At 39.6% G+C, this 72,089-nt stretch overlaps 1 protein-coding gene and 1 long non-coding RNA gene across 3 annotated transcripts in view; one reads left to right on the plus strand and one right to left on the minus strand.

The window, feature by feature from the left end:
* Nucleotides 1–22,268: 22,268 nt before the first annotated feature.
* LOC113953560 lies at nt 22,269–43,342 on the plus strand. Of its 2 annotated transcripts, XR_003529919.1 has the most exons (6): nt 22,269–22,459; nt 32,911–32,954; nt 33,841–33,925; nt 34,041–34,218; nt 37,204–37,357; nt 43,259–43,342. It is a non-coding gene; the product is annotated as an uncharacterized LOC113953560 (long non-coding RNA). The 2 variants fall into 2 exon arrangements; XR_003529918.1 differs by lacking the exon at nt 43,259–43,342 and having other exon boundaries at nt 37,204–38,310.
* A 27,348-nt stretch (nt 43,343–70,690) lies between these two features.
* The window catches only part of CETN3 (centrin 3), an 11,730-nt gene continuing 10,331 nt past the window's right edge, over nt 70,691–72,089 (minus strand). Inside the window, exon 5 of the mRNA XM_027656863.1 lies at nt 70,691–71,141. Coding sequence (XP_027512664.1) covers nt 71,098–71,141 — 44 coding nt within the window. The 3' untranslated portion in view covers nt 70,691–71,097. The remainder of the gene's footprint in view (nt 71,142–72,089) is intronic.

Here is a 72,089-nt window from a genome sequence, read left to right on the forward strand (position 1 = left end):
TAGTCATCTCCCTTCCTGTAAAGCCATGTCTGCTGATGTTTTATACCCCTTTGCTGTAACTTTGAATGAGATTTCACGAGGTGAGGTACTGGGTCCTGCCCTTGGGTCACAACAATCCCATTCAGTGCTGCAGGGCGGTGGAAAAGTGGCTGGAAAGCTGCCAGCAGAAAAGGATCTGCGGGTGCTGCTGAACAACATCTAAACCTGAGCCAGCAGGTGCCCAAGAGGTCAAGAAGGACAAGGCCATCCTGGCCTGTATTGGTCATAGTGTGACCAGCAGGACCAGGGCAGTGGTAAGCCTCCTGTACTGAGCACTGGTGCGGTCACACCCCGAATCCTGGCTTCAGTTTTAGGCCCTTCACAGCAAGATATACAGTGAGATGCTGGAACAAGTCCAGAGAAGGGCGGTGGAGCTGGGGAAATATCTGGAGAACAAATCTGATCAGGAGTGGCTGAGGGAGCTGGGGGTGTTTACCCCAGAGAAAAGGAGACTCAGGGGAGAACTCACTCACTCTCTAAAACTCTATAACTACCTGGAAGGAGGTTGTAGCCAGGTGGGACTTGGTCTCTACTCTCAAGTAACAAATGATAGGACAAGAGGAAATGGTCTGAAGTTAAGTCAGGGGAGCTTTAGAATCAATATTGGAAAAAATTTCCATACCAAAACGGTGGTCAAGCCCTGCCACAGCTGCCCAGGGAAGTGGTGGAGTCATCATATCTGAAAATCTTCAGAAAGACGTGTAGATGTAGTGCTTAAGAACATGGTTTAGTGGTGGGCTTGAGGTCTTTTCCAGTCTAAATTATTTTATAATTCTGTGATTCTATGACTTTGCTAAGAAGTTTGTCATAAGCAACAGGTTGGTGGGTACAACTCTGCTGCAGACTGTGAATACTTCATTGCAACCAGATCTGCCCTCCTTGTAAGGCCATTTAAACTCAGTCTGGAAAGGCATACCTGGCTCTGATGCCTTGCTTCCCACTTTTAATTTGCTTTAAGCAAGCTTGTAATGAGTATCATATAAATCCCATAACAATCAAAAGACAACATGTTTGAGGTCATTTTGAGCTTTGGTAAGGAGCTGTGGCCCCTTCCAGCCCAGCCAAGCCACTGACATCTCTTAAAATTGCAACGAGGAGAGTACCAGAGGGTTTAGCTGAGAAAGGAGGGCAGCTTCAGGGAAGAGTAGTTGCAGACATGTCCTGGAGGACCTTGAACTGTTTGAAAAGTGGGAAAGTTTGAGATCAAGGAATAGCAAATCGATTACGGGACCCTGTGGGCAGATAAAGAGTCTGTGAGGCCTTGTCGGACTTGAGCTTGGTTAGGGAATCTCAAACTTTTGGCTATTCACGTGGAACTTGCTTTTGCTAATATCACTGACATTCTTTTTCTGTTCCCTTTTCTAGCTACAAAATGTCATGTTGTTCTTGTATACATAATTATCTAATTGTTATTTGAATCCTCCTAAACCCCTTCCCTGTTCGTTTAGCAAGTTACCAGTGAGGCTAATGACATCAAAAAAATTGCTCTGAAAGGAGTTGTCTTTATACTATGATGTATCATAAATATAGATGAATGCAAAGTAAGATGCTAGGCACGAAATGTAAATGAGCAGGGAATGAGATTCAGTTGTTCACTAGAGATTCAGATCTTGATGGAGAAGCCTCTGTACGGCTACAGAGCAAAAAAACAGGCTTATGTTTCAACTCTCCAGCTGCTGCTGAGTAGGGACTGCAACCTGTCATAGAGCACTAATTGAACAGGATGCTGCTGGAAGGAAATATGTGTCAATGCCAGTTCCCCAGCGAAAAGCCATAAGGCAGATTCATGGAGGAGCAACCCACAACAAACTGCTTGGGCCAAAAATGTAGCCCCAAATGCAAAAAAAAAAAAATAACAAATTTAAATAGTCTCTGCAAGAGGGCAGAAAAGACCACCAAAGGGGATAAAGATCTGTCATGGGAGGCAGTAACTCAGAACAATACAACTTTTATTTCACTTTGCCTTTTTTACGCAAACCAACAGCCACAATATTTGGCTTAAGCATCCCAAGACAGAGAATGTTATGAGGAAAATCTCAGGAAGTGATGGAGGGGGAGCAGGCACTGCATCTCTGACCCATCCACTTCTACAGTGGCCAGGGACACAGAAAGGAGAGGAGCACAGGAACTTCAGGCAGCAGTTTTGGAAGTACCACATGTCCACACACCTGAAATACCTTCATGTTTTGTGATATTTTAAATCATTGTTATCATCTGGTTTCTTCCAAACTTGAAACAGTGCTCAAAGCACTGAGGTCTCCCAGATAGCCAGCCTGAAACACTCAAAAGGACCTTGAATTCCAAAGGCTTTCGTAGGGCCTAGAGAATCTCACATGTATAGCTGATGAAATAATCACAGCAGTTGAGTAACAACAGTAGTAATTTGAAGAGGTATAAAGCTGGTTGCAGCAATGGAACCTGCAATCTTTGGTCAGCTTGAGCTAAAAACACCACTCCACAAACAAAGACACAAAAACTTTTTCATACCTCACCAGATCTGTGACTCTGGGCATATGGGACACTCAGTTGTGTTCTAATGGCAGTGCATGAGCCACAGGACTATGTAAAGGTTCTGGGACAAGTGCACTCCAGCAACATCTAAGAAGCTGGTGTGGACAGCTTAGATATGACTTTACTGCTACAGGATGGTGAAGGTTTTGATCCATTGCCTTACTTTCTGCAACTACTACTATTTGCATTTCACATTTTTTGGGTACACTATGAATTAGCTCCTAGGGGATTCACATCTAGGACTGGGATCAAAAAGCCTGTCTGGATCAGCATTTCAAAAAATCTGCTTTGATGTAATGTATTTGGTGAAGTAAGCACGTTTCTTGTGGTCAGACATGATGTACACAAAATTTACAAGCTGGGCTTTTTTAGCTTTACCCTCCACACCTCTCATTATTTGCAGGGAAGATTATATTCTTATGCAGATTTTCTCAGATAAACTATATTGTGATGTCCACTCAGAGAATCTGATGTTCCTCAAACAGACCTGATATGTAATTCAGATAGTTTCTAATTACTAATCATCCCTTCATTAATAAATCTTGTCACAGAGAGGTCTTAGGAGTGGGTCTGCAAATCACTTTCACTAAGGGAAAGAGAATTTGTATTTTGGATATTCTCTTTTGTTCCCTAAAACTTCTGTCAAAAGTCAGGTAGGTTCCTGGAATCACCTTTATTGCAAGGCTGCTTGGAAGAAGGCTAGGGAAATCATTCCTCTTCCAGCAATATGGAAAAGTACTTTACTGTTGAATTCTTTTCCTTTTACAGGACAGCCCTGTTAACAACCCTATCTACATCTTGCAGAAGAAGAAAATCAACCATAAGCCTAGTTGAAAGGGGATGGATACAAAGGAAAACTTAAAGGGGGAAATATGAAAATCTATTTTTCAAAGTTGTTGCTTTTTCTGAGTTAACATCTATTTGAACATGACTGCTGTGCAAGAATCCACTGAAGTGATTTAAAAATAAAAAGACTCTAGGAAAATAACAGTGGTTTTCATTATTTCTCCATTGGGAATTTCTGGCTTTGTTAGTAGATTCCAGCTTCGTTGTTAGCAGCCAAATGCTGAATAGTAAAAAAAGCATTTCCTTCTAAATTAAATGAAGCTTTTTAATTATGCAGCTGTAATTTTCACTACTCTGCTGAGAACAAATGGTTAAACAGCATGAAATATTACCTCTCTGTGAGGGAGAAGGGATTGACTTTCAGAAGGCAAGATCTTACTGCATATCCTGACTCAGACATGCTTTTACTGATTCAGCCATAGCATTCACTTGGAAAGCTTTACATCATGGCCTTGGCAGACTCCCAGGCTTTCCTGGTGCAAGCTGCTATTTTTCCTTTAGCTTACCAAAAATAGCCATGCATAGATTTAGCGTACTTGGTTTGCTGGTGTTTACAGGCATGTGTTTTCAGGATTGCTCTGGGCAGTCAGAGACTATTACAGGTTGAGGACAAACAGGGGGAAATATTGAATTTCTTTGCAGGCAGAAACACCCACCCCAGAGTCTGGGAGACTTTAAGCATCCAACTCATTGCACTGGCTCATCATCCATATGTGTGTTCCCAGCTCAGGGACAGTCTTTTTGGATGACTGGTCATTTCCAAGGGTTTAATCACTCTCCTCTCCATGACTCTCATGGTACACCAACAGTCAGGGCAGACTTCCTTCAGAGTGAGGAGTGGCCAAACTCTGGCATTAAGTGTTGAGCAAAAAAACCTTCAACTGCTACATGAAGGGATGAGCACCACAATGACATCTCTTTACAGATCTGCTGACCTTTTTTCAGGCCCTTTTCCTGCAGCTGGGAGGACAGAGCCTCAGCTGCTATCTCAGCTGTCATACACTACAGCTCCTGGGCGGACAGAGCTGCCTTCTACTTCATGCACTGTGATGTGAAGTGACTGACAAACCACAGTGCAGAGGATCTTTGAGTATGTAGCACAGAAAATTGTGAAAAGAGACCAGTAAGATGCCTAAACCAGGACAGTCTTAATGCTCAGCTGCCAATATGGGCATTCCTGACATGCTTCTTGTCCAGGGGGCGCATCGAACACCAGCAAGAGCATCTTGGCCACCACAACACTTCCTAAAGCAAGAGATCTAAAAGACAGTGTTCCTGCCAGCATCCTGGCTTGCAACACAGACTGCAATGTCAGAAGGAACACACAGTTGTTCCTTGACTGCAGAAGACAATGGCAATGAGCTCTCAACAAGGTTTTCCTGAGACAGCTTACCTAAAACAATTCACAGCATGAGTTACAAGAAGAGATTAGCACATATTTTTGGTCGAGCTCACTACCAGCCAGCTTCAATAACTTCCTGATCTGACTGCAGCAAGCTGACATGCTCTGCGTCCAAGCCCAGGGCTGGTGCAGCAACCACCTCCAGCTGAAAGAAGAAAGGACATGACAATCAGGTAGCTTTTGGACAAAATTTTTTAAAGAAAATTATCTGAATATCATCTCAAGGTCCAGAAGACTGTTAAATGGAGTAACTGCAAAATGTCTCATGCTGTCATAGTTCTCTGCTGTGCTACTTGTCTCATTGGTCATAATGACCAAACACCTATGGGACAAATTTGGAGAGGAAAAAAAAGACCATGGACAAATGGAATGTGACCATAGTGTACCTACTCCTCACTCTTCTCACCCCCACCAGGGGAGAACAGTGACAAGCATAAGCCTAAAAGAGGCCTCATCTTGAATCTCAGCTGGAGCATGAGTTCTGCTGTGACAGCACTAGTGAAAGTGCCCCAGTCAGAGTTCACCTGCGGAAGGCAAAGATGCTGAGCAGATCTGAGTCTGGGAAACAGTTTCCTTTTGCATGTAGGAAGGGGATTTGAGCCGGTTGTCTAGCAGGGGAGTTAAGTGCCCCATTTATTGACTAGAGTTTTCTCTGAAGTTTTTTCCTCTGCAAACAACAAGGAGGAAGATGACTGTTCGGATCACTTCATCCCTGGATATTTCCCTAGCATTTTTTTTTAATTAATTTACGGATGACCTCATAGAAGGCCATGGGAGATTTAGGTTGGACATTAGGAAGAAATTCTTCACGGAAAGGGTTAGACATTGCAGTGGATTGACCAGGGAGGTGGTGGAGTCACCATCCCTGGAGATGTTTAAGGAAAGACTTAGATGTGACACTTAGTACCATGGTCAAGTTGACAAGTGTTTGGTAATAGGTTGGACACGATGATCTCCCAGTTCTTTTCCAACCTAATTGATTCTGTAATTCACTTTCCAAGTGGAAAGAAACATATATATCCTCCTGTGATACCACTCATCCTCATATCCTTCCTGTTGCATATTCTTCTCCTAACAGCACAGTCTCTCAATTCATCATCTGACAACTTCTTTTGTTATTTTTCTTTCTTTTTACAGGTGTTGCTCATAAGAGCTGGAAAGAAAAAAATATCTGCAAAGCCTGGCAAAATGCTGTTTCTTTCACTTAATTCAATGTGTAGGTAGAAGGCTCTGTATGTGCATTCATCTGTACCTAGATACGTGCACATATGTGTCTGCATGTGCATATTTTGTTTTCAGAGTCTTTTTTTAAGTGTGCCCTTAAATGCTTACAATGAAAACCAACAGCCCCATGCAACTCTGGCAAGTTAAAAAGTGTAGGTTGGGCAGCCAGCACCAACCTTAATAACCAAAAATAACTGCTTGAGTCTGAACCAAGTATTTTCTCATCAGCATGCAACACCAGGGTGTAGGCTGAGGAAAATGAGGAGTGGGAAGATATAAAACAAACAGTAAAAAGGAAAAATGTCAACTGTGCTCTGGCCTTTCCTTCTGCTTCTCACAGCCCACTCCAAGCACTGTAGTTGGGGTATGCGACAGGCTGTGCACAGAGCAGGGGTAGCACGCATACAGCTGAACACATCTGGTTAGCAGTTGCTTGGGTTTGTGCTGTGAGTCAGCCAACAGCATCCACATTTCTAAGCCAGCCCCCTGCTATAGTTGCAGAATGGTTTATGACTTGACTTTTCTTTTGTAATAAGTTCATTCCTCCCGTCAACAATACTGCTGTCACTCTTTCATCTTTGCCTCCCTGCTCGCTGCGGCCTTCTTCCAACATGCATGCGTAGAGTCAGACTCAGGGCGACTGAGGGGGGAATCATTTGCATGAGAGAATTTGATACAAGTACCTTATCTGAAATGCTGAACACCTTCCCTTTCTAAGATGAGAGTGTTCCTTCCAAGGCAAACCATATTTATTTAGGTGTGTAACACCAGTTTGCAGGCCTGGTTTTGGCATCAAAGGGGAAAACTGTGTCTTCAGTACTTCCAGGTACAAGAAAAGATGTATGTTAATCCTATTTTTGGGGTAAAGATGTAGTTACATAAAGAAGTGTGGAAAAGTGAAAGAACTCCCTTTATCAGACTAGCCTCACTCAGACAGGGCCAGCACATCTGTCCTTTTCCACTTTTCGATTGCCTATGCTATCAGGAAAGTGGCTAGGGACAGTTTCCTGATCTTTGTTTTATCATTTAACAGAGATGGTGGTGAGAGAAAACTCATCGCACAGGCTGCTGCTCGTTACTGTTCTCAATTTAATTAGCTTCACTTTCCCAACCTGCTAAGAAACTGAGGTTTCAATGTAGTTGGAATCACTGATAGTAGCACAGGGAAGGCTCATTTGTCTATTTTCTTCTCTTTGCCTGAACCTTCCCTGAACCACAGACAAATGAGCAGACCATCTGTAAGCTGGTCCAGGCATAGGGCAGGAAGAAAACTTGGAGAAGAAACTTTTTCTGGCCTCTGGAGGTTACATCAGACAAAGAACAGGGACACAGTCATGGAAATACAGCTGTGCGCATGAAAGATGTGATAGACTGGCAAAGTCAAATTACTTCAGAAGAAAAATTAACTGTGATTACTTAATGCAAGACATCACTCAAACCAATCAAATTGTTATTTTGGGAAATCATAAATTTGTATCCAGAGTCAGTTTATCAGTCATTAAAATCTTATAAGAATGATTAGGAAGTGATCTTAATAAGCAAACGTTCTCTACTTTTTCATTTAATAGCTTAAAATATAAGATGATCTCACGTGGCTCTTACATGACCCCTGACCACCTCAGAGGTAATTATTTTTATTCTCATTCTTACTGCTAGTATTGGGCCCACTCTATTTCTGGTACAAACATAGTTGAAGTTTCCTTGCCACCACCTCTGTCTGAATGAGGACTACTCTATATACCTCGATACGGCACATCTGTATCTCATTTATACGAAGTCATTTCTTGATTTCCGGGGCAGATTAAAGCTGTGGTGACCTTGAAGTGCACAAACAAGAAAGAGAAAGAGGAATCCTTATGAATCCTTGTGTAACAAATGGAAGGCCTGTAATCCACAGCAGCCATGTGATTTCACTGCATTACATGATAAATTATTTTGGTGGCTACATGTAATAGATAGAAGATGGTTACTTAGACCACTTCTACCTTCCACCAGGCTTGTTGGCTCACTTGAAAAGATGATCTTGCTGGGAAATCCCCTGCTGGGGGGGACTTCAGAAGTCAATTTGGTGGCTTTTCCTGTGTGCTGCATATGGGATCTTATTTTGTTTCAAGGAGCTTCCAAGAAAGGCAGCACTGTTAAGATATGCAGAAGTAGGCAGTCATTATTAAAATATCACTTAAACTACATTTTTAAAGGGGCGCTTAGATGCGTATCATTTCTTTTGACTATACAAGGGCATATTTTGCTCACAAGCACATGTCATTTTTCTGAGCAAAATATTCCTCCCTTTCCAAGAATTACCCCTGTAAAATGAGAGAGTGGATCTTTAAATGGAAGAAATACAGATGATTCTGTATCCTTAAAACAAACAGATAAACCATATTGGAGAAACCAAATTCTCCAGAACGCAAATTTAAAAAAAAAAAAAAAAAAAAACAAAACAAACAAACAAAAAAAACCAGCCAAACCAACAGTTTTTTGAAAAGGAACACTTTTCAGTGTAAGTTACTGTAATGTGAATGCAGCCGTAAATTCACTTTACCTTTAAATTTTACTTTTCCTTATGTGGAGCTACAGGCATTTATAAAGCTGTTGAAATCTGTACTTCTTAAGCCTCCTTTTCAATAGCATAACTACAAGAAACCCAAGGGATTCAAGTGTCCAACAGTTTAAGAGCAGTTTTATTTAATACATTGTCCTGCTTTGCTGAAAGAGAATGGTGATCTCACCATTGGCTCAAAAAGAGACCTTTTTGATTTGTTTTCAGCTCATCCATGCTTCACAGTGCAATTCTCTATTTCTTTCTCTCCATATCTAGGAAAAAAGCAATAAATGCCAGTGTGACACATTTTCAGAAAGTGACAACATGGTTTAGAAGCTGTCAGTACCTAATGAAGCATTTCAGCTTTATTTTATAAGCTGTGATTATCATGATCATTTTTACTGATACATATATGGATTTGACATCTGCAGCCCTTTAGCCTTTTAAATAATCTGGTCAGCAAAACTGCTAGTATGTAGGTCAATTTAATAATTTCTTTCTAGTTTTCTGGTGACTTTTTAGTCTTATGCTCTAGCTATATATTGCTACTTCCCTATAAGAAACAGAGCAGAGAAGACTTGGAAGATAGTCAACAAACTCAGTTATAAGCACCAGAACTTTTTAGTACTTACTATCTTTTCTCAAGGCAATGTATCATATAAGTAACACTGACAGAAAGGCCCTCACCCAAGACTTAAAGCGCAGACCAGAGGTATTGCTCCTGCTGCTCTCAGGTTACCAAAATGTTTGGTTAAGTGTAACTCTTCACATATATATCTTGGAATGACAGGACTGCTAACGAGCTGCTGCTGACCCGACATGGGGAACGGGATGGTGCAGGAGCTTGCTGCACCAGGCTTGCAAGGCACACAGGCTTTACCTGTGCCTAAAGGTACAAACCAGTAGAAACCTGGATAATCACAGAACAATTTCAGTTGGAAGGGACTCCAAGCTCAAGATTGGTCATGTTACATGGTCCACCCCAAAGGGCAGACTCAAACTTGTGGAGTTTTTTGTTGCTCTTATAGTGCTCAACAGTCTGTTGATTTGAGTCTGAGGGTGATCTTATGCAAGTAACCACAACACTGAGTGAAATGTTTGAACGTGTGATTCTCCTTAAGCATGTAGGTGGCCCTCATCAGCAATTTGTTAATTTGTTCATAACAGAAATTCCCAAAACACTGTTGGGCGGTGTCCCCATCCCTTGATTACCAACAAAATCTTATTGTAATCTCTGAGGTAAAAAAGCAAATTATGTGTGATTTGCCTAATAAATCACCAAATTAAACTGAAAGTTAGTGATCTACCTGTGCCTATGCCATGCCAACTCGATTCTAACGTCAATTTATAGGTAACTCAGTTTTCTAAAAATGTTGTTTTGTGCCTCTTCCTGGAATCTACCTACAGATAGCCAAGAACTAAAGAAACCTTGAAAACTGTCACAGCAACATTTTGGATTGCATTTGGGAAGCCTTTGCAATATTGTTGCCTTGTTTCAAAACTGACATCCAAAAAATCAAGGTTAACATCCAACACCTGTACACTGCTTTTCTGAAGCAGGGCCATTCACTGTAACAGTCATTTGCTTGTGCTTTTGCTGCAGGACCAATTTTTAACCCATGGGATGCATTCTCAACGAAAATCGACAAAATTTCATTTTCGTTATGAGTTGCTTCATGAACATTCCTAAAATAGTATATGCTCTCTCCCTTTCACATGAAACTATAGCATTATCTTCATAAAGACTTGCTCACAGATGGGAACTCTTTTCCCTTTCAGTCTTCTTTGTAAACAGATTTTTCCTATAAGAAATCACGAGATAAAATTTATTCCTGGAACAACAAGTACAAACCTGTGTCAGATTTCAAGGATCTTGTTTTCATTTTCCAGTTACTGTACAAACGAAATAACCATGAGTGCCCAGTGAATGACTACACTGAGTCAGAAGGTCTTGTAAATTATTAACAGTTCATTGCACCACAAAATTTACTACTCCTTACCACAGTTGAAACAGGGATGCACAATAGATCAGCTGCTAATTAAGGACTAAACTCCCAGCTGAAACAGGGACAGTGAAAACGTTCTCTTTTCTACAAGCTGGTGGCCTGATTTCAAAGGTCATGATTGGGTCTGTGGTTCAAAGCAGAAATACCTTTTAAAGCAGTCAAACCAATGGATGAAATCAGAAGTTCATTTCTAGCGCAAGAGATTGCAATATCGTTGCTTCAAGTATTCGTCGTATATGTTGTCTGTTTTGACAAAATCTCCGAAATGTCCTTTTCCCTATTTTTTTCATCCCAAAAACACTGTGATTCTGTTGGAACGCTGGACAATGGGCAAATGTTCCTTGTAGAGGAGCCAGCCCACCCACCCCTGCATACCACTACCTCGTGCCTGAGGCAGAAAGTTGTGGCCATAGCTATGTTACTCCAGAGAGGCTCTCTATACCTTCCTCAAGCAGAGCACCTATCTTGTTCCATTGCCATCTGAACAAAGGAACTACCAGCCTGGATTTTCCTGTCCGTTCAGGCTCAATGCCCAGGACCTCACATGCTGCCCTTGCCACCTATTGCCCATAACCCCATAGCTGCTGTGTGTCTCTGTGCTTGTAGACATGAAAAGGACCAAAGCACTTGGAGGTCAAGGCGCTTTCTTATACCTCTTTATTGTTCTGCAAGAAGTGCAAGTTGGTCTACCGTTATGCTCATTATCAGGGCTGAGTGTAAGACCTAGTATGAATCAGGCAATTATAATCTCTCTCTCTGTGATGGCAGATTTTTTTATCCTCAAAATATCTCTTGAAAAATTTTTTTTTTTTTTTTAATTTCTATATTGACCCCAGTCATAGAGTCATCTCATCATTGACTTTCTGACTGGCTGTTGTAAGGAAGGCAAAGAGCCACTCACTCTTTCCTTGTGGTCTGTTTTACATGCCAAGTGAGCACAAACATTCGTGAAGGGACTTTGGGCTTTGGACAAGTTGAAAGGAAGCTGGCTGAAGAGGACAGAAATATTGGAAAACCTCTTTGTGTTTTTTCATCCCGTAAATCCAGCCACTGTCAGCTGAACTAGTTTAAAATCAGTGCTTATGTTGTTTCTGTCCTCTTATGCTGCTGAATACTTGCAGACAGCAACCCTATATAGCATGTGTGTCATTTCTCTTTTTTGCCCTCTTTTCTCTCTCACACAAACCAAAATACAGACACGCACAGACGCACACACACACAGAGTCACAGCTTGTCAACAGCTTTAGCAAAGTAAAATACAGATGATAATTAGAAACATGTGACCCTAGAAAAACAGCACAGAAACTAAAAGGTCATCTTTTTTCCAAATGACCTAATTAGAAAAGCCTGGAGTGTTGGCTACAACATAACGGTTTTACACAGCTTTTTAACATAGACTTCCTGTTTTAAAACAACGCAATTTAGTGCTCCTGAAAAAAAAAAAAAAGAAAAAAAGATTTGGCATTTAAATGCTGGCAAAATTAGGCCTCACAACACCTGCCTCAAGAAATCTCCAGCCTTTTAGATCTATCAACAGAGCACTGTGGATTTGTCAACTCATAATGACCATCAAGAAGCCAGCACCAGAACAGCTGCCAGCTCATGAGAGAGCCTGAAGAGACACTCCGGCATCACATGGAGTAGGCAGGCACATGTGGCTCCCCAACTCCTGCCTGTACCATCCAGCTGGAACATCCTCACCTTGACTGAGCCAAAGGCAGCTTGTGGAGGAAAAGGAGGGATGATGGATCAAGAAGGAAAGGAGCTGGAGGCACTAAGAAAAGCAGAAAAATATGGGAGAAGGAAGGTGAGGCCCAGTGCTCAAAGGAAGGAATAGATTAAGGTTTCTTGACTGGGGTCATCTCAAAGAAAAGATTGTGGAGTACAGTCGGGGGATTCTCCCAGTTTCGTTTCACCTCCTTGCTTTTTACTCCGCACATTTGTTTAATAATTTTCTTTGTTCTGGTGAACATGCATGCCATTTATTCCTGCAAAACTAATAATCCCAATTTATTCATTGTTTTGCAAGGCTATATTTAGTTTATGGCTTTTCTCCATAAATCAAACCTCTCAGACTCCACAGTTTTAAATGGTTTAATTATAGCATCTATTCCCAAATGTGAGGCATGTCCCCACTACAGTGGAAGTGCAGATGGCTGCAAAATTGGCTCAGGACAGCAGCAAGGGGAGGATATGAGCTGGCTCTCAAGCTGGAAGCAGGATCACCAACACATTGTGGGTTTGGCCTGAGCTAATTAAAGAGAGGGACAGAGTTCACGAGGAAAGAAAGAGCTAGAGAAAATAGCTTGGGAAGTGCTGAGTTAAGGCCATACTCTGGATTATTAAAGGCAGCCTAAGTGGGTTTCTGTGACTTCAGATGAAGAGAAGCCCGAGCTTTCACATGCAAGACAGGCTTAAAGCTGTACAGCCATCATAAAGGTGGGAGGGATGTGAAGTTTCAGCGTCCATGTCCCTGGGGGCTTAGAAGTTCTCTGCTTACAGTGGTTTCATTGGGAATCAACAGCATTGCCCATTTCTCAGGCAATCTCCGTGTCCCATAGGATTAAGCTGGATGAAGCAGCATGGAAAAATAATATATGCCCTACATGTAATGAGCTGCTTAACCATTTTTTCCAAACTTCCAAAAGCATGTGATCTTCATTGAAAACTGTGTAGATGCCAAGTTTAGAGCTTTACATTCAAACTGTTTGAGAGTTTGTAATGGAAAAAAAGAAAAAAAAAAAAGGAAAGAAAGAAAGAAAGTACGTTTACTTAGTACAGGGGCATACTATTTCCTTCCTGAAACGACTGTGCGGATTTTATTCAGCTGTTTATTTGATCTGATTTGAGAAGAACAAATGTCAAATTTTTACCCTGCAAGGTAATTTTACTATGAAAACCACTGAAAATATAGGTTCAAAACTAAAAGAATCATAGCAATGTAGTATGATATTGTGTATTAATAATGGTTTCCTTGTGGTAATACTTTTAGTGATACTGAGTATCTCACCCATAATTAGACAAGGACATTCAGATATACTCGATGCTTGCAATACACATCCCATGATGAAAAAAGAAGCACTGGCAAGATACCACATCATTTGTAATACAAGTTGTATGAACACTTAAGGTTAGAGAGTGGTGATTTGCGTCTTCCCGATCACTGAAAATGTAGGAATTGATCTCAAGAGTCTTTTTTTCTTCTTCACATATGTGCAGGGGGTACCGAGTCCCATCAAGGCAGAATCAGGTCCCTATAAAGCATTCACATCTGCATGTGGCTGTCTGTTGATCTGGGGAGAATCAGGTCACTAAGATGTAACTTGGTTTCAAAAACTGAAAGGTACTAATTTTATATGCCAGTAAATCCATCAGATCACAAGGAGACTCAGGAAATGCTTTTATCTTTAAAATGACAGGCATTAATAATGTTACCAGAATTTCCTTTATATATAACTTTAATACTTTCAGGACTCTTAAATATCTGCACAATGTGAAAGCTTCTGAAATATAAAAGGCAATGTCCCCTTCAGAGTTACTAGTATTGCCAACACGGGTGTGGGAAGATGAAATATGTTCTCAGGAAAAAGAATAAGAATAGGTTGGACAGCAGAGAGGAAAGCCATAACTACTTAAGGAGAGGTATATTATATAGGCACACGTACTGACAGCATTGTAGCTGGTTCTGTAGAGGGAAAGACAAGATTTGAAGAGGGCCTGCCACTTACCACTTACAGGTAGGCATGAGACACCATTCCCACTTACAGGTAGGCATGAGACACAAGTTTCAAACAACCGTTCCTATCAACCTTGAAAAGTATACGGAAAACTTGTGTGAAGTCCAGAGCAAACTCCGATGTCCTGATTTTTCTCTCAGTTGCTGTTGTTGCAGTGCTATGTTTTGGATTCAGAATGAGAATGGTGTTGATAACACACTGATGGTTTGATTTTTGAGAAGTGGTGCTTGTTCCAAGTCAAGGATTTTTTTTCCTTTCTTGTCTCGTACTCTACCAGTGGGAGGGAGCACAACTGGGACAGGTGACCCAGCCTGTCCAAAGGTATCTTTCACACCATAGAATGTCATGCCTAGTATTTAAACTTGGAGCAGTTCCCAAGAAGGGGGGCCAATCTGGGTTCAGGGCCTTCATCAATCAGTGGGTGATAAGCTATTGCACTGTGCATTGCTTGTGTGTTTCCTTTTTATTATATTATTATTATTTACCATTATTACTGTATTTTACTTTATTTTCAATTATTAAACTGTTCATATCTCAGCATACAAGTTTTACCTCAATTCTCCTCCCCATTCCACCAGGTTGGTGGGGGGACAAAGCGGGGACTGAGCGAATGACTGTGTGGTGCTTAATTTCCATCTGGGCTTAAACCATGACACCTGGAAAACCTGAGCACAGGTATGATCTAGAAGATAAATGTCTCACCTGTTTGCACAGAGCATCATAGCCTCTGCAGCTTTTCTCATCCTTCCTCGGATGAGGTCCTGGAAGTGGATGAGTAAAGAACTCTATTGGGATTGCACGTCATATTTGGTAGTCTCAGGTTAATGGGATATCAATCTCCCCTCTGCCCCAGGAGAAGAAAATGACAGAAAAAAACATTTCTTTTTATGTACAGGCCATTAAAGCAGCTCGACATTGTGTACTTCTGATATACATCTGCTTGGATCAGGTCAGTGAGTTCATGACAAGAACATGATAAGCACAATCCACATTTGTTATTACTCAAGCCTCTAACAATTCCCTAGCAGGATGCAAACATGTATCTCAGCTGGATGGAGCTGGAGTGAGCATGACATGATCTGAAACAAAATTAATCACTCCCTGAACTACACCCAGAAGAAATTTCCCCCAATATACCCAAGAATTAGCAAAAAGAAAGTACTTCAGGGGCAGAACATAATGTAGCAATGAGACACTTGGACACCCTTTCAGGTAGTACTTAGTGGCTGCCCCATGTACTGAGCATTTAGTAGCCTGCCTCTGTCATTACTTTTTTGCTCTTTTCTTCCCAGGCTAATGGAGTTCCTGGGAGCAGTTCAGTAATGGAACTCTGCGGGAAGTTAGTGTCCCTGCTATTTTGTCCTCTTGCCTTACTTAATCATCTATCTACTACTGGACCTAGTTAACTATCTCGTATAGGAGCCGAATCTTTGCCAAAATATGGCAGAACTCAGAGGATGGGGAAAAGAGATCACAGAAGCAGCAAACCACACAACTTTTTGGTTTTGCAGTGTGAATTAGTTGCTATTATGCCACACCTTCTTCTCCTTAAAAATCAATGAAAAAAAAATCCTGGTAAAATTATACAGGATAACATCTAGATCTGTTTACTGAAGTTTCTGTAATCTTAACTTCTTTATGATACTTTTCTTTAGCATAATGTTAGTACAGCACACTGAGGTTTTTACAAAAACAACGGCGATTCATCGCCTTTGCTAAAGGCTGTTTGAAAATGTGCATAGAGCAGATCTGTAGAAAATCTACAGGATGTTCCATTTTGTTCGTATGATTCAAGCTCACTGCAGACTGTGCAGTCACAGCTTTCCATTTGTACTACAAGCTATTATATTTTTTTATTAGCTATAATGCAAATATGCAGATATGGAAACTGAAGGATATCCAGCTCCTTCCTCTTCTCACTTCCAGTCGCCCACACACATTCCCTTTCACACACACGCTTCATTGATCTGAATTCTACATTTATTTTCATCAGAGAACAGATTTAGTTGATCACAGAAAGATGCTCATTCCAGAATGGAAAGATTTTTGCTTTATTTGGCAATGGGATGTGTTTTTAACAGGTTTGGGCTTTCAGAGTTCAGATTTCATAAGCTAACTGTGTGACTTGAGTGAGGCAATGTGAGTAGAAAAGGCTATACACTCTGCACAAATAGCTCAGTAAAGTAAACTTATAACACCAATTGCTTTCTTACCTCAATATCACATCAACAAAGTTTCTTAATTCACAGAAATCCTATGTACAAGTTGATTCCCAATTTTCCTCTTGGTGTCTAGTGCTGTGGACTTTTTTAATTTTCGTCTCAGAAAAACAGAAAACTGGTAGTGTCTGTCATTGCTGTCTGATCGTTAACACAACCTGCAGGGCTTGCAGAGTCTGCAGAAGGCACTAGTTTGTTTTAGTCAACCTACCGGAACCCCAAAACACTACTTCTGCATCAACATGAAATACTTTAACTCACTCAGTGAGTTAAACCTCAGCTCTCGGTTGGACTTGCAAGCATCCCACTTGTGGCTGACAAAGAAGGAAATGTTGCAAAGGTTATGTGTGCCTCAAAGGCAACACCAGACCCAGGAACTCACATTTTTGAAGCTGTCGCTTGGGGACTGCTGAACATGTATATTATGACTGTAGGAGTGAAGCTCAGAAGTGAGACATGCAAGAAACTGAGTTCTCACCAGGGGCTGGGAGCAGAATAACTCAGGAGAAAATCTTTCTCTTCAATTTTTTTCTTTACATAACCAACTCAAATATTCAAAATTCTCAGCAACTGCTGAGAAATCAAACATAGAGGTAGTCCCTGGACTGTACAAAACTGTCAAGTAGAAGGTGCGGGTGGTTGGAAGGAAACTGGGAGTACCTTGTTAGTGCACCTATGGGGGAATGAACTGCACCTATGGGGGAATAATACACCTATGGGGGGAGCCATTCCAGCTGTTGCAGACTAATAATCTGCATGCAAATCTACAGTGGGTGGGGGTACAGCTCTTGTCCCATTAACAGATCCTACTCTGACAGAGTACGTTTGGAGACTGCATTTTGTAGGGCTGTCACAGGTCTCTTCACCTACCATGGAGAAGGGAAGAAAAATTCTGGCTTGTAGATGAGCAAATGGCAGCACATATGAAACATAACCTTATGGGAATGCTAAACAGATGTGAGGAAATGAGGCCTACACCCGTTCCCAAAAGCGTTAGTCCAGCAGCAATAAAATATGCCACCATAATCGATTCCTGCAATCTCCTACTGGAGATTCCTCCGGTAGGTATAAGAAGCTGTACCCATAAGTATAGAGTGTGGCACAAGGAGAGTCGGAGACCATAAACTCGACTTTACCATGGATTTTTAGACCTGTAGAAAGACAGTAAATAACCTGGTATACTTCGGTATGGGCAGACAGCACTTGCACAGAAGAGGTTAGCAGGACAGCGTTGCAAATTCTGTAAGCTATAGTAATTACTAAAACAAGATCTCCCTATTGTTTCAGCATCAGAATAAGATTATGATTTGGATGTTGTCCTCCTTCTCAGCGATGGGTGTCCTGATATCTGACCTGGGGAGCCGTGCAAAAACAGCGACCAAGATTTTGGGCCATGTAGCTGGTTAGTCAGATTTTCAAGGAGCTGTCTGGTGGCACTGCCATGCTCGGCACTGGCTGGCACTGCAAACACCAGCAGCCACCCTAAATCCTTGCAATTTATGACAACAATACTTGCACCTGGGATGGGGAGGGGATCCTGTTCCATAGCACCACCGGAATATCTCTTGTTTATTTAATAAGTAGTCAAGAAAATATGGCTTGTCACAGTAATGTGGCGTTAAGCAATGCACCAAAGGCTTGCAGTAGCCTGCTTGGGGCTGGCACAATCTCCACAACAAGGACTGCTCTGAGCTTACCAGCTCCCTATCCATAGTCAGAAATGACCCCGTAGAAACATATTGCTCTCAGATTGGGCACATGGAAGCAAACAACCTTCCATCACCACTTCCAGCACTGCCGTTATGAGTGGCTTCTAAGAGTAGAGGGAGAAACTGGAGTACTCAGAAGCGTCAAGCATCTGCCAGTCTAACTGCTCTCACAACCACAGACCAAAGTTAGGCTTTTACAACCAGCATCTCCTCTGTAAATCATGAAATTCGTCCTCAGGGCTTATTCAGTTATGTTTCAGGCCAGCCTGTTAGCTTTCCTGAGGAATAGCCATGAGAAAAGGTGCACAGATGCTGAACATCAACCTTTTCTAAATAACTTCAAAGTTGTTTCCTTAGTAGTATCTGAACTAAACAGCATTTTGCTAAGATGAATGACTGCTTAATTGGAACATGTCAATAAGCACACATGTACAAGTTACAGCTTGTTAATGTAAATTGTATCTTTCTGAATGAGGATCCTTTACAGGTGAACAATTTATTTTGTACCTTTATATGGCTCAGACAGAAGTATCTTCCTGTTTTGGTAGGAATTTAAATCTATTGTTTTATCCCAAACCATCAGGGATAGAAGGGACCTGAAAGTTCATTTCGTTCCAACCCCCCCCCCCGCCATGGGCAGAGACACCTTCCACTAGACCGGGTTGCTTAAGGCCCATTCAGCTTGGCCTTTAACAGTTCCAGGGATGAGGCACCCACAACTTCTCTGGGCAGCCTATTCCAGTGTCTCACCACCCACACAGTAAAGAATTTCTTCCTAATATTTGACATAAATCTATCCTTTTTCATTTTGAAGCCATTCCTGTTGACCATGTCACTGCATGCCCTTGTCAAGCATCCCTCTCAAGCTCTCGTGTAGCTACTTTAGGCACTTGAAGGGGTTCTAAGTTCTTCCTGGAGCCTTCTTTTCTCCAGCCTCAACAATCCCAACTTTCTCCTCCTGTCTCCACAGGAGAGATGTTCTAATAATATTTCATGTCAGAGATCTGCAAGATCATCATCATATTTTATTGGAAGTGGCAACAATTTACTAATTATCATCAATGGATTTCTGAAAAAAAAATGTCTTTTCATTAAGTTTGTTTCTTGCTTTTCCTCAGAGGCAGAACTGAACATTTACATGTAGATCAAATCACTGTTAAATTGATTTCTTACTATTTTTTTTGTTCAGATGTACTATTAGTTCACCATTTTGTGCCATTTTTTTCCCAACTCCATCCCATCTTATTTATAGCTGACTTTAAGTCTTCATGTTCATCCTACAGATGAGCATAGCTCAGTTTTTTATACCAGTTGATTTAATTGTACAGTCTTATCTGAAATACATCCTAGGTTGGCTTTATACATAAGATAGATGTATATGAAAAATCAAGAGATTTAGACTTATTTGTTCTTTTGTTTAAAAAGAGCAACAGAGTGAACTTGAAAAGAGGACATCTAAGTTGAATTCTCAACTTTGCCAGAAATTCCTTGTGTTCTCTTGGGAAGTAGTTTCATTTCTCACCGACTCTGCTTCCTATCTTTAAAAGGTTTTTCTCTCCTTTTTCTCTCCTATATGTTTAGATCCTTAACATTTTCTTGGACTCTTGCTGTTTCTAGTGATCTTAATACTTCCAGATGTCAACATGATACAAGTAATAACCACAGGTTTCATATAATTTCTGCTGTGGCAACATAAGATGGACTGGGTCTGATGGGTTTATCCCAAGGTCATATGGGGCTTTTTGGTAATGAGGTGCTTTTGTAGAAAACATATAAAAGAAACAGTACTGCTTTGTGAACATTTGTCAAGTCCTCAGCCAAATTCTATAAAATCTGTATACATTAGTTTCTCCACCTATGCAGTGAAAAAAAAAGGAAAAAAGAAAAAAAAAAAAAGGAAGAAAAAAAAGTTTTTACATTCTAGAAGGACTATTAAAGCCATCCTGTTATTTTCACGAGTCTCTTTGCTAATGGGTGTGAGGTCCATAGAAAAAGCCCATCAAGAATAGAGTCTTTTTTCCGTCTCGTGAATTTCTGACTTCAGTTGTAAGATCATTGTAAGTCTCTTCCTCTGTGATCCTTAAATCTTGCACTAGCTGCAATAAGACTTCTCAAAGCCCTTTTATGACTGAAAAATAAAAAACAGAAAAATTTTAATTGAAAAGTAAGGAAATACTCTTGGGATATCAGGAAGCATTAAAGAAAAAGAAATGGGAGACAGATTCACATTAATATGTGTGAGTTCATAAAGAGGTTCTCTTTCAAATTCTCCTCCAAAATGTTAGTCTGTATAATGAATTGGACTAGCATGTATGCTATAAATGTAGCAACTACTGTAAAATGTGGTAAAATTGATGGGTTAACAATCTAGATGAAAAAATCGTGACAAGACAAAATAACAGTGATTTGATCTTTCATGTGAATATTCAGTTCAGTCTGGGATGAGAAGTAACATTAATGATTAGAGGATGTAACTGTCAAAAAATCCTGGGAAAAAAATGTAATGGGACGGAAAATATTATTCAGAACCCAATGCTTGTAATAAGTAAATTATTACCAACTTTGATAAAATTGGACAATTAATATGTAGAAGTGCCACAAAAGCATGTAGAGTCTCTAGCATGCAACATGAGCTGTTGCTTAATAATAGAGGACCTGGTTTAGTGTAAAACTTTTATAAACAACATCTTTTTATATTGTCCTTTACGTTCAGAAAATTACCTCATTTTTCTTGAGATCTTTTCTTAGGGTGTTAATAACAGAGTAGAGTTTTTGAAAAGGCTTTTCAGAGATAATCTTCTCAATTTTTAAGGAGTGACTGCACTTCTTGATAGCAGCAATTTTACTTTTAACTGCATGAAAGTTGCCCTTGACTATAAAGAGGTATATTAAGGATGTAAATATTACATGGGCACACATCTATAAGTGACTCTGTGGAGCACATGAAGGTATGTACAGGTTATTCAGGACTGCTTCTGCTGTTATGCAGATATATATTGAACTGGTAGCTGAGACACTGTCAGATATCTTTGAAAATGTACATAAGTGATAATATACAGGCGATGGATTTTATAGCAATGCTGGAGCCTTCAAGATCCAGAAACACTAATTCAAGCCATGCCCTGGACTCACTCTGAAGACAGTCCTCATGCCTTATCACTCCAGCTGCAAAGAATTAAGGGTCCATTAAGCCAGAAAGTTAAAAGCACCCAGCTGTGAGTCTTTGTGTGCTCCTGCTTTATGCACTTATTGTGAGGAGAAACTGTCCTAGGGCACTCACCTTAGATGAGACTTTGTTTTAATATGATAGTGGTAAACATGTTCTTACGTCTTACAGAAGGGATGTTTACAACAGAAGAACATCTTGTGGGAAAAGCTATTCCAGAATAGATCCGTACAAGAGAGAATGCTTTCCTCCCTGCAAGAGTCTTGGTCTGCATTTATAGAAAATTCATAGTGCGCAGATGGGCTCACCAAGAAATAGGAGTGCCCAAGCAAACTCACACTCTTCACTTCCTGCACAGAAGTGGCCCCAACAACAAATAAATACTTATTTTTCTCATGTGACCTTGCAAGTAGATGGAGTGTATAGAATGAGCCATAAAAACAGTATGGCGAATTTCAGTGACCTCTGATACACGGAATCACCTAAAATGTCTCAGGTTGAATTGCAATGAGATCTGATATTACCAGCTATTGAGGAAGTTCTTCCCTATCTAGGAAATCCTGCCAAAAATGCAGTCAGCAGAAATTAAATGGTCAGCGAGAAGAAGCCAGCACAGAAGTGACATCCTTCTGTTCCCAAAGGCTGCAGTTTGATTCTGTCAGACTTCTTTTTCCTGCTCTAAGCCAACTAATAAAGCTCTGTATAATATATTCAGATTCCTGTGGTAACAGAGGATCTTTCTTTTCTTTTTGCATGACATTTTTTCAAAGTCAGCTTTTTGTGTATGATTCCTGCCTGCCAAATATCTGCCCCATTTGAAATCTATATCTAGCCTGAAACATTTTGTTTTGCCCTCTAGTTGACCGTCTGCGCCAGTGAAAGACATCCTTGTGAAGAAGTGCCCCTTTGCTCCTGTGGTTACCAATACTGTTCCACAGTTTCCAAGGGTGATGCTATTATATTGCTGCAGCCACTCTATGCACCCTATTGAGTAATTTATTGGCCAAGTTCCTAACAGCGGAAAGGCCTGTCTAGAATCCTGCTGAATTTTAAAGGTAGGAATATTGCACTTCATAACAAGCAGCCATTAATGATAACCAACAATATAATTCTTATGGAATTATATCTTGCATATGCATGAAATTCCCAAGCATAATAAAAAGCGAACCAAAGAAGTTAACCTCTTGTGTGCTGTGCTTCCTGGTGTATAATTACAGAATAGTGGAAAGAGCGTGACCCTGTGGCTCTTCAACATTATAATTAGCATTCCCCATACTGAAGGCTATTGTCTGGAGGACAGTTTTGTCTCTCCTCTATTCTGACTTGTGCAAAATTATACCCTTAAATGTGAGTTCATGGCCCTTTCTCAAAGCCAGCCTTTTGTTTTCAGTGTAGCCCCAAAATCAATGGACTGGCAGGATGTGCAGCATACACCCACAGGGTCAGTTTGATGCTCATTCACTAGATACATACAGTGCATTGTAAGGATCTATATGAGATAACAATGATTTTCCACGTTTCAAATGTAGCCACATGAGATTGGGGTATTCGGTACAAAAACACTGCCAACTCTTTATGTCATCCTATTAATGGCGAGTAGCAGAGTCTGTATGTTTTGCTTGGATTACAGAGCAAAAACCTGTTTCAAAAATCTTCCTATTTCTCTTCTCATGTATCAATGAAGCTATGCATTATACCTCATTAAAACAAACTAAGGCACCTCATTAGCACTCACCAAGTAGTTTGAATGTCAGAATTTTAACTGTATAATTCTGACATGAAAAGTTTTACCAAAGAAAAGCTCAATTTAATTAAGGAGATACTGACAGGTTTTAGCAAAAGATTAACAATCAGAAGCTCAGAATTTTGCCTAGACTGAGGTCTGATGAAAAATCATGATCCTTATCTCAATCTGTTTTTCCGTTGAAAATTTCTGACTTTGTTAATGAAGGGCTTTGACTTTTTAAAATTGTTTTTACCATTAACTTTCTTCTCTCCAAGGGGAATGAATGGACCTCCACAGGTACAAATGTAACTGTGGAACAAGTTTCCCTAATTTTGGCACCAAAATAAGTAGTCTTATTTTCAGAAGCAAAGTTCATCTAAAACTCCAAGTAAGCTCAACGAGAGGAAGTCAGCTAGAAAAAACTTCAGCTAGATGCACTGTTTATAAAACTGTTTTCTTGTGGGACACTGACTGGTACACTGGTGATCGGCACTGTTACAAATTAGGTATTTATTTATGAATCTAACAGGGATTTGGGAGCAAAAAAATTAAAACTCCTGTTGTTGAAAAATCTTGCATTAGATGTTCACAGAGATACTCTATATTAAAAAAATAATTTTTCTTGCTATTTTTATTTTTCCTATGATGTTGCTATAAGAAAACAAAAAATAGTGTCCTTAGATGTCTTTTACTCCATTTATTTTCAGATTCCCAAATAAGTAGGAATATTGTAGTACAGACCTCTAAAACAACCAGCTAAAACTTGGATACAACTGCTGCTCCTTGCCCTGAAATACCGGTGTTACATGTGTTACTGTACAACTTTATACTAAATTTGCTTCATCTGCCTAGAATGAAAAAAGCAAACAAACAAACAAAAACAAAACCCCCACAAACAAGCAAACAAAAAAACCCAAACACCGAGTTTTATTCAGTCTAAGTATTGTGAATACCCATCAGTCTTGAATTGACTTTTTGTCCTTAGAAGACCAAAGAGAAAGAAGCACTGGAAACTGATTTCTACCATCTATTGTAGCAAAGAACTACTGACAACTGACCACATAGAATCACAGAAGGGTGATGTTGTAGGAAGAGACCTTAAATCTCATCTTGTTCCAACCCTGCTGCCATGGACAGGAACATCTTCCTCTAGACCAGATTCCTCAATGGCCCATCCAACCTGACCTTGAACACTTCTAGGGATGAGGCATCAACAGATTCTCTGAGCAACCTGTGCCAGTGCCTCACCAAACACACAGTTAAGAATTTCTTCCTAATTTCCAATCTACACCTGTCGCCTGTCAGCTCAAAGCCATTACCCCTTGCTATATCGCTTCATGCCCTTCTCAAAAGTCCCTCTCCAGCTCTCTTGTTGCCCCTTTAGGTACAAGAACTGAAAGGTGCTCCAAAGTTTTGCCAAAGCCTTCTCTTCTCCAGGCTGAACAACCCACACTCTCTCTCAGTCTTTCCTCATGGCAAAGGTGCTCCAGTCCTCTAAGCATCTTCATGGCATCCTCTGGACTCCCTCCAGCAGGTGTGCTTTTAGGTTCCCTAGGTGATGCCTGCTCCAGTGAACATGATCATGCTCCAAATGATCCTGAAATGCTGCACATTGTTGGCATTACCCAGAGTCAGAGTTTTGGACCATGCCAAAACCATGTGATGAGTCTTTGTAACATTGGTATAGCATGCATTGTTCTGAAATCAGCCTCACTTTTGCCTGTGGTATCCAAGTAGGTGTAGGCAGTGTGTTTAGGGTAGGAAGACAGAATCTGATCATTGAAGCTCTTCCTTTATATGGTGCCTTTTGACTCATTTCCCACCTTACGCATAGCCAGAGCTGAGCGAAAAGTTTGCAATAAATAATTAATACAACAAATTTAGTCTTTTTTTCCTACTCTGCAAGCAGATAATGATTTTTCAAGCAAATTTCTATTCAAATTTATCAAATGCATGCTGCACAATTGTTTCGTTACTTCACGGCTGAACACAAGCAGCTCCACAGGCATATGAGATGATTGACTTCTGAAAGGTCATATATACTGCTTAATTGTAGCTAATTAACTAGGAGTTTTAACCTTATTTTCTATGTGAAGGATCAGGAACAAGCTGTACAACTTTCCACCATTTTCCTTCTTTATTTCTGAGACTGGTGCATTACTAATTTTTCTAAGTCCATGAGGTACAATGAAATTATTTTTCCTACTTTGTGTTTTAGTTTTTACTCTGAAAAGTGAACCATTCAATGAGCTATAAAATTTTGTTATTGAAATAAGTAATTTATTTTTAGGGTTCTTATAAAAGCTAATAGCTTTTTTGCTGTTGTTTTTCATAATACCATACTGACATACAGCCCTTATGGCTGATGCTACACTAGAACTTTTGTTATAAATTTATGTTAAAAAAAAATACCTGCTTAGCTAATTGAAACAATGATTTCCAATAAATTGACCTCCTTAAAAATACTTTTCTCTTTATTTGAAATCCAAGATTTTTCTCAATGATTTCTTTATATTCTATCAGTCGTACTTTTCTATATTTAGACAGTTAGATTCACGTTTCTGATGAGAAAGTTAGTATTATGAGCTTTTCATAATTTTATAATAAATATATAAATAGCCTTAGTTCATGAGAATTTTTAGCTATTGTGTAAAGGGGTTTTTAAGTCATATAGCTAACCCCTCCCAGATTTACTTCTTTTATACAAAAAAAAAGAACTGATATTAAGTTTGTTTCCATTATTCAGTGCTAACTGAAAAAAACCATAATATTGACCTGGTCTTTAACATCTGAAGTTCCCAATCCAGTGCAGAAGTTAAATGTCTTTGCTCTTCCACTCTGTAATGCAGAGAATGTGGTGGGAACAGAATAGCAAGGCAACTCAGCTGGAAAATGTCTCAGATACATGAAATATTTGTCAAGCAGTTTTCTCATGTGAATGTGCCTCTGGTTGGTATATGCCAGTCACTAGAGCATGGCATTTGTTTTATCTTCTGTCCCAAGGATTTATTTTGAAGGAAAAACTGCTGTGTCAGGCATCATAACTGTGGAGACAATAAAGCAGCACTAGTTTAGCAAGAGCTCTATCTTTCATAACACTAACAGACAAAGAGTCAAGTTTTAATATTCTCAAAGTCCTTTTGTCAGATAAGAATTTTATAACAAAGGAACATTAAGGCAGGTTCCCTTTCTTCTTCTCTGTTAGATTTATATTCATTATTGCCAACAAGACATAATTTTGCATTTTTTAAAGATGTAGACATCAAATATAATGGTTTTGAATTTAAAATTAATAACAACAACTATGATATTAAAAAACATGTTTTCCCCAGGTGTGCTGATGTCTCAGTAGAATCTTTATGCAGAAAAGGAAATAAGGCACATGTAAGTGTTTATCAGCTCTGCAGCTTACAAAACCATTGTCGTGAATAAAGACAGCAAAATATCCACTGGGTGTTATCTGATCAAAAATATTCCACACGTACAAATCAAAGCTAGGGGGAAAAAGAGCCATATGAAGATGAAATAGATGAGAAAGCAGCCACATTAGGAAAATGCCCCTTATTTAAACAGTTAGGATTTAAAAAAGGCAAAACAAGAGCTAAGCAAATACCCCCTCAGGGTTCATGTTCTCACAAATGAGTCTCTGTACCGGATAAAGATATGTAATGATTCTGTTTTCCAGCATGATGTGGACACTAATCCATATGCAGGACATATCTGAAGGTGTGGGTGGACAAAAAAGAGAGTTAAGGCTAAAAAGGCAAACAGGCAGCAATTAGATTCAATTAATATTACAACTGATGTTACAAAATTAAATAACATTAACATTATGAAAAGAAAGAGCACTGTAGTACGCTAATGCATAATACCTGCACTATGCTAATTTACTGCTGACCCATATTTAGTAAAAACAGCATCTGTCTATTACTCGTCTCCTGGGTGAGGCAACAACACAATGCAAGAGAGAGGGCATCTCCTACATGCTGACAAAGTTCCCATGGAAAAGTTTTCCAGTTGCTGGCACTTTCCTCTCCAAGATGACCATTCTGGAGCTTGTTTCAGTTCTTATTTGTAAGTTATTTTTGTCTCTGACCATAAAGGTTCCATAAATAGTCCCATCGGTACCGAAACTGAAGAAGCTGGTTCATTTATGTATCCCCTTTGGCTTACTTTCATTCCTAAGGTGTCAGTTTCTCATGAAAATTTTCCTGAGGGGCAGACACATGTATTAGCACTCTCCCACCTATATTCTTGGGATTCTAAAGGATATCACCAGCACTCTGGCAGCATATTTATATGGTTTGTTAACTATTTCCGCAAAACATGCAGATATCTGATGACCTTTTTTTGGGGGTTAATTTTTTGGGCCTTATATTTTTAAGGGTTTTTTATTCAAACATTTGATCCTAAACAATTTGTGAACAAAAATTACTACCAAGTTTTTAATAAAACAGAATTGCTGTTACCACATGATATTTTGAGTTCAGTGCCCTTAACATAAAAATATCTAAAATTTGGAAAATATTGTATTTAAAATAAAAGAAACTTCATTAGTGCTGGCAGCACCGGGACAGTCACCACATCTACTTGCCACAGTGATCTTCTAGGAACTGTTTCTAACTAAAAATAATTCCCTTTCTTGAAGTTGGAGAGGGAAAATCAATAAATGCAGCAGTGGAAATCAGTCCTGTATAATTCTTATTTAATCCTACATATTTCATTTGTACAATGTCATTTTCCCATATACTTTAAAAGAATAATAATCAGTAATCTCTTGATGCACTTAGAGGAGCAGAAATGTTGTCCATATAACTGAATCAAATACGATGGGAAGTCCAACATGCTTGGATAGGCCACCATACTGAAGGTATCTATAGTCTTATATGCAATAGGATTACCTACTTCCTTGGAAAAATACGAATTAGAGAACCATAGGACCATTCAGGTTGGAAAAGACATTTAAGATCATCAAGTCCAATCTGTAACCCAGCACTGCCCAGCCATTACTAACCCCTGTCCCTAAACAACATATCTACATATCTTTTAAAGCGCTCTGGGGATGTTAACTCCATCACTTCCCTGGGCAGCCTGAGAGAGCAGTTTCGAGAGATGTCAGTGGCTTGGCTGGGCTGGAAGGGGCCACAGCTCCTTACCAAAGCTCAAAACGGTCTCAAACATGTTACCTTGTGATTGTTATGGGATTTACATGATACTCATTATGAGCTTGCTTAAAGCAAATTAAGTAGGAAGCAAGACAATACATCAGAGCCAGGCATGCCTTTCCAGACTGAGTTTAAATGGCTTTACAAGGAGGGCAGATCTGATTACAATGAAGTATTCACAGTCTGCAGCAGAGTTGTACCCACCAACCTGTTGCTTATGACAAACTTCTTAACAAAGTCACAGAATCACAGAATCATGGAATAATTCAAGTTGGAAAAGACCTCTAAGGTCATCAAGTGCTGTCAAGCCCACCACCAAACTATGTCCCTAAGCACTACATCTACACACCTTTTGGAAGAGTTTCAGGGCATGGCTCAGTTTCAGGGTGACTTATCCCCTTCCCTGGGCAGCTGTGGTAGGGTTTGACCACCGTTTTGGTAAGGAAATTTTTTCCAATATCCAAACCTGGCTCAACTTGAGACCATTTCCTCTTGTCCTATCACTTGTTACTTGAGAGCAGAGACCAAGTCCCACCTGGCTACAACCTCCTTCCAGGTAGCTGTAGAGAGTGAGAAGATTCCCCCCTGAGTCTCCTTTTCTCCGAGGTAAACACCCCCAGCTCCCTCAGCCACTTCTCATCAGGCTTGTACTCCAGAACCTTCCCTGTTGGAAGTGCCCTGATGGAGACATATGAGTGGTGAAGAAAAATTAGTGAAAAGAAATCAGAAGAAAAAGAAGAAATAACATCAGAATGCACTTACGTCGTGGTGCGCTGTGTGCCTGTCAGGACTGCACGAGTGTTTGTTTCAAAGTGCCTTTACTCCATTGTGCAATGGTTTTATTATTAGTATAATATATTTTATTATGTATATACATATATATATACATTATATATATATAATACATATTATATATGATATATATTATATATATATCATATATCATATATAATATGTATTATATATTTTATATATATATAATTATATATTTTATTATGTAAAATTTATTGTTCCTGGTCCTGTACCCCTGCTACCCTTTTTCCTATTGGTTCAATGTAAGCCCTTTCCTTTTTCATCCTACCTGCTTCACCCATTCTCCCCAGAGACAGTTTCCCATTTGTTCATGTTTAGACAGTTCCACCCCTTGTTGCTGTGATTTGCCACTCCTGGAATACTCCTCCCAATCTCCACCCTTTGTTCAAAAAAGCACCTGCTTTCCCTATAAAAGCTGGCGTCCATGTTTAATAAACGTTCATTCTGTGTCACACTGTGACTCCGTGCAGAGTGATCCTTTCTGTGTCTTGCATAAGGGGGGTTACAGCTCTACCCCCATCACTTCCCCAGCTCTGTTTTGCTTTTGCTCCAGCACCTCACTGTGTTTCTTGCTGTGAGGAGCCCAAAAATGAACCCAGGATTTGAGACATGGCCTCACCAGTGCCAAGTACAGAGGGATAACCACTGCCCTGGTCATGCTGGTCACATTATCGCTGATATCACCCAGGATGGCCTTGGCCTTTTTGGCCACACGCTGGCTCATGTTTAGATGTTGTCAACCAACACCCTCAGGTCCTTTTCCACTGGGCCATTTTCCAGCCATTCTGCCCCAAACCTGTAGCACTGCCTGGGGTTGTTGTGACACAAGGGCAAGACCTAGCATTTCACCTTACTGAATCTCATACAGTTAGCCTCTGCCCATCTAGCCTGTCCAGATCCCTTTTCAGTCCTGCTTCCTCCAGCAGATCAACACTCCCACTGAATTTGGTGTCATCTGCAAACTTACTGAAGGTGCACTCAATCATCTCATTCCAATCATCAATAAAGATATTAAACAGGACTGGCTGCAACAAAGAGCCCTGGGGAATCTTCCTAGTAACAGGCTGCCAGCTGGATGTCACTCCATTCACCACCACTCTTTTACCCAATGTAGTGTAGCCATCCAACACATGAGCATCCAGTTTCTTCTGGAGAATGCTGTGGGAAACAGTGACATAGGCTTTACTACAGGATTATTATTTATCAGTGTATGATTTGGAAGTGCGGTATCACAGTCAACTTTGGAACATAATTTTTTATTCCAAAAACGCTATGGAAGAACCCAGGCAATGTTCAACATCTTGCACTGAAAACTTAGAGAATGGGATGGTTTGAATGCATGCAATGTAAGCCAACGTGTGTCCAAATCAAAAATTTTTAGCTTTCTTTTGACAATGTAAACACCCTTTTGAAGCAAGAAAACTTGTGTTATAAGCAGTTATGTATGAATGAAAAGAAACATCTGGCACAGACTAATGCAGTGTTGAATAGTGTGGACGTCTTCAGAGAGACACCACCAACATAGGACCAGGACCCTAAAAGTGACCACTAAGTCTACAAAAATCTCTTTTGCATCTATATCTGTAAATAGGCAGCAAATGATAACAAACAGACTCAACTAAATCACAATTAGCATTTATATATCCTAAAACTCATAGGTGTCTCTTAATGTATTACATTAATGCTGTGTCTCCTCCAGCTCCTGTGTTCAGGGCACAGGGAGAAGATGGTGTGGAGATGGTAGGGAGAAGCTGAGTGTGGAGTTACTCTGAGGTTGTCTCTGTATGATGATGATAGAGATTGTCTATAACACTTATTTTTGGTGGGTTTTTCCTCTTTTTTTTTAAGAAAAATGTAACTTTGTACAGTTTATGGAGATCAGAATGTATTTGCTTTGCGTATCAAAGGCAACAGGCCAGTGAATTGCAGTTAGTTGTACTTACAGTATGTTATATTTTATTAATATAATATATTTACAATCCACCACACCAGTTATGATTTACTCTCCTGATGAAAAACATGGAACGGAAAGGCATCATAAGAGGAAAAAGAGAGGAAAATGGAGTATTTAATCACAAATCATTCTGTTTTGCCTGGAGCCCATGCCACTGGAAGTCAACAACCTATGATCCTTTACCCCAGACCTCCAGGACCCTGAAGCCTGGTATCTTTTTCAAAAGTTCGACTCATGACAGTTCCTCCTTCTTGCTCCCCGTTTGAATCTGAGTGGAGTTTTTTTCTCCAATAACAGTTGAAAGACTGTGTTTTCTAAATTCAAGCCTTCTAAATTCAAGCCTCTAAAACAATGTAAAGCAGAGGTATCTTAACATCTAAAAGCAATCTGCAGAGGACTATAACATATGAAGATACTATCCTGTGGCAGACAACTCATTTACTGTGGGTAGTATGGGCAGTACAGCTAAGGTTCCCTGAGTCTCTGCAGTGTAAGACCTTGTTTTCAACTGTTTATGAGTCTGCCAAATACATTTGCATTCATCTTTCTCTATGAAGTATGTTCCATTTTACTTTCCTTGCCAGAATGTAAGATGAGTTGTCTGTTTGCATCTGGAAATAATCTGTTCAGTCACCTGTCATAAAAGAACAAAGAAAACTGAGTTTTAACAAATGAGAAATATGAAGGAAGTATTATAACGGGCATCTCTTGTCTCAGAAGCATCTAGTACCTCCTCCTGCAGGTCCTCCCACAGCTATAACCCCTGCCAGGTCTCCTCAAACTGGGCTTGTAGGCAGTGCTGTGATACTCAATAGCTTTGAAACAGTGCTGATGACTAAGATAAGGCAAACTACATAAAAAGCTGGGTATTAAAGATAGAACTTCTTTTGCTATCTACTTGCCAAATATTGCTGATGCACCTGTTTTATGTTCAGAGTGGGAAGACAGTCAAAAAGGAAGTGGCTAGTTTTAAAAGAGAAGCAGCGCTTTCAGTTTCTCAAAATAGCCCAGATAGAGAACTGGGTAATAAGAATACGTTACTGAGTAAATGTGTGTTTGAAAAGTGCTTGGACGTTTTTTCATTGTCACACAAAAATAGTATATGCAATGTTTTCAAAGAATGGAAAAAGTTTTCACTAGTCTGGAGTGCTTCTTATCTACATCTACCACTGGCAGCTTAAGGTGATGCTTTGGGGACAAGTGGGCAAGGTTTGTGAGAAAGCCTGTAGCGAAATTCATTATATGAATTGCCCTTTCCCCCCCTGATTTTCACTGCAGTTCTCACACAGATGCAATGGAGAACACTCAAGATGCTAGTGTACACAAGCTAACAGCCTCTGGCATACAGATTTTCTAAATGTGAAGGCAGTTTTTCTAGGCAACATTAATTTCCTCAGTACTCAACAGGAACACTGGCTGCAACTGCGCTGCAGGTGGGGAAATTATAACAGGTCAGAAACTTGTAGGAGCATTAGAGAGTAGAGGAAAATGTTGGTCACTGGTAAAAGAAACCTCCATTAGAACATGAAAGTATGCAATATCCTGGGATGTCAGGGACAAGGAAAAAAAGCATTCAGCATGGGACATATCTGCTCTTCTTTGCTGGCCGAATCCAGTTAGATGGTACACAAAAGTGTCTTATAATGAAGTGAACAAAGATTTTCCACACCTACTAGGGTGGTAACCCTGGAGCTATGAAAGAAAAAAAAGAATCTCTTAGAAACCGCAGAACACTTGTTAGTACTTTAAAGCCCGGAGAAAAGGTTTTTATGTTGGCTAGTTGAAAGAGAAAAGAGAACTTACTAAGAAGTATGGTATGATTTTTTTAACATTTTTTTTTCTTTTCAGTTTGACCACGAGTCCCTCTGAGCAAAGTAGAATCTTTACGACCTGTGAGTTTGGTTATAGGGGTAAAAAAGAGCATAAAATGTGTGGCATTTGTACTAGAAAAGGAGTCTTGATTCATTCCCACACAAGTATATAATACCTATACACCACAGAAGTACATAATGGAATCACATCATTTTGTCTGTAGGCAAATACAGAACTATAAGGTAAATGTGGTGATTCCACTGCCTTATGAAGCAAAAACAGTTGTAAAGACTGATGACTGACAGGCGGACTGCTTGGTGCAGAGATTTCAAGTCTGCTAAGCAGACAAGTTCCTGAGCCTCCCCACAGCACGTGGGAACCATGCAAAGGGAAGGACTGAGAAGGAGAAAGGACAAATCCCCAGAGACAGCCCTAGAATCATTAGAGGTGTGGACCAAGCATAGCATTCACAGGGAAATGTCAACACTGTGGAATCAGGAAAAGGAAAGGGATACTGTTGGTGGTGCTGCTCTTCGATGCAGCTACAGAGCTCTGCTGAGAAGTGAATCCAGAGAAGATTAACACACCAAAAAGTTTGCACCTCTTGTAAAGCCTTATTTTTCCCTCTTAGTTAAAATCCTACCCAATTTGATATGTTAATAAACATTCATTCCATATATGGAATTTAAAAGCAAGAATCTGCTTTCAAAAACACACACAGCATCTGGACATGCTCCATATAGAAAATCAAATCAATAGCTTGGGGGAAAAAATATTCAATATAGAACAGAGATATGTCTAATGTTTAGAGCACCAGGGTTTTTTTCGGGATCATCTCAACTCCAGAATATGCCATCTGAGGGTTCCTTTAGTTTTCAGGACTAAGGGCCAAACTTGGGATCCTTTCCCTTTGAGGATATGGATATTTAAATTATATTCTCTGTCTCTGTGCTTAATTTCCTAAAGGTATGCAAATGCCTTGTGACACTGAGAAGGCCAGAAGACATTTATCACTATGCCTTTGGGATGTGTCTGGCAGTCTGTAGAGAAGGTACCATACACTCTTACCATTTTCAATTTTCAACTCCCGGTACCCACTAAAAGGAGGAACTCACACTTTGAAAGATCTCCTGTGTACCTGACCCAGCTCTTTATTTGTTCTTCAGCGAATTGTGTTCTGCTGACAGCTGTAAGCAGCTGTCAGAGATGCAGAGAATAAGGACTGCCGTGAAATTCTCCCACCTGTATCCTTCTCCAGCCTGTACCCTCACTTCTTGATGCTGAGTGGTGTCCCCAGCTTGGCCATGAACTCTATCTGCCTGGGGTACACTAGCAAGATTGCAGGTATTCCTTTTAGAAAAAAAAGCTGGAGACTACTCTTAACTGTGTCTTTGAATGAGGCTTTGAATGTGGCTTTTTTTTCTAACATGCACAACAAGCAATATACTTAATAGGGTTTTTTTAAGAGATGTTTGGATTCTTCAGTTTTGGGTTACTTTTTAGGCTCTTGTAATACATGCTGAGGTGTGAGACTGAATGCAAGCTGGGCATTTGGGGATGGTAATGATCTACAGGCAGCATTTCTATCTGGAACTGTAAGGAAATTGCACGGAGACCCAGATCACCAATCCCTATAGATCAGTCCCTTGATATCAACAGGGCAAGACTGACCCACATTATCTAAGAATCATAATCCCAATTCCCCAGATGTCCAATGACACTGAGAATCTGAGGTCTGGAATGCTCAGATTTTGACTTAAATTAACCTTTTCCCTGTAGTTTTGTAATTATAGGATGTGAAATTCATCAGCGTTAGTACCTCCATCCCTCACACTTTTCTTTAAGAAATTATTTGGAAAAGAAACTGCTATCTTTATAGAAATCTGAAACATTAGGAAGATATTCAGAGAACTCATTGTTGTAGTTAAAATAGAACTAAAATAAAACCAAGTATTCTCTCACTTAACAAGCACACTGATAAAAAATCACTTGCAAGGGTTTTTAACATAAAAGGCTACAAGAGCCTAAAAATGTTGCTGTCATTTTTGAGAAGCACAGTCTCCTTTGAGCCTGGAGAGACCACTGAGTGCTGTATATTTTACCAAAAGCCGTGGCTAGCATAGCGTATTATCAGGATTATCTGCCTTTCTTTACAAGCACATTGTAGCCCTTGTGAATCACACCAACTACTTTCTCTGCCATGGTTTCATATACCAGTGGGCTGAATTATTCACTCTCTGCAATCTGAGTTTGCACAAATTCTTTCAAAGAAATAAAAAGGGGGGCTGGTGAGGCTGGTGAAGGGAGAATGAGGGACAAGATTAAGTCCATGAAACATGCTGGGAGGCTCTTGAAGATTCTTGTGTTTTGATGTGGTAAAAAATCCCAGCTATTATGCAGCAAAATAATCTTTAACAATGATGATAGCTAATTAATAGCTACGCTGAGCACAGTGAAAGGAAAAGTGGAGTGGGAAAAGCTGACTGTCTGCCTCAGATTATTTGTATTTGGAAGCAACGTTATTTTTTGTTAAAGCTACGTATAAAATTTTTTCACATGGAGCAAGTTTAATCTTCTCCAGATCTGTGAACCATGGTTAGCACAAAGGTGTTAATCCAGAAACCTCCCTTGACACTGCTTTTTATTTCAACTGGGAAGATTCCTTTTACAATTACACTGCAATGATTGAGTTAGCAGGGTCAGAGGAGGTAGCATGAGAGATGAGAAACAAGCATATGTGACAACCTCCAGGAAACCATTTACATGCACAAAGCAAAATGTTTCCAAAACTAAGAGCCATGCAAGTTTGACAAGCAAGTATGCAAGCACAGTTGTTCTGAAAGCTGGACTGCCTTCAACAGATGGGCTCCCTCTGAACCAGAATAGGGGTTCCTTTGCTGGTAAAGGTCAGAAGTGAGCTACCGCGGACACTGGTGGAGGGAGGAACATGGGACACTACCTTTCAGGTTGGTGTCACTCCCAAATTTTGGTCAGTCTCCATGCAGAGAGGAGTTAATAGCTGTAGCAGGCACTGGTCTTAAGTGATGGTAGTGCACATAGCTTGCACTACCTTGACACGCTCACAGCCTCCAGCATAGTTTGCAATGCCAAGGCCACTTTTCCTGAGCAGGAGTTGTGCACAAAGACAATCAAAGGTTTAGAATGAAAAAACTGTTTTCAAGCAGTCTAAACTCACAAATTATTATAATGTACAAGGGCAGCGAGAGAGGTGTTCACCTGTCAGTCTGCTGCATTTAAGACACGAGCCTATCTCCACTCCTCCATGCACTGACTTTAAAAAAATTACATGGGTGAAAAAAAACCCAACAAAAAACACAACATCTTTGCTACAGAGACATTTTTAACAAGTATTCCAGAAAGAGCACCAGCTATCAAAAAGGCTGCCAGGACCAGAAGGAGCCATCAATCGAACAAGTTTACATTTCAAAGTTTTTTGAGAACAGTGAAAATGTCTTTACTCTCCTTGATGGGAAAACTGCAGTGCTATAGGAAAGTATCTATTTGCTGCTCCTTACTGAAATGCAATTCTCTGAAGCAGTCCTTTAACCGGCGATGGTGCAAGAATGTTAGATGTACATATATATATATATATATACACATGTACATATACATATATAAAAATATATATAAATATATATAATATATATGTGTATAAAATAGCTCTCCTGAGAGTTCTGCTCGGAGCTGCTTTAAGATCATGGAGTCAGTCTGTTCTCTTTTCCTTTTGTATATGCTATTGTTCAGCTCTAGAGTTTCTCTTTGATATTGGAGATGAACTGGTTAATTTTTTAAAAGCCTTTCCAGATAGTATTTAAGAGATGGCAGAGCGTATTTGTCTAATTTTGACATTTATCAGATAATTCAGTCAAGTTCCCTCATGTGACACAGTTTCGTTCTCTCAAAAAGAACCTGCTGCAAACAAAAGGCCATAGTATATTGTACAGCATCACTGCTCACAGATGTTTCAAAATTAAACTGCTAAGCCTCCCTTGCCCTGTGAAACCTGGAAGAATACAAAACAAACAAAAAAAATGGAATGACTCTTAACAAGCTGTACTATCTGTGCTACTCATTTCATCTCTGTGCTTGATTTTTTCTGAGTCATTTGAAAATGATTAGGCAGCTCAAATAATTGTTTCCTGGGTATATTAGCAGCACTATAATTGTCATGTTTAAAGCTAAAGTTGGTAAAGACTGTAGTCTACTCTGGAATATTCAAACTTCCAATATACAACAGCTCGCAGATAAATATTTTGAAACTTTTATTACTAGTTTCCCTAGCAGTTCTTTTCTTTGTTTCTTTGACAGGACCCCAGATGGATTCAGTCTGATGCTGTTCTTTATTACCCAATGGCACTGCCTGAACTCTGGATGGAAAGGTTGTCATCTTGCCTTTGGCCAGCATCTTGCAGTTGCTACCATACGCTGGCTGTTGCACACTCTCCTCTTCTGGGTGGCAAGGGTAAATGAGAGGCCTTTTCTTCTTTTGACATGCAAAAAAGAACAAATGCCATCCACTACAATATATAATTTCGGTGAACGCAGTCACAGTCCCAGACTTATTGAAATAAGTTATACTTGGTATAATTCATTGGGGGGAGAGGGGGGAAGTTATCAGCTACCATGCCAACAGTCTTTGTAAATACCATTGGTTTTCAATGAACTCTTTTTGACCCTCTGGTCTGAGGTTGCTGTTGTGTGATGTACATAATTCTCTCAACACTGGTCCATTACTTCTACTCAGGGTTGGGGGTCAAGCCTGTAGTGTAAAGTCAAAGAGAATTAGCAGCCCTATCAATAACCAGCAGCAGGACTGCAGTCCAAATGATAGACCATAAAAATTCAAGGAAAGATGAATAAAAAGTGAGGAAACATGCATGTATATTCTATAGTTTGAGCAGCTGCTGTGGACTATCAACATCATCAGGAGATCTCAGTGCATTAGCATAAATTCAAATGACAAATGCACAGTGCTATTCAGAGACTCATTAATTTGCAATGGGTGCAGTGCTCATGACATATTAGTGAAAAATTCAAATGTCTTTGTAGCATTGTGAGTTTAGTTACAGGACCTAAGTTGCTAAAATGAAAACGTGTGCAATTTTTTAGCAGTTTATTAAATTATGAAGTGTGATAACTATATCTGTGCATTTTTTTAAGCAGATGAGGTCCAGCGTGCTCCAGCACCAAATTGCACGGTTTGTGTTGAAATCTCCTGTCAGACAAAATCTGAGCTGGAGCTGAAATACCAGCTAGGTGCTGGCTGCTGCAGCATGCAGGCTGAGATCTCCCCCTTCTGGGTGAATGGCATTGCCACTGAGAAAAAAGGAAAATTCACTTCTTTCAGGGCTTCTGCTTTTTTGTTCCCCCATCTTCTCTGCCACATTAGCCACCGGTTGTTTTGCACAATGATTAGAGGAGACATGATAGCAGAAATAAAATAATGCTGTATGATTATGTGTGAGCATGATAGTTTCCTCTGTCACTCCTTATGCATAAACATAGCATGTACATGTAGGATAATTAAACATGTATGGAAAGCCTTAACTGGGAGTAACTCATCTTGAGCTATGGCTTTGTTTATCTGCAAAAAATGGAGAAAGAGAACATTTATGTTTTTGTGGGGAACAGCCATAGTACTCTTTCATAACATTTAGACCAAGCTTGTAATTATAACATCTGAAAACTGAAATATACCAGAGTGGTGTTTATCTTCAGTGCCTTGACTCTGTCCTGTGTGTGCAGTTCTGACACACTGCTGTATCTTTCTGACCTCGATGAACACTGCAAACTCTACCATATATTTTTGCTTCCTCTTGGACCTTTATCTATATCTTTGTCTGGCCCTGAGTTTACGTGTTTTTCTGTCCACCTGACTGTCACATCTAGTGTGAGCTTCCTTTACCAGAAAAATATACTGTAAGATAATTGCTAGTACTTTTTCTGAAGAATAAAAACCTTAGTTTTAAAATACAGGAGCCACAATACCTAACTCACAAAAAATAGCTTACATTTTCAAAAGCACTAGATTTTAGCTGCACAGCCTCTGAAAAATTTTGAAGCAACCTGATTTTTGGAGATAGGGGAAATAACTGCCAGTTGCACGTCCAAACCCATTAGTTGTTCTTGAACATTTGAGTGTCTCTGTAAAACACAATAATATTTTATATATACACCAGTCATTAGGTAGTACAATAATAAGAGCCCTAATAAGGTTTGCAGCATCTCCTAGCATATGTCACACCTCAGAGTGAAAGGAAAGCTATTTCTCGCTCTGACTTCTCATCTGTGTCATGCCACCTGCCACATAGGATATGGTATGTCACAGCTCAAAAAACAGAAAAAGACCATAAAATAAGAAATGTCATGCCTTTTCCATCCCTTTTAGGAGTAGCACAATTCCTGTGAGCCACTCTGTGTTCAGATAATCACAATGCTTGCCAGGTGACCTGAGCTGCCAGTGAGCTAAAAACATGTGGAAAGAGCTTTGCTCTCTCCACATACGAAAGAGAAGCAGTCAGCACACCACCAAACTAAGACAACAAATCACTCTAAATTGGCTTAAAGCTATAGTTCCCAAGTTACACAGATGATTAGGATACTCATTTGACCTCAGTTTCTACCCTCCTCCAAAGCCTTCCCAGCTAGACACCTTGGGTGAGATCATAAAAACTTCATGAACCTCCCATTACAGTCAGTTGAAGCTTCATTGTACCCTAACATCACACCCTAACATTTTCATTAATCTTGCCCAAGACCTGACATGAATGTCCACATCACTTGGACCTGAGTTACTGCAGTCACAAGGAAGGATTTTGAGGAGGAGAGAACAGATGCAACGGCAAGGTGTGATGCTAGCAAAGTGTGTGTCTGGGTGTGCAGATGTTGGGACTGTCTTGGGGCCACAACATTCCTTCCCTCTCCAGGTTTCAGCCAAGAGAAGTGCTAAAAATCTGGCATAACAGTCAATACCGGACCTACAGTTATTTTAGACACAGAAGAACAAACATTCAGCTACAAAGGCTGCTCCAGGGGATCACAAAAAAGAAAGAGCCAAGAGCGAGCAGAGCTATGTCTCCATGGCCCCCGCTGGTTGGAAAGCACAGCAGCTATCCCTGAATTCTCCTTTCCCCTTCACCACTGAAATGCTAATGTTAAGCAACAGAGCAGGCCTGCCAAATATTTCAGGTACGGAGTCACTGTCCTGACCAGAGCTGATAGGACAGCTGAAGGTCCTTCTCCAGCAAAGAAATACTTCAGTGGTCCTTCACTGGCTCTATCTCTCCGATATTTCACTCCCTCCACTCCACCCAAGATAAGACAGGAGCCAAGAGCATGGTGCCATGGATGATTGGCTGGTAGATCGCCAGTGTCAGCAGGATACTAAAGGTTAAATGCCATGGGATCAGAGGAGCCTGGAAATTAATGAGTTGCCCTTCTCCTCCTATTACGCATGTCAGGATTGAGTCCACTAGCTAAATGTCACTCACCCAGACTTCTGTGGAGAGATGAAATTTTATTTTGTGTGTGTCTCTCAAAAACCCAGTTAGAGGAAATAGGGCAGAGGTGGTATTTCTTATGAGAACCAAATTTCCTTCATTAGCAGGCAGGACTGCTGGAAAACAGGGCTTGGTTTAAACTAGACCACCTAATCTCTGCAACCAATTGTACAGGTCTTCCTGTGTTTACAAGTTCACTTGATATTTAGGCACCGGTGGAGAAAGCTTTTTGTACATGATCAAGAAAGCAGTCAAAAGAAAAGTTTAATTGCAAAGAAATTTTTTTCCATACCACAAAAGGTAGGATTTTGCTTTTGTTTCAGAAAAGTCCCAGTCTTTTTTTCACTTTGGGTTTGTGTGTTTTTTTACATCACACCACTCAAGAGGCTAGCTGCTCTAAATTCTGTATTTCCAGGGATGACACTGATTTCAGGAACATATTCCAAGAAAAGGGACCTCATAGACAGTTGGGTGGTTGTCTGGGTAGCAACAGGACTCAAATAGGCAAGTCCCATCTTAAAATCCTACAGAATTATTATTATCTTCAGAAAAATCCCAGAAGAGGGAGTTCGATAAGACAAATGGAAAATTAGATTATGGCTACATGCAGGCAGAACCAGCCAACTCCCTTCCAAAAAACAAATGTCACAAGTGGAAAAACTCTGGTCTGAGCTTTCACACCAATGAAAATTCAGTCAGTCTGCCAGCTTCAAAAGTAAAACTTGGTCCAAAGTCGTTACGAAAAGTGAGGTGATAATATACTTAAGCTTATGACACTGTTTGTGTTAACATCTTTTTTTTTTTTTTTTGTGCAGAACATGTTTGTATTTCAATTGACAAAGTATTTACAATGAGATGAGATATACTCACCACCAAGGGCAATTAATTCAGGGTTATAAAGCTTGTGTTTCAGAACAGGCATGAATAATTCAGCGTTAGGTTGTTTAAGTGTGTTTTGTAAAACAGAGCTGCAGCTTTTGTTTTTCTTGAAAGCTTCTGTGGAAAAAAAAAACTGATTTTTTTGTTTTTTCTTTTTCTCATCACCCATGGGAAGAGTAGTGGCCTTTTGATGTTCCACATTGACCTGCATTTCTTGCTTGTTTCCCACTAAATTGAAGAAAATACATTTTAAAATGAGAGTATTAAGAAGTAAGGAGTGCAACACTATCCCTTTGTGTCACAGCCTATCAAGTACCACAGGTTGTGGTACTTCAGACTGCTTTAATCATGATCAGCATTGCCAGATTGTGAACTTTTATGATGCTGATGAGCAGAATTGCACACACATAAATGCAGTATTTTCTTTTGAGTGTAAGTCTAACCTGGTAAATGAATTTGTGTAGCCAAAGGGAAGGTGTCTGTGTGGTATCTCTCCATCTGTGCTTCAGATGCATCATGTTACTTTCATGCTATTCCATAGGCTACATGTTTAAACAAAAAACACCTGGGTAACTGCTGGATGACTGAACTGACTGATTTTGCCTGAAACTGTCATCACCCCCTGAACTGAAGAGAGAGCAAAGAGGAGGAATTTTTTTTTTTTGTAGTCTTTACAAACTGGTGGCATAGTTGAACGCACATTCAAAACACAGTCCCTGTTAGTGGCTGGATGGGCAGGGCCCAGTTAAGGGAGAAACTATGACCTTCCTTATGGTTCCATCATGGTCTTCAGAACTCTCATATTTGAAGCCACTTGTTGAGTATTTTAAATCAAGAAGTAGCAGAAAGTCAGAAACAATACACCAGAGAAGTGGAAATTGCCTCAAGTGAAGTAGTAAGGCATTAGCTCAGATAATCAACATTCATAATGCAAACTTTGCTGAATTTGAGGGTCCCACCAAAAAATGTTCTTGCAGCACAGGACAGGCACTGCCAGTTGTGCTAGTCTTGGTAAGTATTGTGTGCGCTGAAAAGCAAACCACTCCGAATGGGTAACATGGGAGACAGCCCTCAGTTTTTTTGTTATGTGCCTAAAATCTATTAAAGCAGTGAAACCTTCTGGTACTTCTGTGGTAACTGAGTTGAGCCTTCTCGAGCTAGGCTAATAACGAATGGAGAGCTGACTGGAGGTAACCTCTATATCTGTCCAGACCTCTCCACTTAAGAGAGAGGGTAATGTATGGTACAGCTGAAACACTGGATTTTCACACTTTTTGACCAAATTCCTTTGTGTAAGTAAGCCATGAGACTTCTGAGAAGGAAGGAGAGTATGTGTACATCTTCTCTATCATGACTCAGACCATATCAAGCTCATCTACACCTTTTCCTGGGGAGCTCCACATAGATCCATAGGGTCATAGAACCCTTTAGGTTAGAAACAGCTTCTGAGATCAAGTCCAGTGATTAACAAAGCACTGCTGGGTCCATCACTAAACCACGTCTATAAGTGCCACAAGGAATAATGCATATGCTCACATGAGAGCACAGCCCGGGAAGGTTACAGACAAATACTGAGTCTGGTAACTCAGTGTTTTCAGGATAGTCTTTCATATTTCTGTAATGAATAAGGGAACACATCAGTAGACATGGCAAGGCCCACATCAGTTTCTTGCCATGGGAAAAGGACAAATGGGAATGTCAATATTGAATATTTACAGTAAATTGTGTAGCTTATTCAAGATGTCTGCAAGGGTAATGTGATTAAGGATTATGATTCAAAGGGAAACGAATGTGTGCCCCAAACCAGCATTTTTCTTTAGAAAAAACATCTTTAATTGTTACCTTGATAGTACTTCTTGTAAGGTTGATTTATTGTTTTCCCTAGAGTGATAAGTCTTGAACAAATGATTGGATGCTGTAGTGAATGGCAGTGCACAGCAGATTTGTTTTCTCTTTAGCATTATGTATTTCTTCTCTTTGTGCAGCAGCATGAGAGCATCTGAGTGAAATGCCCAGACCTTGTGCGTTTTAGGATTGCTGGCTTATGGAGGGAGACACCAAGTGCTGGGAGAGTGTGGGAAGAAAAAATTGAAAATCAGCCAGTGGGAAACAGAGAAGAAGGCATTTTTACTGCACTATGTTTACAGCTTGTGCTTTCTCAGATCCTAAAAAATCCACTGTTTTGCCTACATGTCTGCAAGACGTTATAGTTCTACCATGCATATCAGTGCACAGTTATTAAAGTAATAGCTTCTCCAAGCTAATGTGTGATGAAATTCAGGTTTGGAATTGCCTGTAAATTCCAGAAAAATGGAAGATTTAATGAAAGGTTCTTCAAATTACTAAACCTGAATGATGAATTTGCAGCCTGCCCATTCTTAATGCTTTTAATTCTGTATGACAGTATTTTATATTCTAAAGTGCGTTAAAAACCTGTAATCTAAGAGTGAGCTATCATAAAAGAAAGGATGTGTCTGTGTTTTTGTCTCTGTGTCTGTGTTGTCTGTGTGTCCTGAGCTCAATTCTTGAGTTTGGAAAACAGCTGATGTACAGAGCAGCCACGAAACTGCAGCAGCGGCAGTTCAAGATATTCTGGGGTACAGGTATTGGGGGAGAAATAACATTTACAGGACTATCTCCTTTTTTTCTTTCTTCTCCCACCAAGGAATGGTGCTCGTTTGTGTTGCCAGACAGCGTTGGCTGTGGAGGGGTTCTGTGCCCTTGGTGCTACAAATACCCCATTAGCCCACTTGGGAGTCACAGACCATCTGCATCCATCATCAGGGAAACACCACCAGTTTCAACTGCGACATCCTTTCTTCCTCACACTTTTAGAATTAATTTTAATGTCAGAATAAGTTAAAATCCAAGCCATAATGGCTACAAAATGCATTCAGAAAACTTAATTTACATATTTTTCAAAAAGTCATAAAAACATTCTTATTACGTATCTTCAAAAATATTGAACAGGGCTTTTGTAAAGCCCCTTTATTTTGCGATAGCTTGTTTTCATCTGTATTACTGTAGTCTTCTCAACCGTGTTTAGGTAACTATGCCATTGCCTTTGTTTTCATCATGCCTCTTCAATATATTAATTATTTTCTGTTTTTCTTCACCTATCTTCTGCGATTAAGAAACTCCTCTATGGTTTGTAGTGTGATAGAATTGTAATAAAATCCGCATATATGTTTCACTATTGTCTTGTTTAATAAATATACACTCCTAGACAATTTGTAATACTGCATTTTTCCCAGCCTGTAAAACATACACAGTGCAAGAAGTCATGTGAGAAAGAAGACTATATTTACAACACCTCCAATAACAGACCTGCTGCAGAACTCACTCCAAAGCCAGTCTAAACATGACAGCACTTAATAACTGAGCCACAAAAGATAATCATCCTGATTATGAAATGCTTCAGAGTTTAACCATTTTTGTAGTCCTGCTGCTACTAGCTGAAATACTGGTGAAAATAGTGAAATTTGTTATTGATTTTGATCAAAAAAAAGTTTCTAACGTCAATATAAGGAAGGAACTCTACCTTCAGTTTAATACAATTAGACATGATTACTGCTTTTCAATGAATAAGTAATGATAAATCTAATAGCTCAAGATGCTAAGAGAGATGGATTACCATCTTTGTAGGCTTGGTCTAGATATCATTTTTGTAAAGACCCAAAGGTATGAGCTCACAAGAGGTAAGTTTGAGTTTGAATAGTAAACACATCAGCTATTTCACAGATGTTTCCCATATACATAGACTCACGCTCCTCATCCCTGCAGATGTAGAAAGGCTTAATGCCTTCACAGAGGGATTCATCATCACAAATCATCTTTGCTTCTGGACCTGAAGAAAGAGATTCAAACTGGTGTCACCAGGTTTATGGTAGCATATGTCCCAGTAGATGGTTTTTTTCAGAGCAGTGTCCAGTCTTTCTGATCAAGTAGATAAACTTTGTTCCACAAGATGAAGGATCACAAATGATGCCTTTGCTCATCTAGTGAGTGGGATAGTTAATCTAAATAGCCTGGGGCTACTTCCTAGGGGCTGCATGGCCTTGAAAGCAGCCAGGATGGAGATGTGCTGGAGATGTTGCTTGAGCTCAAAATTTGAGAATCTCTGCTCTTTCCATACCAGGATGTACGAGCTCCTTGTCCTTGGGAGCAGAAGTGGACAGATCCAATGACTGAGTGAGGTCAGAGGGGGCAACTTTTATTTTTAAAAAGGAATTCTAGTGTCATATATACTTTTTATTTGCCTTTTCATGCAATTCTTTTTGTTTGTCATCTTCAAGTCTGCATAAAGACTGTGAGAAGACTGTATGTCATTCTCTGACACCATCTACTCCCTTAAGACAGTACTTGATAAACAAATGTAGAAGGTGATGAGGATAAAGGTTATACAAAGTTTGTCTTTTAACTTCTTATGGGGGTAATGCCTGAGATTATCAAGTTTTCTCAAAAAAATCTCTATTGAGCAGTCCACCAAGCCCAGTTAAGGCATCTGGGCATCATAAATTGCATGTAGACAGTTTATTGGTCTTCTTTCCCTTTTTTTCTTTTTCATTCATTGTAACTGGTGTGCTTTGTTGGAGGGAAAGGAACAGACAGCAGAGAGACACAAAGCTTTCTGAGTCTCTTCTCTGTTACACAGTGGAGTGTATAAGTTGTTCAGAGCTACACAATAGTCTAAAGGGATCTGATTATTCAAATACATTAAACATCTCTCAAAATCTTCTGAAATTATACTATATTAGCCACACAACTGAAGTGGAAGAAAAGATGATTGAGTGTGCATGGTCTTTTCTATTTGCAAAAAATATGTTTCTCAAAAGGACTGAATGGAACAGGATCATGATACAAGCCTAAATCGAGGTTACAAAGCCGGACTACTGGTTGTCTTAAGAGGTATAACCCAGTGACATTTGACATTTGTCCTCTAACCTTACCTCAGCCTTCACACAATTGTCTATTCCCCTTGAGCCAGACAGATCTAAGCTGTCAATTAATAGATAATGTAAGTTTACCTAGACATCATGCAATGCTGTTATCCATGTGGAAATATATCAAATGTCCTAGTTTGCTCTAAAGGCTATGGCGCTTAGTAAAAATCTTCTCCCATGGGAAGCCTAGGCTTGACAAATGCCTGAGGATTAGTCATAGTCAGCCATCCCTTTGTGATGCAAAATGACACAATCATTGGCTTTTTCAAATAGTATTACACTTCTACTTTCTCCAAATAAAGAACTTAATTCCAGGTTTGCAAATAGTTTAGGTTGCATAAATTTGTTATTGAATAAAGGTGTCTTGCTAAACCTCAGGAACAGAATAAACACAATCACTAAAAGACTTGCCTAAATTTTTAGTAAATTCTAGGATGTCTAAAAGCCAATGCTTTCTTTCAATATTTGTCATGGCTTTGTGTTGTATTACTGCAGCACTAAACAAGCAATACCTTAGACAATCCCTTCCAAAGTCATCCTGACTGTGCACTGAAAACACCAAACACAGGTTGATATTTCATTGTAACAGGTGAGAGCTTTATATTAGTCATCCTAGAGTAGGGTACCTTTAAATTAAAAATTTATATTTTAAATAGGGCCAAAAATCCTTTAAAATGCTTATGTTTTCTAAAACCCAGCATCCAAAACATATGGAAAAAATTGCCTCTAGGTACTGAAAGTTGTTGCCTTTATCACACTGTGCATCTAAATTCCCAAGGATGATTGATTTAACGAGGTTTGCACATTAAAAATCTTTTTCTTTGTTACAATAGAGAAAATCACAAGAAAGATTAATGCCCTCTGCATGGTGCCACTGAATTAAAATGTCTTTCAAATGTCTTCACTCCAGGAACACTTTGCTAGCCAGGCCTGTACTTAGCAAAGATTTTTCTCAGTGTAAAGAATTTATTAGTCATGGCTGATGATGCTGGTGTGCCATAGCCTAAATACCTGGAATATGCTTATATTAGGACAAACTAGGCACTTTTGGAAGGCTTTGAGGAAGTGTTCATTTTTCAGGTTGATATAATACATTCCATGTCAGAAACACATGAGGTTACCCAAAGGTATGACCTCCATTCCTGACATATCTTCCCATTGTCAGTGATATCTGACACAGAGCAGAGTAATGTGCTCAGACTGTACTGTCTTAGAAAGTTTACCTCAAAAGTAAAGAGACACAGACCAGGTTGAACATGCATCTCTTTCTTTAGGCAAGGAGTTTGGATCAGGGGGGTAATACAAAAGAATCAGCACAGCATACTGGCTGTTTAGCTTCACACCTTCTTCAAGAAAAGTGTAGGTGCTATCACATTAATTCTCTCTGGAAAAACAAAAGGATTAATTCAATGTTTCCTTCAAGGAAAGTGCATTATGCAGAAATGTGTGTGTAATGCCAGTATACTGAAAAAATTATAGCTATGTAGGAAGAAGTCAGAGTGTGAATGTATTCACACTGGGGAGAATAAAAGAAATATGGAATCACAGGACCACAAAAAACTTCAGGTTGGAAAAATCTCTGTAGTTCATGAGATCCAAGTTTTCACTGAAAGTAGGGCCACGGACTGGTTATGTAGGGCTATATCGAGTTTTCAATGTATCTAGCAGATGAGCTTCCAGCAGTCTGTTGGGTAAAATACCTAGTTTGAATATTCTCACAGTGAAGAATATTTTTAATATCCAGACAAAATTTTATTTCAATCAACTTATGCCTGCTGCCTCATGTCTTGCTGCCATGTGAAGTGAGGATAACTTATTCTCCATAACCACCTCTGAGGTCATAGAAGGCTGAGATTAGAACTCCCTGAGCAACCTCTCTCCAGGCTGAGCAAACCCAGTTTCTCCCATCTGTGTTCATACACCAATTTCTCCAATACACTTGTCATCCTAGTGGTCTTTCTCTGGGTCTGATGATCGATCTTTGTTAAGTTAAGGGGACCAAGACTGTTTCCTAAGGCGTGGCCTAAGAAATGCCAAGTTGAGTGGGATATTCACATCCCTAACTTACTGGTTGTACTCCAGCTGCTGGAACCAAGACAGTTGGCCTTCACTGCTTCAAAGTTACACTTGTGCCCAGCTTGCCACCCACCCCATCAGTCCCCTGCATTTCTGACAGAGACAGGGAAAGGCAGCATTGACATAACACATAATGTGACCATGGCCTTGGGGCTGCCTTGTCTTCTGAGGTCTGTTGTAGGGCTTGTTCTTGCTCATGCAGATCTAACCAACAGGTCAAGAGTTATCACTCTGATAAATTCAGTACATGTTTTGTACTGAAAAAGAACATGATTCTTTGTCCATGAAAAAGAACAAGATAACTTTCTCAAGGACTTTGTACGTGATTACAATGAGAATGCAAGAGAGGGAATAAATACAGACTTGCTACCAGACAGAGAGAATGGTGAAAATACAGACTTAAGCACAATAAATGGGTAAAATTAAATGTCAAAGAAAGATTTCAAGCTAAATAGTATCAGGAAGTGGAATACCAAAAAAGCATCTTAGAGTTATGTTTTGAACAACAAATATAGTTCTTCAGATAATACACAAAAATTGGGTACACTCTACCATCTGCTATAAATACTAAAACTCATTCATTATTTCTTGTTTAGCAATATGTCATGAGTTCCACCCAGGCAATTTCCCAATATCCTTCATATTCTACAAACATATAGTACGAGACAGTGCCTGTCATGACAAGCCTTAAATGCACAATGTAAAAGACAGGAGAAAACATGGAGATGAATCACAGAGAGAGACAAGTAATTAGGTTTTTTAAATAATTGAAATTATTTTTAATCCTTTCACATTTAATAACATTACCCTTAGTGCCTGGCCTAAGGACAAATGGGAGCTTGTTTTAAAGACAGATATTTAGCAAATATGTTCTAAGTCACCATCCAGAGCATTCAACAAAGCCCATGTACCATGAGAGACACCGACCATCGGGCAGGGTTGCTACCACACCCCTTATACCTTTTCTTAATATTTTACAATTCCATTTCAGGCAGCTTTTTTTAAACAAAAAAGACACCAAAAAAAAGCACAAGTGCTCTCAGAGGGATAGGATGGACAGACACCTGCCTTCCCATCTATTTCACTATTTCTCACTACAAAAAATTCTTAAAATAATTGTTTCTGTTTCTAGGATCTCCATTGAATATATATAAAATTATGTTCTTGTAATTAAAAATGTTTTAAAGAGTGCAATGAAAACAAGAGATAAACCCATAATTTTGCACATTCCATTACATTTAGCTGGTAAATGTCAATTATAAACACGTATAAAAGGGTAAAACCAGTGAAGACTGTTGATGTCATGCAATAAGCTGCTTTGCAGACATAGATGGGGAGAATTCTGTCTTTTTGGTACTCTTGTTTTCTGACCAGCAGTGCAAAAATATCTGAAGGGCTAAAACCCACAACTATTTCGGTTACAAAAATATCCATCCTTGAGGCTTTTCTACCTGCTCCCTGACAAAACCCATGCAGTATGGAAAACATTGGATTGTCTGCCTTGTTTACCTGAGACCAGAAAGATGAAAAGCTGGCAATTAGCTGTCTGTGCTAATTGTTATGACCCGCCCCAGAAAAAGAGGGGGTGGGTAATGCAGGGTCTTATCAATAATTCCCTTGGGGTGGATTAGAGTGAAACGACACTGAATAATCAGTGTCTGAAAACATATATAGGTAGGGTTTATTTTAACAATTTTGTTTTAACAGATATGTTAGCATTTTGGGTGTTGTCATCTATATTATCTATCATGGGGTGGGGGGAAATGCATAAGGGAGAGAAAGGAAAGACAGCATAAGGCTAAGGGAGAGTAAGGGAAAGAAAAGATGAGAGTGGAAAAATGTATATAGTCACCGCCCACGGGGTCCTGCAATGAAACTTGGTAGTTACAGCTTCCATGTCTGTCAGTTTAAGTGGTGGCCTTGATCTGCTGGGGGTGAAGGAGGGAAGCCTCCACACTCCAAGAAGTTTGGCTCTTCCTGCCTTTTCAGGGCTTGACACCTTCAGCACTGGAGAGAGGGGTGGGCCCAACTGCCCATCAGAGGTATAATGCAAAAGTCCTGCAGAAGCCTGCAAAAGTCCCTTGGCAATCCTAGAATGCGTAAATCATTAACCATTTCAGTCTCTGACACTAATGTGCTCTTTCCAGCAGCTGCACATCTCTTATCCACTTAACTCTTTGCAGGCCAGGCTCCTCAGTCTTCAAATTGTCTTCACTCTGGAGTATCCTCAAGGAGTGTGAAGGTGAAATATGAAAAATTAAATTATTCAAGAACTGGGATAGTGCTATGGATGCCGAAAAACCTCGGAATTATTAACTGCTCAGAGACTTTTGTATCTTTAAGTAGCAACATATTTGTTTATTCAACGTTGGGAGCAAGCCAGTTCATGCTGGACAAACTTGCTCAAAGGCACCAATGCAAAAATAAGGTATTTATACAGTCTACATACATGATTTCCACATATCAATATACATATTCATATGATTACAACATCTAATCATGCACATTAATAACAGGTGGAGTCTAGGCAGAGTCTGGGTGGAGCTTAGGACGGTGCTTTCCAGAGTCTTCTCTTGGTACTGAGTTTTGGTGGTAGTTCCGGCCTTCAGCCTCAAATCAGGGTTCTGTTCCTCTTCTTTCTCGGTTTAACCTTCTTACCTTTCTATTGTTAATGTCCTAACTACTGAAGCTTGCAGAAACCCTTGGCTCTAAGCCCTTTTCTCCTATTCAAATGTCTACCTTGTCCTAATTTATAACCTCTAGGTTGATTATATACTGTTTCTAGCATTCTTATGATTAGGTTTAGGTCCAGTAAGTAGAACAGAACAAGTCTTAGCAGCACAGGCAGAACAGGTGCTGGGGGGGGAGGCTTTCTCAGCAGAGCAAGTTAACTCTTTTAGGCCTGGCTCTCGTTTCACTATACTACCTGGGCATTTTAAATGCAAGTTTTATTGTCCCTGAGGTCAGGTCAGCTGTCTTGCTGGACTGACACAGACTTGAGCAAATGTTTTTACCTAAATACTGCACTTTATGCATTCTTTATTCAGTGCCATATGCTCCTTCTTGATTGCATGAGCTTTTTTTAGGCCAGTGTGATTCTTGTGTGTATTTCTGCCGTGTCTGCTGCACAGCTCCAGCAGAATCTGTGTGCAAAGTGGGGTAATAGTAAGTAGTGATCTCCACTAATTGCTCTGCATTTTTATTCCCTTGCTGCTGACCCTTTAGCAATTACTTCTAGCCCACTGCCAAACAAACTATATATTAATGGTGCTCTACATTCAAATAGGAAGAAACATGCCGTCAGCTTTACTTGAAAATAAGACATTTAAATTTCTTGTAATTAAATAAAAATAAAGTAATAATAATAAAAAAAAAGCCTTTGGCTGCTCTTTGTCCTAATCTGCACAATTTCCATTGAAGAGTGGCACTGTACAGAAGCCAGTGAGAAACGTTATGAAGCTTTGTTATATTAATCAGACAAATCTAGCCCTATGATATGAAAGTAGGGGACATTATTATTTTTTTATATAGGAGGACAAAGAGAAGACCAGATAGCTTACTGATTTGTATGTGATCTCTACAGTATGATCTTATTATGGTGTCTGAGCTCCTCACAGAATTAAATATTTACCTGCAATATTTTTCTCAGCTTGGTTTTGGTCTCAGATTTTATAGAGCTTAATCCCCAGAGAGGTCCTAGCAGTACAGAAGTCCGTGTGAGTTCAGCCCAGAACTCAAGACTGTGCTGGGATTGCTTGACGGCCAGACAAGAGCCTGGTAAAGTTTAGCCCAGCTCTGTCTCGAGGGCAGATCTAACTGCTTATAGCTGTGGTCTTAATAGGGAAAATGCAACCCTTTAGAATGAGGAAGTCACTTTTTAGTAGATAATTTCAGCTTCTTCAGCGGTCATCACAAAGGATGCAGTGGTTAGAAGAAATAACATTCTGGAACCTCTGTGAGGTTTGACAGACTAGCTCCCTTTTTATGAGCCTTTTTTGTTTTGGTTTAGGTTTTTTTGTTTTGTTTTGACAGTTCAAATCTTATGGCTCATTTTGAAAGTAGAAATATTAAAAGTATCTAAGAATAGTTTTTTTCCAACCAGAAGCAGTTGTTACTAGACATCTCCTGAGATCTGGGTGGAAAATTTTCAGTGCAGAGATGTTCCTTTTTACTAGAGGCTTCATTGTTTGAGTAGTGACTGCAGAATGAGTGTCTGCCCAGGGTTTGCATAAGTGCGTTTAAAGGGTGGATGGTCTCTGCAAAAAAGCATCTGTGCATTCAGGTACTAAATTTGCTAACACGGGTGTAAATTTTGGGCATGGTTTCTGGATGTAGAAGGGATCCCTTCCGTCACCACTATGCCTTCCCACTACACCTCTTGCCCAAAATGGACGACTGAACCTCAGCAAGCCAGGATATCCTTCTGGGCAGATTGCCAGGTCCTCCTCCTGAAAGTCACACAAACAGTTTGTGGGCAAAGGAGGTGGTCTCCTTCCTGGGAAGCTCAGTGGGCTTTGTATTTATTTAAAAAGGGGAAAACACCAGTTTGGCAGCTTTTTCAGACTGGTTTAAAAATTAAATCATGAAAATACATCAAAATTATATTTAATTCTTTTTTTTTGAGAATAAGCAATATGGCTGATTTACCTTCAGGATTCTCTGCTGGGACCATAGGTCAGCTTCTGTTGCCTATAAGGTTTCCAAATTTAACACTGAGTACCACTGAATAGAACAGGACTTAGCCTACAGGAGAGATCATTGCGGAAACCACCCCTTAGGTATTTTGATAGGGCTCACCTGTGTTTCCCATGTTGACAACTCTGTCAAGGCTGGTATAATTTGGGCAAGGTTTTTCCATTCTTGGTCTGCCCATATATTTTTCTGTGAGTAGAGAGAACATTTAAATTTTTTCTCTACTGCTTCCAGTAGAGAAGCTATAGCTACTCCCATGCAACTGATGTACCCAGTCACCAATAAAACAGAAGGAAATGTGGCAATTCCCTCCTGCCAACACATTGACTGCAATGACAGGGAGGTTTAGGTTAGATATTAGAAAGAATTTCTTTACAGAGAGGGTGGTCAGACACTGGAATGGGCTGCCCAGGGAAGTACTGTATTCTTCGTCCCTGGAGATTTTTAAAAAGAGACTGGATGTGGCACTTAGTGCCATGGTCTAGTAACTACAGCGGTAGTGGATCAAGGGTTGGACTTGATGATCTCTGAGGTCCCTTCCAACCCAGCTAATTCAATTACTCTATGACTCTATGACATTTGGGAAAACATTAACACGTAGCTTTAATACCTCAATTATTCATATTAAGAAACACATATTAATTCTGTTTTGGTTCTTTTTCTATTATTTAAAAAAATGAATCATAGAACCTCATAACACCAAAACACTTCATCTTTTTCGAGGAAAAAAAAAAAGAAAAAAAAAGAAAATGTGAAAAAGAAAAGCAAGGTCCTCCTCCTGCCTCCTTTTTCCACAGAAGCCAAGAGACAGGGCAAGCCAAGGAAACTGGTTGATGCCCAAAAGATATTTTAAGGCTAGAGGAACAGTCAGCTAGTAGTGCAAATGTCATTAACATAACCACTGATACAACAATAATTTATAGAAAAATCACAGGTTGTGTAATCCTCCAAAAGCTTCCTTTGAAAGGAAAGCAAAGGCTGTTTAGTGAAAGTTTCCACTCTTTTCAAGGGTGGATACCTCAGGGCAGGGTTCAAACGATTTTCTTCACAGTTTTTTTTTTTGGCTTATTTTTATGGTGGTGTTTTCTCAATATATAATTTTATAATGATGTAACTTGCATCTCTGTAAATTATATTCCAAGTGTCAGAAGCAAATGCTCCTAACATATTCTCAAAAGACACTAAATATATTTCATACGTTCCTTACTAACTCTATAAAATAATTGATACACAGCCCACAAAACATCTAAAAATACTCTCTCAGCTTAAGAGATGCCTGCAATTTCTTCTGCTGTGCATAGCTGCAGACCACAGAAACCAATCTGAAAATGCAGTTAGGGCAACATTCAGGAAGTTACAGAGAGAAAACAGCTTTTCACAACCTGAGTATTCACTTTGTTTTACACTGAATGGCCAGCATGTTCACAGAGCTCAGGGATAGATAAATTTCCAGTACATCTCTTCCTAATGAAAAATAGTTTTCCACAGTTCTTGCCATTATTGGACTTTTCACAGTTAATACTGCATAAATCTAAATAAAATAGGAGATATAATTATATTTAAATTGATATTGTGTATGTTTGTTTATTTCAAGCTGTGTGCAATCAATCCAGGAATATTAATACTATTTCTAAAATGAATAGACCTCCATAATTTATTTTCTGAATATGCACAGGCTTGGTTTTGCTTGTTTGGGTTTTTTCCTTCCTTCCTGCTGTAGAAACTGCGATATATCCTTTATAATCCCCAAATATCAAGGAGGAGGGACATAAAAATGGATTCATGAAGGCTTAAACCACATCAAGATTCATTCTTTCCAGCAGTGGACTCTTTCTCTGACCTCAGATTTATTTCTGCTGCAGCAACTTTCAACCAAAAAGAAAAAGGGGAAAAAACCTCAAAGAGGTGAGAAGCCTCTGAATTTACTCCAGATGCTCAGATAATTTTAAGATGTAGAAAAGGGACAGGAGTAGCATTTCAGAGGCTCCTAGGGAACATGATCCCATGGAGGTAAGATGGGAAGCATCTTCTGACAGCAACATGGCGACAGCTGTTCCTGCAGGAGCAGGAGGTGGGGAAGGAGCCATATGTGCCAAACAGAGACTGAAATGAACATGGTACAACTCCTCCAGTGCCTACAGAACCAAAAAACCATTCACCCAAAATGCCACTACATGGGTTTGGGTTTGCTGTAGACAGGAGTGACACTGTAGGGTCAAGACTGTAAAGGTGGGGAGGGAGAAAGGAGCACCACACACTATGCAGGGTGGATGCCTTCACAGAGAGGAGGTGAAAAGAACAGACTGACCTGGACTTTCAACGTCATCAAACACAATAATGGCTAGGTAGAAAATGCAGTACTTTAGGAAACATTTAGCCTACATTCAGACATCATTAGTGTGTCTCTGGGGACATCAACGCAGTGGTGAATTGCAGGAGAGTGACTGCCACTTCCTTATTGATTATCTTGTGTCAGGGATTTTACTGTGATTTACTCCCAGCCACTGCCTGTAGGGCACTCAAAATCCAACTTTGAAGGCAGTGACACACTCCCTATGATAGATGCAGGACAACCTGGCCCTCTTGGTGAAAATGGGAAGCCCACTTACATTTGCAATCCTGGCCTTCCATAGAGATTCACCAAACCACCTATGAGGACAGCCACAGCCAGCAAACAACACAGCCTGTACTAAACCCTCCCAAACCACCATGGAGGGGAGGAGGCTTTTGGCTGCATGGACAAGCCTTTGTTTTCTGGAAAAGAAAATACCTATTTTCAACTTGGAGAAAAAAAAAAAAAAGACAAAAAGTCTAGACCTTTTCCTTCCAGTGATAGCTTTCTGAACCTTTGTGAACAGGTCTTTGTGAGATTAATTGCTCTCTTCTCAGAGGGTCTTAAGGTTCCTCTGTTCCACAAAGCCACCCTTTTTTTCTTATTGCGAGAAATGACTCAGTTTGCAGGGTTGTGCCCAAGAGTGATACCCACATGAACTGGTAGGAAGCTGACAGTGTAATTTAGGAGCAGCTGTCTGCAGCTAGCTCTTGGAGGCGACCAAGGAATTTAAAATAAAGTGGAGAAACACTTTGACATTCTGCAATTTTGTTTGCTTGAAAATAAGTGTTTAAAAAAAAAAAAAGAAAAAACAAACAGAATCTTACAAAAAGTAAAGCTGCTGTGTAATTGAGAGTGAAAACTATAAATTAACAGAAAGGGGAAGCCTCCCTCCCACCTTCCAGTAGATGGATAGAGTCCTGCATTTTAAGACCTGTTTAAATATTTAAGGTCATATTGAACAGAAGCATGAGGAACATCTCAGAACAAGCTGCTTAAAAACCTTCATGTAAAGGGACAAGCACAAGCCTTTCTCCAGAGAGGCTTTGATATATATTATTTTGAGAAAACAGTTTTGCAGGCCTGTTTCAGTTGATGAAATCTCAGTAGAAAACCTCAGATGAAAGAGAAAAGGACAAAAATAAACTAACAGTTGAAATCTGAGAAATTTCTCCAATACTTCCCTTTCCAAAACTTTTAAAACTTCTATTTTAATATTAGCTGCTTTTAAGCTGTAGTTACCTTAAGCTTCCAAAGAAATTGTTTAGATTGCTGAACGGGGATTTTTTAATTTAAAAAAAAAGTCAAATTGATTCAGTCTAGCAATTTCAAAACTTTCTGTCGGTGGGGGGGAGGAAGTTTTCCCCCTGAAGTTATAAAATGGTAACCCCCCAGGGGGTGGTTACCCTTGGGTTTGAGCCAATGAACACTTCTGCAAAATATAAACATATCACCCAGACTGGAAAAGAAGGTTAGTTGTTGTAGTTGTTGTTGGAGAGGTGGCCATGTTCTGAGGCCACGAGGAGAAGGAGCCTGGAGCCCCGCTGGGGGGCTGTGGCCCCCCCAGCCCCGGCTGGGGGGCTACAGGGACTTGGAACAGTGTTAAACTGGATCGAGGTCTGTAACTGAGAAAGTGGGAATCTTTCTCCACTGTGAGTGGGCAGCAGGAGCGGCGGCAGAGCAGCAGTGGACGGAGAATGGTGGCAGAGAGCCAGAAGGAGATAAGAACTGAAGAAGCAGCAAACCAAGCACGCAGCTAATCAGAGAGACACAGAGCTGTCTGAAGAGAGAGACTGAGTTTGGGTAAGAACCGAAACAAACTCCCCAAACCCCTCTGAGACCTCCTAGAGAGGAGGAGGATGATGGACTCTTACTCGAGAAGAGTCTTGGAGTGCTACAGCACCGCAGAGAGGAGCTGAGAAGCTCAAGGCTTCCCGGAGCTGGACCAGGATGGCTGAAGGAATGCCGAGGAGGGCTTCGCCCCCCCGCTGCTTTGAGACAGAGTACAGGAGCTCTGCAAAGGGGGCTTGAATCCCCTGAAGATAGGGACCATCACGAATACTCCTGTACTTCGTGATATGACATGGTGAAGTGACCTTTGTCCTGGTAAACACAGCCCATAGAAGAAAAAGACCCTCGCCTGGAGTCAAAGGGCCGAGAGGGGCTTGAAGGCTTCCCTCGTGTGTACTGGCAGAGATCCAGCTACAGCTGCTGCATGGGAGAGAGAGAGAGAGAGACTGATGCCCTGGAGAGACTGCTGCTCTGAGAGTGGAAAGGATCTCTTCCTTCTTCCCTCCTGGACTTTTATTTGGAGAGAGAAGAGATTTGATCCATTGTAAATACTGATTTATCATGGTAGAGATAGTTGAGATTGTGTGTGTAACGTATTGTAATATTTATTTGTACAGTCATTGTAATATAACCCTTTCCCCCCATTTTGAGTCTTGTGTGGTGTCTGGAAAACCCATCTCACACTGGGCTGAGATGTGGGAGGGGGGCTTGAACTCGGGAATTGGATTTTGGGGCTCTCAAACCATTACACTGTCAAAAACATTTCCTAATTAAAGTGTAACTGAAAAGAAACTATATACAGAAAATGGTTTTCTTGTAAAAGCACTGATTCAACAGCTTCTAAACTTGTCTTAAGGGTAAAAAATCAGAAAATCCTCAATGAATTCTGTTCAAAACCATTACAAGTGCAAAACTGGAAACCTTACATTACCAACAAACTTCCTATTTATTATAGTTTAGAATATGTAGCTTCTGCAGCTCTTTCTCTCATGACAATGTTTTAACTTGTCTTTCCAGTTTTTAACTGTTTATCCTTCTCTGTAATATTGCACATCAATGTCCACCTTCAGCATCTGTTTCCTATTGGCTTCATCTCTTCCTTCTTGACTTGAATCAGACTATCAGATCCAGGCTTGGATTATCAGACATAAATTGAGTAATCCCAACTGATCTTTTATTTATGTATGAGTATATATACACAGACATACAACCAACAAAAAAGATATATATGTGTGTATATGTGTGTGTAAACATGCGTATCACAATATATGATAAGTATACATAAAAATATACGATATATAAATAATATCATATATAAACATACATCCTGTTCAGAAGGTGCAATTAATGATACACAGACAAATGAAAGCTCCAAGATAAGGGACATATATTGACATGTATCACACAACATAAGTGGTCTCACAATACTAAATATAATGAAATTAAATTGGAAGATGTGGTGTAATCCAAAGAGTGATACAGACCAGGTTAAACTTTTTGCATTGGTTTCAGGTTCTACCCAACGTTTCAACAGACACTAAAGCAAAGTGGTCTAACAGTAAAATGAAAAGGTTTTAAGAGCAGTGAGCTTTACAGCATGAGATGCTCTGTATGCAAAATTACAGAGTTTATAATACATTTCTTGTCTGCAAACCTGATTGTCTCCTGTGGGGGTTTCACTCCAAAAATCCAATTTCCAAGCTCCCCCAGAATTTGCCTCAAATGTGGAAGAGAAGTTTTCAGACAAGCACAACTCATCATGGGAAATTATATCAAAATTTATTACTAACAGAATAAAAACTATAGAAACTAAAAAGCAAATAAATACACAGTATTAATACAATTTCTACCACCCCTGGACTCTCCCACATCAGTTCAGAAGAAAAACCTTCAGGGCCATAGCTAAAGTCTCTCTCTCATTGGGGTATTGGGGAAGGGGTCTTTTGCACCCCCACCAGCTCCTCGGCCTCTGCTGAAGTCTCCTCCTGGACTGCCAGGGAACACTTGCTGCAACAGGTCTTCACAAGTTACAAGGGGTCAGCTTTTGAGTTCTTTTTCCCTGGTTCGTGAAGGTTCCTCCCAGGAATTAAGATTCAGGGACTTCTCTACTTCGAGTCCACTCTTCTTCCCCAGGTTGCAGGGTTTCTGTGTTTTGCTCAGTCTTTTATATACCCCAAATAGTTTTCACCAAAAGTCCTTACCCAGAAAAAGCCTTCTCTCTGTTTCAGCTGCTGCATTAGCTCGGCTTCCATGTGTCATGGGGAGACATTCCTCCCGCCCGCATCCCTCATCCTAACGTTTTCAGCTGCCCTCATCTAAAGCTACAAAGGGCACCTCCGAGCCCCTCAGCCGTCTCTGTGCTCAGTCTCAGCTCCAGATCACTACCTCCCTCACCATTGTGGGGGAGGTAGCAGCGAGACTGCTTGAGGTTTTTCTCTCCTCTGCCTGGAATTCTTCCAGCTCTGCTTCACAATTGTAGATGCTTCTCCAGCTCTGGGCCACCCCTTGGCCCGTCTCTGGCTCGGCTCCAGTGCCATGCCTGCCTGCCAGGGGGGCTGGCTCCAGCCCCCGGCTGGCCTCTCAAGCCCTGCACCACTGCCTCACCAGGGCAGTGTGGGGGGGAACTGGCAAGGAAACTGCCCCGGCTCTGGCTGAACCAAGGCCGTGGAGGCCCAGGGGCCCCCCGGGCTCGGGGACCCCTGGCCACCCCTCCTGGCTCCAATTCTCTCTCTGCCAGCAACTTCCTTCCGGCTGTTGTAATATCCTAATTTCACAGGGGTGAAACGCAGCTCTGATTGCCCCTCGTTGAAAACTCACCTGGGACCAACCATTTCCAGCCCCCCCAGGGGGGAATGGCTCAAACCATGACATCTCCATAGACTTAAATGTTATGTAGTGAGATTGCCTCTAAGTGCTCATATAAACATTTCAGCTAAAATGCTCGAAGCAAACCATGACACAATAAACTTAGCTGCCATGTTATGGGATAATGTGTCAAGAATTTCTGGTTTAATAACTACTTGATTACCTACTTACTCAATCTGGTGGATATTACATGTCTTTTGGTAATGACTAATGTGTAAATGGGTAAATTAAAGAATCTGTGAAATATTAATACTGGGGATTTTTTCTTTTTTTCACAAAAAAAAAGAACAAGAGAAGACTAACTGAAGTGCCAGAGATGACACATCTACCAACGGTTACGTTCAAACAACGCTCTGAGACATTGAGAGACGAAGGCCAAAAAATTTAAATTAAGGCTGAAATATCTATGGATATTTCAACACAAGCCGCTGTCCGTAAAAAAATTGAAAATAAAATTAATGAGGGCAGCAAGAGATGAGAGAATGAGCTGTTAGAGAATTAATGTTAGAAAGTCAGCCCAGATTTTTAAGTTTAATTCTAAATGTCCTGATTTATGTCAATTTAAATATTATATGCTCTGTATTCATAAAAATATTAACTTATACTTCCTGCAACAGTAGCAAGTCACTCTATTAATCCAGAGTAGACATTTCAGTTACATCACTGCTGTGATGCACACGGCACAGTACACCATAATCTGCTTTCCTACGTGCTCTTCAGCAGCACCACAGTGGGACGAACACAGTCACTTTGCTTTAGCTTCACATGCTGATTCAGTGGTAGAATAAAGTACTTCACAGATTAGCTTAGTCTGCAGCACTTAAAGGTCAGGATTTATTGTAATGTAAATCACAAAGCAGTTTTATCTTGACAGAGATTACATACTGTTACAATATTTTTCGCTGAATCTAGTGATGCGTTTGCTTTTTCTTTCCAACTGCTGTGTAAAATTGGACTTTAGCCCAAAAAAGAGAAAGGGATGGCAGCCTGTTTGGTTTATCAGCAACAACTTAATTTCTGTTCGGATATTTCAGCACTCTGAAAGAAAGGTTTTAAAAAAAAAATAAAAAAGCCACCAAAACCCATCCATTAGTACAAGCAAATCTTGCAGGATGGAAAAGCAGTTTGTGTAGATGTTCGGTAGGACATCCTCAGAGTTATACTTAACTCCTGTTAGCTGAAACCAAATGATCTTATTATGCAATGCTGAAGCAGCATCCTGTCATATCTTTCAAAATCTATTTATTTAAAAACAAAAATTGACATTTATATCCTAAGACTGCAATGTTAGTGAGCCAGCACTCCAGCATCTGCTCCACTTGCAGGTGAGCTGCCTTGGGTTATGCAGTGCCAGGACTGCAGAACACTGTCCCCTTCGCAAGGGCTGACTCAACCATTTTGTATCATGTTTACAGACAGCAAAAGTTCTGTGTACCAGTGCACTAGTTTTCAGAGTGGCATCAGAAGGAGTCACAGACGGGCTCTCTCTGCTCCTCGTAAAGGCACTTGCCAGCAAGGACTTTAGGGTTGCCTCAGGTACCAAGCACATCCCTCCTGTTTACCCAAACCTGCATCTTGCCTGGGACGGTGCAAATCCATATAGAAAGTGCCTTGCAGGATGAGCAGAGCTTGTGGCATTGGAAAGATGCATGGAAAAAAGGTGCTTCTACTGCCTTTAACAGAGCTGAGCCTTGGATTAGAAGCAAGGCAAGTCCCTCCTTCCTTTTAAAGTCTTGCTGTTTTCCCAGTCTTTCTTTCAAATTTTAGTAGTTTGGGGGAAAACAAGGCATTTCAGTGACCCTTCTTTTGTGTGGAAAACAGAGGGGAATAGGACAGGAAAACACAATACATAGGATGGAGAAACTCGGAGAGATGCAGCAGTATTTTTATAGTCCTCATCACCGCAACCCTGGATTGATGTGGTAACTTGATAAGATGGTGAATTATCCAACTATTCCCACAGATATTGCATTAATTTCGGCCCCTTGAACGTAGCTAGACTTGCTGACCTCAGACTGAGCTCGTAGATAGGATAAACAAGTTGCTGTGCCAGTGTATAAATCAAGTCTGGCATTTGAAAAGTCATTAAGACAATAAACATGATGCTAAGTTTACAGATCCACTTTTTCAAGTTGAAATCACACTTTAGGCTATATTAAGAAAGCTCTCTTTTCAGTCAAAAATTCAGAGCTCCATATAAACATACAGTTGTAAAACTGCTGTGTATATTTTTTATCTAGATTAAATGGCAAGTTAATAGATCATGGTAGATTTTCTGGATTACTTTCACTGAATTTCTACCATTTACATTTGTTTAAAGTGCATATATAGCAAATAAGCAAATCCATCATACACTCCTAGATCAAGCTCTGGGGCTAAGTAAAGGTGCCAATTATTATTCACAAAGCTTGCTTCTAATGAGCAGGAAAAGCAGGTGTTCATGGGAAAAAAAAGAAGAAAATTTTAAGTAATTCCACAGTTTATTAAACTTTGTGTTTATTTCGAACTGCAGTTAACATTATGGCAATTTAAAAGAGGGATTCTGGAGGCATATTAATGTGGCTCAGAATATTAAATAAGAATAGGAATCTGTCAGACACGAGGAACAGTTTACAAAAAAAAAAATTAAGACTTTGCAGTAATTATATTCTTGTTTGTATTAGTTGGTTTGTTTTTTCTTTTCATTGTACACACTGGGCTTAGTAAACAGTGCTGTTGACCTTGCTACTTTGGATTTACAGTATATTGTTTATTTAAACAGAGATTTTATAAGCTATGCAAACAAACAAATAAATAAGTAACGAAATGAATCTTCCACATGAGTTTGAGACCACTCCTCTGGCACCAACTCATTTCTAGCCAAAGAGAATGCATTTTAATCAATTTCAGAACACACAAGTTTCTTTTAGTCCATCAATTTTAGTATCATTACACTTCCATGTAAACACTTCTTTCCAAAGATGAAAAGAAAAACACACTCAGACACCAGGTTCCCATGTTTTTTAAAATACACAGTTTACAGGTTGCAATCAAATCAGATTAACAGCACATTTAGGTAACTTTGACTTTTAGATTACCAAAAGCAAATAAAAATTAGTCTTGCAATGATCGCAAATGAAATCTAATATAAATACCTACTCAGTGCACATTTTTAGTTGGTGTTTTAGTGGTCAGAAGCAACAAGAAATTAAATGCTACCAGCTTGTGCTAAATTAAAACAAGGTCATATTATTATTGTTATTGGGGTACTACAGCTCTTTTATTCTATCTCATATTCTTCTTGATCACAGATCTTCACAGCAGCTTAAAATCAGTAATTTCCTACTAGATTGCATATATTGTCCTTTTTTTTCTAGAACGGAATCTGAATTAACACATCTTTTTGCATTTAAGCACACGTCTTAACAGAAAACAGGCTCTGCGCATCGTGAACGTTGTCTGCAGAAGACTCCCATGGGGGCCCTCTAAAATTACCACAATACAAAAATTAGAAACCCCCAAACCCTCTCCCTGGGACTGCAACAGGAGGTGCAACACTTTTGCTGCCTTCCATGGACCTTAAGAAAATGTGAAGCTATAGGTATCAACTAAATACAGCTGAACCTTTAATAAGCACGATGCAAGGTTTCAACAGACAAATATCAGGTGGATGCAAAGATGCTGTAACTTCGGATATCAACATCCCTTCTGTCTCTGATGCCCCCATAACAAAAACAAGTACCCATTTTTGGCACTATTAAGTGTGCTGGATAAACAAAGACCAGCACAGAAAGGCCAATATAGGTTCATCACCACGTGGTACCTTATAGGGGAGAAGGGAGTGAAGATTTAGACTTCAACTTTATCACCACCACAAAAAATTTTCTGCAGTTTAATTGTTTTTATCTCCATTTTAAACTCGCATGAATAATAAATGCATAGTAAAATAAGATCACCTGGAAGTCTGCCATGTGTAGAATAACAAGATTCCTGCACAGGATGAGTGTAATAATTGCAAGAGTAACTATGTGATTTAGGAAGTTAAAGTCGTTTCCAGGGGGTGTATGGGTGCTTATTTTCCAGCAGTAGCAGAGGGATTGGAAAGTCCATGAGGTTCAAGGGCAAAGACCTTGGTGACTGAGATGCCCACCTCCTGTGGTTCAGTGTGGAAATCAAGCTGTTGATCCATTAGTTACTCAGATGTGACCTGAATATTTCCTCTCAAAGCTCTGCACAATGTGTAAAAAGGGCCACTGAAAGGAATCAAATAGCCACTTTGCCGAAAATACTTTTTTATACGGTCACACAGCACAGTTGCTTATCAGCCTTTTGTGTAGGGCAAGACAATTGTACTTCAGTAAACACTAATTCAAAATAAATTTTCACTCATTTTAGCATATTTAAATACAAAATGCTCTTTGTTAAAAAACAAGAAGTGTTGCATTGCATCACATCACCATCACAATTAGGAAAGAATTTAAAATATTAAATATGTGAAATAGCAAGAACAAATAAAGCTTTGCATTCTTTCTGAGAAAAAGAATAGTTACTGGTAGCGTTACAAATTGTATTAAAATAACTTCACTCTAGGCAGTCAGCAATAATTCATATCGCTTTTTACTTTTTCACACCCAAGAAATATGCTGCCCCAACCTTTTAGAATTTGGGTGTCAAATTCATCTTTACACAAGACAATAGAACAATAAAAAGAAAAAGAGGGCCCAGGTGGGGGCATAGGAAGAGGAGAAGAGGTATAACACCACCAGGTGAAGTGACCATTGATTAAAAAATTGAGCATGTAGAAATTTCCAGATCATTTTACTGCTGCTTTTTTCAGTCTGCTCCCCATTAATCTACCTAAGCAAGGAGAGGACTGTGATGGTGCTATTGAAATGAGGGGTGGAAGGATCACAGGCAAGACAAGCCCCGAGGTCCTTGCAGAGGGTAAGAGGGATGCTGAGGAGTGGCACTGAGCAGGGGACAGACCATGAGTTAAAGGACATGGGCATCCACAGATCCCCTTCACTGGACCACCTCAGAGGCAGAGGGGAGACAGGGCAGAGCAACGGGCAGCACAGCTAGAACAGAGCAGAGCCCAGCACAGGGGAGATGCAGGCACCAGGAGATTTTACAAGGAACCTTCTTAAAAGCAGGGCACGGAGTTGGAAAGCCCAGAGTAAAGGAGGGTGCATGCTTGAGGCAGGAATAAATTAGGACATGGGTGTGCTGTTTGGTTGACAGGACAAAAAAAAAGGACACTTTTTTTCCCTCCACTCAGAAATAAAAGAAAATGAATAGCATGTCTTTGAATAAGTACATATTTTCTCATTAAATTCCACACACTACAAACAATTAAATCTTTTTTTCTGTCCATTTTTATGCATCTGCAAGGTGACCCAACACAGAAACATAAGCTTTCTGTACATGCAAAATGCTCAGTTCATATTTCTGCTGCAGAGAAGTTGCACCTTAGTTGTGGTTATATGGGTGGAAGAGGCCCACAGCTTTTTTACAGTGTGTGTGCACACTAAGAGAGTGAAAAGATTCAGGTATAAAAATTCCACCTGACATTTGATGATGAATCCGATTTTACTTTTCCAACTTCAGCTCCCACTTTTTAGTCGTAACAACGGGTCCCCCTAGTGGGTAAAACCATAACTGACGAATTTTGTTCTTATTCATTTCTCTGAAGACTGCAAAGTATCACGTTTGATTACCAAGGGCTTATAGAAAAGTGAGCATGAAAAGGTATGGTTAACTTTTGTGCAACTTTTTTAAAATACAAAGCACAGCCACAGTGATGTATATTCCTACCGAGCTGCTTCATTAAGCAATCAAATAACCTCCTAAACATCTAGGATTTAAAACAACAGTAATATAAAAAAATCTATCTCTGAAAATTGCCCTAGTTAGAGTGTAAACAATTTGTCAGAAAAAAAACTATGTGAGAAAGTCAACATTTTTTTTTTAATATATAACAATTATTAATGAAATTAATTGTTTCACAAAGAAATGAATTATATGCTTTTAGCACTGCAACTGTTTTTGTAAATGTGGCAGCCATTATAAACAGGTATAATCAGTTCACTCACATAGCTCCAGATAGCAGCACCTATTTTATTAGCTGAAGAAGTCTCCATCAGGATAGTGGGAGTTATGGTTCACTCTTTAAGAAGTACTGGGGAAGTAGCCAACTTCCAGTGGGGGTTGAAGAACTGATTTGTTGCCATTTTTAATGTCATTTTAAGGGAGGTCCAGTATGATCTACATTAACTGGTATTATTTACTAATTTTATTTTACTTGGCTTGTTTGCCTGTGACTGTTTTATTTATGTGTCTAGTAATCAAAAATACCTTTTACAAGACGTTTCACGACTTTCCTTTTTGCCCTCTGTGGTAGAGCACATTATTGTAGTTTTGATGTGTATTGCATAGCTCTGCCTTTCAATAATCAGGACAGCACGGAGTGGCTGAGTTGGGTTTTTTTTACCCCATCACAACTGAAATAAAAAATATCTATTTATTTTATGAGTTTTCACAACTCCTTTTTCAATAGGTAACTCTTTTCTAACATATTTTTTTCTTATCCTTTCCATTTACAGTGGGAAATGTCCCATTCCATGAGAGTCACTGTGCTGCAACCTCTCTGAATCAAGTAGAGGACTGGGAAGGGCTCCTTCAAATACTTGGGAAAGCTTTTGAAAAAGGAAGAGGTTACAAAAATTGGTGTAAATTACTGCAAGCTTCTGCTAACACAAATCCTTTTCACACCAATAAAGAAGCTTTTATCGTCAGTCAAACTGCAAGGTGACTTCAGGAAAACAAACAAACAAACAAGCAAGAACCTTCCAGAAGTTCATTTGACAAAATTATAATTAAATTAATGCATTCATAATTACACTCTGCAATTAGAAAAAGTTTGTATGTTATATAAACATGCATTTCTGCAAAACATGCTAGGCAATCTTATTTATGAAGTGTTGTCTAGCTATCTAGCTCTAAATGGATCTCTTTTAGTAAAGTAGCCCTTTCCTGCTAAGCCTATTCTTTATTCCTTTAAGACGAATACTTCAAAGGAATTACTCCTTTAAATTTATTTCTTCCTTTGAAATTCCTTTAAATGCTCCTTTATAAGTTAATTAGTTTTCAAAACAGTAAGGGCTAAAAAGTGGAAAATACAACCTCCACTGCCTAAACACTCATATGTCATTTCAAAAAGACCTACATATGGAAATTTCCCACTTATTATATATTCTGAGAGCTATCACTTCTGACTGCTGGTAATTGCCAATGTGTTCAGTTTGCTTAGCAACAGTTTTACAGTAGATGTACCATTTGTGCTATCATAAAAGTAAGATACTCGCAGATTCTCTAGAAGTATATGATGCTTCTACTGAATTTCTGCTAAAGCGTGTGACATCTTAGTAGGATTGCCTGGATGGATTTGTCTAGATTTTTCCCCTGGTGTACCTTAGGGAAAGTGGAAGCACTGAAAACATTGACCGGTTTTTCCGTCTGCAGCATCATTTCTCTTTTTTTACTCAGGAATGAAAACATTCTCAGCAGCCCTACAGACTTACTTCACTGGAAACCACCGAAAACAGTTCTGAAAAAGTTTTCCTAGTGCCTGCTGCTATCTTCTACAAATTACTGACCTATTGGAAAAATCAGAGAAAAGTGCAGCTCTTGCTTCAGATAAGGTTCCTTGTGCAGCAAGGCAAGCTGCAGTCACAGCCATTTCCCACTTAATAATCATAGAATCATAGAATCAACTGGGTTGGAAAAGACCTTTGAGATCAAGTCCAACCCTTGATCCAACACCTCCACGGTTACTAGACCATGGCACTAAGTGTCATATCCAGTCTCATCTTTAAAACCTCCAGGGACGGTGAATGCACCCCCTCCCTGGGCAGCCCACTCCAATGCCTGATTATTCTCTCTGTAAAAAATTACTTCCTAATATCCAACTTAAACCTCCCCTGGCAGAGCTTAAGAGCATGCCCTCTTGTCCTGCTGCTGGTTGCCTGGGAGAGGAGACCAGTGCCCACCCGGCTACAACCTCCTTTCAGGTAGTTGTAGATACAACCCTGTTTGACCAAAACAAGTAAAGGGTTGCTCACATGAGCAGCACATCGATCAAATATGAGTCCACAAAAATCTCCAACTCTGTGAGGGGTTACGAGCAACTACAAGCACCCTATGTGGCAAATGGACTTAGTGCAACTCCACTTATCATCTGTTGTTGTGTAATTCGTGATAAAAACCTCTGACAACAAAGATCTGCAATATTCCAGAACTCCATATAGCTTGCAAAACTTCCTTAGGACAGAGATTTAAAAGCTGAAGGATTTCTCCACACTTTGCTTCATGCCTTAAACTCACCACACATACCCTCCTACAACGCCAGTCTCGAGTGAAGCATCTTCCTGAGCCACAGCCACTGTGCAAGAAGTGAAGATGTATCCATGAGCTCTGCTATGAACTTGAAGGGAGCACAGAGATGGAGAGACCAACGTGGACCCAGATGCCCTCCCCTTTGGGCTGTCATTCCTCTCACACAGGTCTGTGGCTCAGCACAGAGGCCCTGTCCTTGTTCCAAGCTCAGGGCCAGCTGCATCTCTTCCCAGTGCCTCTGTGCTCATCCCTCCCTTCACAAACTGCCTCTTTGGCCTCCACTGTTGCCAGCCAAGTTCTCGTGGTTTTCCTTTCCTCTTTGCCAAGCTCCGAGGGCATGGTGAAGCAGGGCTCTGCTGCAAGTGGTAAAGATGGACACCTCACCAGAGCACTGCAGACATGCTTCTCAACTCAAGCAGAGCCTCCACAGGATGACGCACAAAAACCTTAACATTTTCTGACTGTGCCATGGAAACATTTCCATGAATAAACAGAAACCAAATATGTTTCATGTGACAAACCTAGTACATACAAAAAATGTTCTAAAATAAGTCAGAGGAGTAATATTTGGTGCACATTGCATTCTGACATGGTATTTTTCTTTGTTTGGAAGTCCTCAATTTCCTGGAAGTTGCATGGGATTAATTAGGGTATTGATGGATTGTTTGGCACAGCTATTAACTGTTGTTACTGTAAGGTCTTAAAGGGAGGCTCCCATGCATTTCAGTGCAGTGGATTATGACATTCCCTTGGCTGCCATTTTTAGACTTCTACCAGACATCACTGTCCTCCACAGCAAAGGTGAAGAGGTTCTTTTAATATTAACCCATCTTCACAAATCTAGAAATAAGGCACACATTCAACAGCACAGTTTTTAAATATGTTGTGTTGACTGCTGGAACTTGACACTATTCTACACAGAGAGGATTATAAATGTGCCACCAAATTACTCTCTTCCTCTACAATATCAGACAAAGTATGAAAAGAAAAAAATTGGGAATATGTATCCTTTGATACACCAAGCGAACTATGAAAAAGCACCAGGATAGGTGTGAGCTCCACAAAATACACAGAGTTAAATGTAGTATCAATGCTGGGGGTAATCAGACAGTTGTAAGTTCAGAGCTTAGGTAAGCTCCGGACTCAGATCTATTGCAATTATTGTCAGGTGGTGACTATCAAGAGAAGCTGACAGGACACAACTCCAGTACACAAAATTGGAAGATCACCAGTGAGCAGCCCAAAACAAGTATGGTTTTGGAATGTAAAAAACTCCAAAACAATGAAAAGCCAAACACTGAGACCACTATTCTGACTGTTTCTTTTCCATTTCTTCTGCATCTATTCCCACAGCCTGAGCAACTCACAAAACCTCTCTCCAGGTCACTGGCCTGTGTTTATGGAGTTTTGCACTATTATTACCTGGCCCCTAACAAGTGCTGCCATATCTGCAAGAATAAAGTAAGGTTTTTCAAGTACATTGCAAAAGCTAGAAATAAGGTCCCAGTCCAGAAGACAAAAAGTACATCTTAGTGGAAGAGTTACAAAAAGTAAGTAGTCACCTACCAAGAAATAATTACCAGCCATCTATAGAGATGATCTATGGTCACATCCCCACAGAAGCCACCAGCTGAGTGTTAGAAAACTTGGCACATTCAGAGTAAATGTAGGATTCTTGGGGAAAAAGCTTTTGATGACTACTATCAGACCTTTCCACTTCTATGCCACTTTGATTGTCTACAGAAAATAAAAGTGTCCCTGAAATCGTTTACATAAGTAGTTAAGAGCAAAGCCAGAAGCTACTGAACTGGACAATTCTCACACTGGTCTTAGAAAATACTTGTTTAGAGCTTTTCATAGGCTCAGTCCCAAAAACTGAATCTTTTCCCTTAAACATCCACCTCCCAAACAAAGATTGCAAAACACCGGTTAAAAGTTGGGCAGGTTGTTGGAGGTTTTTAATGGGTTTCTTTAAATAAGTTTTATATTTGGTATTTTTGCTGTTGGATTCTAAAGCATTCTACATGAAGTTTGCTCTTGTCACTGTCTCCACAACTAGCAAAGCTGTGGATACTGAACAGAGAGTTGCTGGCTGACATCTGGGTGATTTAAGCAAGTTTTGGATACAGTTAATCATCATGAATAGTTGTCTGCCATTTGTTATCAGGGGTAACAGTTAATAAACAGTATATCTGAGGATGCAAATGCTTGCTCATTTAATGCTACCATTTATGTAAAAAAGCAGAAGTAAAAGCTTATCAATGAAAAAAGAAAAAAAACTTTTTCTCTGAAGAATTCTCCCTTTAGTTCACCCCAGATTAAACTATAAAAATAAGACTTTCAAGTAGTAATAGTAAAGAACATTTTATTAAAATGGAAGTTTTTCAAACCTTATGTATCAAAACTAAGGCCACAGCTAATGCTAACACAAAGTCAAGAACCTCAAAAGGTTCTTATAATATGATACAATTTAGAAATCTGAGACAAAGTTATTTTACAAACAATTACTCAAACATTCTGAAATGCAGCATCAGTTACTTGTTTTAAAATATCAATTATTCTAATGATAATATTTAATGATATGAAGTACTGAACTATCAGTGCCTGTAACCCATCTTTATTTTGGTCCTGTGACAAAAGTAAATTTCTGCATCACTCCAGCTACAGAAATGAATGCAAGTACAAAACATTGTAATGGAAGCTACCAACGACTCCTCCCTTTTCTGCTGAGCTCATTCCTTTTCTTCTAATGTTAAATATCTCCAGTCATAATAGCAATAAATTCTTCTTGATTGACTGTAAAAAAATAAAAAAAAGAAAGAAAAAAGAAAATCATTATAGAAACAGCAAACAACCACAAACTATAAAATAAAATTCACATCCGTATTATAATTTTATTTAAAGGTTTCTCTGTGAGTATTTGCTGCATCTGATCCATTACTACCAGGGTTTGGACTTTTTGCTTCTACAAAAACCAGGGTTTTGCGCAGTTTTTCATGTAAAATGAAGTCAGAATACAAGTTAGTTATGTGGAATATTTTAGCCAGAATCTATTTCACATATAACAAGCTATCATTTCTAATTATGAAAGTAAAAATATTCTAAAAAGTAAAATATGATAGAAAAAAACCCTGAGAAACATATGTAAAAAAGACAGCTATGCAAAAATATACTATTATTTTAAGGTCTATGAAAATGTTAAAAATGGTACATAAATTTTATTTAGCAAGTGCTTCTTAAGAAACAATATTTCAGCTACAGTTATGATTAATTCAGTTTTATTCTTAAAGTCATGATTCAAACATTTATATCCAAACCACCCCCACAGACCAAACCACGCTACTTCTTTCCCACCCAAATCTGTAACACTTGCCAAACATAAAACGAATTTTAACATCGTTTACTAATTATTCCATAAATTAGCTAGAATTAAAATGGACTTTTGATGAGGCTTTCCCCATTTGAACTTTCTTCATTCGTCATTTATAATTAACAGAAATTTTATACAAATGCACTTGAAGAAATTAAGTCATAATAATAAATTAATTAGCAGCCATTAATTATTTTGCTGCACTTATACCTGAGCTATCGACCTTACTCATATGCTAAAACAGAGACACTGCAAAAGAATTAACCAATGAACATGTACACTCTGCAACTAATTACTGTAGTGAGAATGATCAGAATAAGTCAGTGGTACAGAAAAGACAAGACACATACAAAGAATTTTCCCTGACAATTATC

This window comes from Corapipo altera, unplaced genomic scaffold (genome assembly GCF_003945725.1).
Source record: "Corapipo altera isolate COAL_440 unplaced genomic scaffold, ASM394572v1 61281, whole genome shotgun sequence".
NCBI lineage: Eukaryota > Metazoa > Chordata > Aves > Passeriformes > Pipridae > Corapipo > Corapipo altera.